This window comes from Cetorhinus maximus, unplaced genomic scaffold (assembly GCF_964194155.1).
Source record: "Cetorhinus maximus unplaced genomic scaffold, sCetMax3.hap1.1 HAP1_SCAFFOLD_1388, whole genome shotgun sequence".
Classification (NCBI taxonomy): domain Eukaryota; kingdom Metazoa; phylum Chordata; class Chondrichthyes; order Lamniformes; family Cetorhinidae; genus Cetorhinus; species Cetorhinus maximus.
Window position 1 is genome coordinate 2974 of NW_027597329.1, and position 69926 is coordinate 72899.

At 51.7% G+C, this 69926-nt stretch overlaps 6 non-coding genes and 5 pseudogenes across 6 annotated transcripts; all 11 read right to left on the bottom strand.

Annotated features, from left to right (window-relative positions):
• Nucleotides 1–4509: 4509 nt before the first annotated feature.
• LOC144676147 (U2 spliceosomal RNA) lies at nucleotides 4510–4687 on the bottom strand (annotated as a pseudogene).
• Nucleotides 4688–8040: 3353 nt separating this feature from the next.
• On the bottom strand, nucleotides 8041–8218 carry LOC144676148 (U2 spliceosomal RNA; annotated as a pseudogene).
• A 3346-nt stretch (nucleotides 8219–11564) lies between these two features.
• Nucleotides 11565–11743, bottom strand: LOC144676149 (U2 spliceosomal RNA; annotated as a pseudogene).
• A 3350-nt stretch (nucleotides 11744–15093) lies between these two features.
• On the bottom strand, nucleotides 15094–15274 carry LOC144676150 (U2 spliceosomal RNA; annotated as a pseudogene).
• A 7526-nt stretch (nucleotides 15275–22800) lies between these two features.
• Nucleotides 22801–22985, bottom strand: LOC144676140 (U2 spliceosomal RNA). Its single transcript, XR_013575254.1, has one exon. It is a non-coding gene; the product is annotated as a U2 spliceosomal RNA (small nuclear RNA).
• A 7518-nt stretch (nucleotides 22986–30503) lies between these two features.
• LOC144676141 (U2 spliceosomal RNA) lies at nucleotides 30504–30688 on the bottom strand. Its single transcript, XR_013575255.1, has one exon. It is a non-coding gene; the product is annotated as a U2 spliceosomal RNA (small nuclear RNA).
• A 7474-nt stretch (nucleotides 30689–38162) lies between these two features.
• On the bottom strand, nucleotides 38163–38349 carry LOC144676144 (U2 spliceosomal RNA). The gene has a single exon (XR_013575258.1). It is a non-coding gene; the product is annotated as a U2 spliceosomal RNA (small nuclear RNA).
• A 7525-nt stretch (nucleotides 38350–45874) lies between these two features.
• On the bottom strand, nucleotides 45875–46059 carry LOC144676142 (U2 spliceosomal RNA). The gene has a single exon (XR_013575256.1). It is a non-coding gene; the product is annotated as a U2 spliceosomal RNA (small nuclear RNA).
• Nucleotides 46060–53584: 7525 nt separating this feature from the next.
• On the bottom strand, nucleotides 53585–53769 carry LOC144676143 (U2 spliceosomal RNA). Its single transcript, XR_013575257.1, has one exon. It is a non-coding gene; the product is annotated as a U2 spliceosomal RNA (small nuclear RNA).
• Nucleotides 53770–61243: 7474 nt separating this feature from the next.
• LOC144676139 (U2 spliceosomal RNA) lies at nucleotides 61244–61425 on the bottom strand. The gene has a single exon (XR_013575253.1). It is a non-coding gene; the product is annotated as a U2 spliceosomal RNA (small nuclear RNA).
• A 7474-nt stretch (nucleotides 61426–68899) lies between these two features.
• LOC144676137 (U2 spliceosomal RNA) lies at nucleotides 68900–69178 on the bottom strand (annotated as a pseudogene).
• Nucleotides 69179–69926: the final 748 nt, after the last annotated feature.

Below are 69926 nucleotides of genomic sequence, written 5' to 3' on the forward strand. Positions count from 1 at the left end.
CACGCCAGGAGCCTCACCCCCTCTGCACGTTGCCCTCGAGGTGGCTGTGGTGGGGAAGAGACCGTTGCCCACCTCCTTGTGGAATCTGCCTTTGCAGAAAAGGTCTGAAGAGAGTGGCCGTGGTTCTTGTCGAGGTTCATCCCGAGCAGTTCCGTGACACAGGTCCGGACACTGTGCTCTACGGGCTGTTCCCAGGGACACACGCCGAGACAAGCATCAACTGCAGCCGGAGGATCAACTCGGTGAAAGACGCTCTTTGGCTGCCTGAAACTTCTTGGTCTTCCATTGCAAAGAGTTGGCACATTCCAAGGTCCAGGACTACGTGCTGAGGGACGCACTAAAGTTTGGGGCAGAGGCGCAATGGGGAAAGGTGGCTGTCTACGACCTTTCAGCCATAGTGCACCAAGGGGCTGGGATTTGCATAGGCTCCTCGGGCTGTAAGACACACGGTGAATGTTTCCAGTGAATACTACATGTATCACTTTTGCCTTGAAGCACCTCAGAGTGAAACATGATCTATGTAGGCAACTTAAATACCATTGCACTGTCTGACTGTCTGTTATGACCATTTTGAAATGTCTGCAATGTTCCTTCCTGCAATGGTTGCGCTAGATGTGTCGTGTAACTGGCAGGTAATGGGAAATTTCGAGAAACGGTCAGTCACAAGGGAGAACACGTGACAGGCATGAGAGACAATCCACGAGTCTTTGTAGCTGAGTTTCCGTGTGAGCAACTAGCTCACAGCGCAGAGGAGTTCTTCGATCGAGGCCTGCTGTATTTTTGTCTTTGCTTTCAGTTTGGGCAGTCAAAGAACAAAGAACAAAAAAAACGTACAGCACAGGAACATGTATTTCGGCCCTCCAAGCCTGCGCCGATCAGTCTGTGGAGCTTGCCGGCTGACCTGGCATGCAGCTAAACTCCTTCCACATCTACAGGGAAGGCAAAGTCAGGAGCGTTTCTCTCAGAGCGTAGTGAGTCTTTGGAACTCTCTTCCTCAAAAGGTGGTGGAAACAGGGTCTTTGAATATTTTCAAGACAGAGCTGGATAGATTAACAAGGCGGGGTGGAAGGTTATCGGTGGTAGGCAGGAATGTGGGGTTGAGGTTGCAATCAGATCAGCCATGATCTTCTGAATAGTGGAGCAGGCTCTTGGGGCCCAGTGGCCTACTCCTGCTCCTAAGTTGTATGTTCGTACATGTAGGGGCATTAGTTTTTACTGATTCCAGTACTTCTCCTGCACTGAACCTGGAGAGTACTACGTCAGCTGCTGTTGAGTTGTTTCCTGATGCCCTGCTTTCTTTTGTACGAGCTGTCTAGCATCCTCGTTATGGGCTTCCTTTGCTTGGCATTGGGCCTTCTTTTGGGCTGACTGTTGGTCTATTTCCTTTACGGGATGTCAGCATGACATCACCAGAAGGGAAATGTGTCATGTTATGAAGTCACAGTAAATAGGTCCAATGCATTATATCATTATAATAACACAAGATGATGATCAGCAGTGAGAAGACAGGTGGCAGCAAGGATAAGTACAGGTACGACACAGTGAACAGCCTTAGATCCTGTTAAAATGTTGAAAATGTTTCTCCCCTTCTCAAAGATTATTTCCTTCAAAATTTTAGAAATCTTTCAGCTTCAACCAGAAGTCACATACAAGCCAAACAACAAAACCACCTGCGTGCACAGCACAGCACAGCACAGTATCTGCCAGCCTGCAATGATGTCGGCTCTCTTTTAATCACCTTTTCACCTCCAATCAGTCCTATTCAGCAGGCAAGCAAAGGAGCGCAGAAAATACATCTGCACGGCTGCTTCTAACTTCTAGAAAGGGAACAGCCTTATCCTAGGAAAGTGAAAAATATCTATACTGTCACAAAGTGATGCACTTGAACTGCAAAACACCACGCTTACCTGAGCTTGTGTCACAGTTTTTGCTGTCTACCTCAGCCAGTATTTTTCTGTATTCTCAGTCGTCCATCCTGGCTTCTTGCTTTCTCTGCAGCTTTCAGATGCCTCCCCTTGGCCGGCCTCAGTGCTCAGTGACAGATCAGCGCTCGCTATTATTTGTCCTCAGTGGTAACTGCTAGGGGAGAAATGCTTGACTTTTTCAATCACCTTTTACCTCAGTAAAATCCAAGTAGAACCTAAAGTGGCAATGCTTCTCCCTCTCAGCACCCAACATGTCTTGCCTTTTCTTCAGGTTGGCTTTGAGTAAGCACAACAGTTGCTGCCTGGCTGCCATTAGAGACAGTTTTCAAGTACAGAGACAAGGGGCAGCCCCATGACCCCTCCCCCGACTCCTGCACAATATGCAAATATAGCACATTGTCTGAGTGCAATTTGGGAGCTGAAGATGGTTTCACAGTGGGATACAAGATATGAGGAGAGGTCACAGTCAACGTTTCCTCACAGACACACCGCCACATAAGCCCCTTTAAATTTGCGCGGCTGTGCAAAAAATTTAATGGGCCCGCACACTTAAACAAATCGGTCACGCACTGTAATGACTCGCCTCATTCAGTTCAACAGAAATTAGGATCATGTTTTTAACCTGTGCCCTCGTTTTAAAATATTTTGTGTTCCATATTTACTTTCTCAATTTGTTATTAACTTACTTTACACTGCTTTATATCCTATCTTGTCGCAGATGTGGATCAGTCTGCGCACCGACAGCGGATCCGACCAGAAGACGGCGACGTCGTCCATGTACAGGGAGGCTTTTACCTGAATGCCTCCACTGCCTGGGATCGTCACTCCTCTTATGCCCGGATCCTTCCTGATGGACTCGGCAAAGGGTTCTATGCAACACACGAAAAGAACAGGCGAGAGAGGACAGCCCTGCCTGACTCCAGATTTAATCGGAAAGCTATCTGTTTCCCACCCGTTGATTGAGACTGCGCTACTGATGTTAGTGTAGAGCAGTTGGATCCAATTTCGAATTCCCTCCCCAAACCCCATTTTGGAGCGCACATCTACCATGTAGGTGTGCGATATTCTGTCAAAGGCCTTCTCCTGATCCAAGCTGATGAGGCAGGTATCCACCCCCCTGTCCTGTACATAGGCAATCGTATCCCTGAGCAGCGCCAGGCTGTCAGAGATCTTCCTGCCTGGCACAGAGCAGGTCTGGTCAGGGTGAATCACCAATTCCAGAGCGGATTTGACCCGGTTGGCGATGACCTTGGACAGAATCTTATAGTCCACATTCAACAGTGAAATGGGTCGCCAATTTCTAATTTCCTCCCTTTCCCCCTTGTGCTTGTAGATGAGGGTGATGATGCCTTTCCTCATGGATTCTGACATACTACCGGCCAGGAGCATACTCTCGTACACTCCTAGCAGGTCTGGGCCGATCAAGTCCCACAGAGCCGAATACAACTCCGTCGGCAAGCCGTCGCTTCCGGGGGTTTTACTCTTCTCCAAGGACTCGAGGGCCTTAGTCAGTTCATCAGGAGTTAGCGGTTTGTCCAGGCTCTCCCGCGTACTGTGGTCTAAGACCTCCGTGATAGAGGACAGGAAGGACTGGGAGGCCGTGCTGTCCGTGGGCTTCACGTCATACAATCCGGCATAAAAGGATTTGCTGATCCTCAGAATGTCGGACCGTGATGACTTTACTGAGCCGTCTTCTTCCTTCAGGCTGCTGATCACAGAGCGCTCTCTGTGTACCTTTTGGAAGAAGAAACGTGAGCACGTCTCATCCTGCTCCATGGAGCGGACTCTGGAACGGAAGATGATCTTGGAGGCCTCCGAGGCAAAGTGCGAGGCTTGCTGGCCCTTCACCTCTTGGAGCTCCTCCTTGACATCGACCCCCATCGACTGCAGCCGGAGCAGATTCTGCATCTTTTTCTGGAGTCGGGACATTTCCCTCGGTTCCTTTCTAGCTTTCTGGGTGCCTTTGAGGATGAAAAACCTCTTGATGTTTCCCTTGATCGCTTCCCACCAGTGTGTCAGGGACTCAAAGAGGGGTTTCACGGTTCTCCAACCTTTGTAATCCCTCTTGAGCTCCTCAATGTTCTCTGGGGTCAGCAGTTGCACATTTAGCTTCCATGCCCCCCTGCCCACCCTCAGGTCCTTCTCCAAGTGGCAGTCCGCCAGTAGGAGGCAGTGGTCAGAGAAGAACACCGGCTTGACCTCGGTGGATCTGACTGTGAATGCACGGGACACAAACAGGAAGTCTATCCTGGAACGAATGGACCCGTCTGGCCGCGACCAGGTGTATCTACGCTGCGCTCGGTCTGCAGGGTTGCTGAAGACGTCGTGCAGCTTGGCATCCTTAACTGTTTCCATCAGGGATCTGGACGTAGCGTCCAATCTGCTGCCGGCCCTGCCGGCGAGTGTTGGGTGAGAGTGCGTGTTTTTTGTGTGTAGCTGCTGCGGGTGAGTGAGTGAGTGAGAGAGAGAGAGAGAGAGAGAGAAAGAAAGAAAGTTGGATTTTGGAACATGTACATGTTGAGAAGTAAAGAAAGCAGATGTTTGTAAGAAAACTATTTTTAGCATTGAAAATCCCCTGGAAAGGGGAGGGTGCACCGTTCCCAGAGATACTGCAATACCGGGTCGATGCGTGGAGTGGACGGAGCAAGCCCCTATTCCATCTCCCTGCTCCAAAAATCAATTTAATATATGGTCCCCAGATAAGGGACGTATCAGATATTAAACTGATAAGAACAGATTTTTTTTTTATTTTGTAAAAATATACTTTATTCATAAAATATCTTCAATCACATTCCACACCATTTCAAAAACAACCTTACAAGGGTACAATCCAGGGTTAAACTTTTACAAAATGTATCACCAGGTGCATTAGTACAAACAATATTACAATCATTTACAGCCTTTCATTTTGATCTGTACAGCCCGAGGGGCTCTAAACAGTTCCCAGTCTCTCGGTGCGCTGTGGTAGAAAGGTCTTAGACAGCGACCCTTCCCCATTGCGCCTTTGCGGCAGCTGCCCCAAGCTTTAGTGCGTCCCTCAGCACGTAGTCCTGGACTTTGGATTGTGCCAGTCCGCAACAATCGGTCGGGGACAACTCTTTGTGCTGGAAGACCAACAAGTTTCGGGCAGACCAAAGCGCCTCTTTCACCGAGTTGATGATCCTCCAGCTGCAGTTGATGTTTGTCTCGGTGTGTGTCCCTGGGAACAGCCCGTAGAGCACAGAGTCCTGTGTCACAGAACTGCTCGGGATGAACCTCGACAGCAACCACTGCATCTCTCTCCAGACTTTCTTTGCAAAGGCACAATCCACAAGGAGGTGGACAACGGTCTCTTCCCCACCACAGCCACCTCGAGGGCAACGTGCAGAGGGGGTGAGCTTCCTGGCGTGTAGGAAGGATCTGACGGGGAGGGCCTTTCTCACCACCAGCCAAGCTACGTCTTGGTGCTTGTTGGAAAGTTCTGGCGATGAGGCATTCTGCCAAATGACTTTGACAGTCTGCTCGGGGAACCATCCCACAGGGTCCACCCTCTCCTTATCCCTCAGGGCCTCTAGGACGTTACGTGCTGACCACTGCCTGATGGACTTGTGGTCAAAGGTGTTTTTCTGCATCAATTTTTCCACCAGGGACAGGTGGTACGGCACGGTCCAACTACTTGGAGCGTTCCGCGGCAGCGTGGCCAGACCCATCCTTCGCAACACCGGGGACAGGTAGAACCTCAGCACGTAGTGACGCTTGGTGTTTGCGTACTGAGGGTCTACGCACCGCTTGATGCAGCCGCACACAAAGGTGGCCATCAGTATGAGGGCGATGTTGGGCACGTTTTTTCCCCCTTTATCTAGAGGCTTGTAGATCGCGTCCCTGCGGACACGATCCATTTTCGACCTCCAGATAAAGCGGAAGATGGCTCGAGTGATCGCCGTCGCGCAGGAGTCTGGAATGGGCCAGACCTGCGCCACGTACAGCAACAGCGAGAGTACCTCACACCTGATGACCAGGTTCTTACCCGCAATGGAGAGGGAGCGTCGCTCCCACATGCCCAGTTTCCTCTTCACCATAGCCACTCGCTCCTTCCAGTTTCTAACGCATGCCCCGGTCCCTCCGAACCATATCCCCAGCACCTTCAGGCCGTCAGCCCTGACAGTGAAGGGGACAAAGGATCGGTCAGCCCAGTTCCCAAAGAACATGGCCTCGCTCTTCCCACGATTTACCTTGGCTCCCGAGGCCAGTTCGAACTGGTCGCAGATGTGCATCAGTCTGCGCACCGACAGCGGATCCGAGCAGAAGACGGCGACGTCGTCCATGTACAGGGAGGCTTTTACCTGAGTGCCTCCACTGCCTGGGATCGTCACTCCTCTTATGCCCGGATCCTTCCTGATGGACTCGGCAAAGGGTTCTATGCAACACACGAAAAGGACAGGCGAGAGAGGACAGCCCTGCCTGACTCCAGATTTAATCGGAAAGCTATCCGTTTCCCACCCATTGATTGAGACTGCGCTACTGATGTTAGTGTAGAGCAGTTGGATCCAATTTCGAATTCCCTCCCCAAACCCCATTTTGGAGCGCACATCCCCCATGTAGGTGTGCGATATTCTGTCAAAGGCCTTCTCCTGATCCAAGCTGATGAGGCAGGTATCCACCCCCCTGTCCTGTACATAGGCAATCATATCCCTGAGCAGCGCCAGGCTGTCAGAGATCTTCCTGCCTGGCACAGAGCAGGTCTGGTCAGGGTGAATCACCAATTCCAGAGCGGATTTGACCCGGTTGGCGATGATCTTGGACAGAATCTTATAGTCCACATTCAACAGTGAAATGGGTCGCCAATTTCTAATTTCCTCCCTTTCCCCCTTGTGCTTGTAGATGAGGGTGATGATGCCTTTCCTCATGGATTCTGACATACTACCGGCCAGGAGCATACTCTCGTACACTCCTAGCAGGTCTGGGCCGATCAAGTCCCACAGAGCCGAATACAACTCCGTCGGCAAGCCATCGCTTCCGGGGGTTTTACTCTTCTCCAAGGACTCGAGGGCCTTAGTCAGTTCTTCAGGAGTTAGCGGTTTGTCCAGGCTCTCCCGCGTACTGTGGTCTAAGACCTCCGTGATAGAGGACAGGAAGGACTGGGAGGCCGTGCTGTCCGTGGGCTTCACGTCATACAATCCGGCATAAAAGGATTTGCTGATCCTCAGAATGTCGGACCGTGATGACTTTACTGAGCCGTCTTCTTCCTTCAGGCTGCTGATCACAGAGCGCTCTCTGTGTACCTTTTGGAAGAAGAAACGTGAGCACGTCTCATCCTGCTCCATGGAGCGGACTCTGGAACGGAAGATGATCTTGGAGGCCTCCGAGGCAAAGTGCGAGGCTTGCTGGCCCTTCACCTCTTGGAGCTCCTCCTTGACATCGACCCCCATCGACTGCAGCCGCAGCAGATTCTGCATCTTTTTCTGGAGTCGGGACATTTCCCTCTGTTCCTTTCTAGCTTTCTGGGTGCCTTTGAGGATGAAAAACCTCTTGATGTTTCCCTTGATCGCTTCCCACCAGTGTGTCAGGGACTCAAAGAGGGGTTTCACGGTTCTCCAACCTTTGTAATCCCTCTTGAGCTCCTCAATGTTCTCTGGGGTCAGCAGTTGCACATTTAGCTTCCATGCCCCCCTGCCCACCCTCAGGTCCTTCTCCAAGTGGCAGTCCGCCAGTAGGAGGCAGTGGTCAGAGAAGAACACCGGCTTGACCTCGGTGGATCTGACTGTGAATGCACGGGACACAAACAGGAAGTCTATCCTGGAACGAATGGACCCGTCTGGCCGCGACCAGGTGTATCTACGCTGCGCTCCGTCTGCAGGGTTGCTGAAGACGTCGTGCAGCTTGGCATCCTTAACTGTTTCCATCAGGGATCTGGACGTAGCGTCCAATCTGCTGCCGGCCCTGCCAGCGAGTGTTGGGTGAGAGTGCGTGTTTTTTGTGTGTAGCTGCTGCGGGTGAGTGAGTGAGTGAGAGAGAGAGAGAGAGAGAGAGAGAGAAAGAAAGAAAGTTGGATTTTGGAACATGTACATGTTGAGAAGTAAAGAAAGCAGATGTTTGTAAGAAAACTATTTTTAGCATTGAAAATCCCCTGGAAAGGGGAGGGTGCACCGTTCCCAGAGATACTGCAATACCGGGTCGATGCGTGGAGTGGACGGAGCAAGCCCCTATTCCATCTCCCTGCTCCAAAAATCAATTTAATATATGGTCCCCAGATAAGGGACGTATCAGATATTAAACTGATAAGAACAGATTTTTTTTTTTTTTTGTAAAAATATACTTTATTCATAAAATATCTTCAATCACATTCAAAACCATTTCAAAAACAACATTACAAGGGTACAATCCAGGTTAAACTTTTACAAAATGTATCACCAGGTGCATCAGTACAAACAATATTACACTCATTTACAGCCTTTCATTTTGATCTGTACAGCCCGAGGGGCTCTAAACAGTTCCCAGTCTCTCGGTGCGCTGTGGTAGAAAGGTCTTAGACAGCGACCCTTCCCCATTGCGCCTTTGCGGCAGCTGCCCCAAGCTTTAGTGCGTCCCTCAGCACGTAGTCCTGGACTTTGGATTGTGCCAGTCCGCAACAATCGGTCGGGGACAACTCTTTGTGCTGGAAGACCAACAAGTTTCGGGCAGACCAAAGCGCCTCTTTCACTGAGTTGATGATCCTCCAGCTGCAGTTGATGTTTGTCTCGGTGTGTGTACCTGGGAACAGCCCGTAGAGCACAGAGTCCTGTCTCACAGAGCTGCTCGGGATGAACCTCGACAGCAACCACTGCATCTCTCTCCAGACTTTCTTTGCAAAGGCACAATCCACAAGGAGGTGAACAACGGTCTCTTCCCCACCACAGCCACCTCGAGGGCAAGGTGCACAGGGGGTGAGCTTCCTGGCGTGTAGGAAGGATCTGACGGGGAGGGCCTTTCTCACCACCAGCCAAGCTACGTCTTGGTGCTTGTTGGAAAGTTCTGGCGATGAGGCATTCTGCCAAATGACTTTGACAGTCTGCTCGGGGAACCATCCCACAGGGTCCACCCTCTCCTTATCCCTCAGGGCCTCTAGGACGTTACGTGCTGACCACTGCCTGATGGACTTGTGGTCAAAGGTGTTTTTCTGCATCAATTTTTCCACCAGGGACAGGTGGTACGGCACGGTCCAACTACTTGGAGCGTTCCGCGGCAGCGTGGCCAGACCCATCCTTCGCAACACCGGGGACAGGTAGAACCTCAGCACGTAGTGACACTTGGTGTTTGCGTACTGAGGGTCTACGCACCGCTTGATGCAGCCGCACACAAAGGTGGCCATCAGGATGAGGGCGATGTTGGGCACGTTTTTTCCCCCTTTATCTAGAGGCTTATACATCGCGTCCCTGCGGACACGATCCATTTTCGACCTCCAGATAAAGCGGAAGATGGCTCGAGTGATCGCCGTCGCGCAGGAGTCTGGAATGGGCCAGACCTGCGCCACGTACAGCAACAGCGAGAGTACCTCACACCTGATGACCAGGTTCTTACCCGCAATGGAGAGGGAGCGTCGCTCCCACATGCCCAGTTTCCTCTTCACCATAGCCACTCGCTCCTTCCAGTTTCTAACGCATGCCCCGGTCCCTCCGAACCATATCCCCAGCACCCGCAGGCCGTCAGCCCTGACAGTGAAGGGGACAAAGGATCGGTCAGCCCAGTTCCCAAAGAACATGGCCTCGCTCTTCCCACGATTTACCTGGGCTCCCGAGGCCAGTTCGAACTGGTCGCAGATGTGCATCAGTCTGCGCACCGACAGCGGATCCGAGCAGAAGACGGCGACGTCGTCCATGTACAGGGAGGCTTTTACCTGAGTGCCTCCACTGCCTGGGATCGTCACTCCTCTTATGCCCGGATCCTTCCTGATGGACTCGGCAAAGGGTTCTATGCAACACACGAAAAGGACAGGCGAGAGAGGACAGCCCTGCCTGACTCCAGATTTAATCGGAAAGCTATCTGTTTCCCACCCAATGATTGACACTGCGCTACTGATGTTAGTGTAGAGCAGTTGGATCCAATTTCGAATTCCCTCCCCAAAGCCCATTTTGGAGAGCACATCCCCCATGTAGGTGTGCGATATTCTGTCAAAGGCCTTCTCCTGATCCAAGCTGATGAGGCAGGTATCCACACCCCTGTCCTGTACATAGGCAATCGTATCCCTGAGCAGCGCCAGGCTGTCAGAGATCTTCCTGCCTGGCACAGAGCAGGTCTGGTCAGGGTGAATCACCAATTCCAGAGCGGATTTGACCCGGTTGGCGATGACCTTGGACAGAATCTTATAGTCCGCATTCAACAGTGAAATGGGTCGCCAATTTCTAATTTCCTCCCTTTCCCCCTTGTGCTTGTAGATGAGGGTGATGATGCCTTTCCTCATGGATTCTGACATACTACCGGCCAGGAGCATACTCTCGTACACTCCTAGCAGGTCTGGCCCGATCAAGTCCCACAGAGCCCAATACAACTCCGCCGGCAAGCCGTCGCTTCCGGAGGTTTTACTCTTCTCGAAGGACTCGAGGGCCTTAGTCAGTTCGTCAGGAGTTAGCGGTTTGTCCAGGCTCTCCCGCGTACTGTGGTCTAAGACCTCCGTGATAGAGGACAGGAAGGACTGGGAGGCCGTGCTGTCCGTGGGCTTCACGTCATACAGTCCGGCATAAAAGGATTTGCTGATCCTCAGAATGTCGGACCGTGATGACTTTACTGAGCCGTCTTCTTCCTTCAGGCTGCTGATCACAGAGCGCTCTCTGTGTACCTTTTGGAAGAAGAAACGTGAGCACGTCTCATCCTGCTCCACGGAGCGGACTCTGGAACGGAAGATGATCTTGGAGGCCTCCGAGGCAAAGTGCGAGGCTTGCTGGCCCTTCACCTCTTGGAGCTCCTCCTTGACATCGACCCCCATCGACTGCAGCCGCAGCAGATTCTGCATCTTTTTCTGGAGTCGGGACATTTCCCTCTGTTCCTTTCTAGCTTTCTGGGTGCCTTTGAGGATGAAAAACCTCTTGATGCTTCCCTTGATCGCTTCCCACCAGTGTGTCAGGGACTCAAAGAGGGGTTTCACGGTTCTCCAACCTTTGTAATCCCTCTTGAGCTCCTCAATGTTCTCTGGGGTCAGCAGTTGCACATTTAGCTTCCATGCCCCCCTGCCCACCCTCAGGTCTTCCTCCAAGTGGCAGTCCGCCAGTAGGAGGCAGTGGTCAGAGAAGAACACCGGCTTGACCTCGGTGGATCTGACTGTGAATGCACGGGACACAAACAGGAAGTCTATCCTGGAACGAATGGACCCGTCTGGCCGCGACCAGGTGTATCTACGCTGCGCTCCGTCTGCAGGGTTGCTGAAGACGTCGTGCAGCTTGGCATCCTTAACTGTTTCCGTCAGGGATCTGGACGTAGCGTCCAATCTGCTGCCGGCCCTGCCGGCGAGTGTTGGGTGAGAGTGCGTGTTTTTTGTGTGTAGCTGCTGCGGGTGAGTGAGTGAGAGAGAGAGAGAGAGAGAGAGAGAAAGAAAGAAAGTTGGATTTTGGAACATGTACATGTTGAGAAGTAAAGAAAGCAGATGTTTGTAAGAAAACTATTTTTAGCATTGAAAATCCCCTGGAAAGGGGAGGGTGCACCGTTCCCAGAGATACTGCAATACCGGGTCGATGCGTGGAGTGGACGGAGCAAGCCCCTATTCCATCTCCCTGCTCCAAAAATCAATTTAATATATGGTCCCCAGATAAGGGACGTATCAGATATTAAACTGATAAGAACAGATTTTTTTTTTTTTTTTGTAAAAATATACTTTATTCATAAAATATCTTCAATCACATTCAAAACCATTTCAAAAACAACATTACAAGGGTACAATCCAGGTTAAACTTTTACAAAATGTATCACCAGGTGCATCAGTACAAACAATATTACAGTCATTTACAGCCTTTCATTTTGATCTGTACAGCCCGAGGGGCTCTAAACAGTTCCCAGTCTCTCGGTGCGCTGTGGTAGAAAGGTCTTAGACAGCGACCCTTCCCCATTGCGCCTTTGCGGCAGCTGCCCCAAGCTTTAGTGCGTCCCTCAGCACGTAGTCCTGGACTTTGGATTGTGCCAGTCCGCAACAATCGGTCGGGGACAACTCTTTGTGCTGGAAGACCAAGAAGTTTCGGGCAGACCAAAGCGCCTCTTTCACCGAGTTGATGATCCTCCAGCTGCAGTCGATGTTTGTCTCGGTGTGTGTCCCTGGGAACAGCCCGTAGAGCACAGAGTCCTGTCTCACAGAACTGCTCGGGATGAACCTCGACAGCAACCACTGCATCTCTCTCCAGACTTTCTTTGCAAAGGCACAATCCACAAGGAGGTGGACAACGGTCTCTTCCCCACCACAGCCACCTCGAGGGCAACGTGCAGAGGGGGTGAGCTTCCTGGCGTGTAGGAAGGATCTGACGGGGAGAGCCTTTCTCACCACCAGCCAAGCTACGTCTTGGTGCTTGTTGGAAAGTTCTGGCGATGAGGCATTCTGCCAAATGACTTTGACAGTCTGCTCGGGGAACCATCCCACAGGGTCCACCCTCTCCTTATCCCTCAGGGCCTCTAGGACGTTACGTGCTGACCACTGCCTGATGGACTTGTGGTCAAAGGTGTTTTTCTGCATCAATTTTTCCACCAGGGACAGGTGGTACGGCGCGGTCCAACTACTTGGAGCGTTCCGCGGCAGCGTGGCCAGACCCATCCTTCGCAACACCGGGGACAGGTAGAACCTCAGCACGTAGTGACACTTGGTGTTTGCGTACTGAGGGTCTACGCACCGCTTGATGCAGCCGCACACAAAGGTGGCCATCAGTATGAGGGCGATGTTGGGCACGTTTTTTCCCCCTTTATCTAGAGGCTTGTACATCGCGTCCCTGCGGACACGATCCATTTTCGACCTCCAGATAAAGCGGAAGATGGCTCGAGTTATCGCCGTCGCGCAGGAGTCTGGAATGGGCCAGACCTGCGCCACGTACAGCAACAGCGAGAGTACCTCACACCTGATGACCAGGTTCTTACCCGCAACGGAGAGGGAGCGTCGATCCCACATGCCCAGTTTCCTCTTCACCATAGCCACTCGCTCCTTCCAGTTTCTAACGCATGCCCCGGTCCCTCCGAACCATATCCCCAGCACCCTCAGGCCGTCAGCCCTGACAGTGAAGGGGACAAAGGATCGGTCAGCCCAGTTCCCAAAGAACATGGCCTCGCTCTTCCCACGATTTACCTTGGCTCCCGAGGCCAGTTCGAACTGGTCGCAGATGTGCATCAGTCTGCGCACCGACAGCGGATCCGAGCAGAAGACGGCGACGTCGTCCATGTACAGGGAGGCTTTTACCTGAGTGCCTCCACTGCCTGGGATCGTCACTCCTCTTATGCCCGGATCCTTCCTGATGGACTCGGCAAAGGGTTCTATGCAACACACGAAAAGGACAGGCGAGAGAGGACAGCCCTGCCTGACTCCAGATTTGATCGGGAAGCTATCTGTTTCCCACCCAATGATTGACACTGCGCTACTGATGTTAGTGTAGAGCAGTTGGATCCAATTTCGAATTCCCTCCCCAAAGCCCATTTTGGAGAGCACATCCCCCATGTAGGTGTGCGATATTCTGTCAAAGGCCTTCTCCTGATCCAAGCTGATGAGGCAGGTATCCACACCCCTGTCCTGTACATAGGCAATCGTATCCCTGAGCAGCGCCAGGCTGTCAGAGATCTTCCTGCCTGGCACAGAGCAGGTCTGGTCAGGGTGAATCACCAATTCCAGAGCGGATTTGACCCGATTGGCGATGACCTTGGACAGAATCTTATAGTCCACATTCAACAGTGAAATGGGTCGCCAATTTCTAATTTCCTCCCTTTCCCCCTTGTGCTTGTAGATGAGGGTGATGATGCCTTTCCTCATGGATTCTGACATACTACCGGCCAGGAGCATACTCTCGTACACTCGTAGCAGGTCTGGGCCGATCAAGTCCCACAGAGCCGAATACAACTCCGCCGGCAAGCCGTCGCTTCCGGGGGTTTTACTCTTCTCGAAGGACTCGAGGGCCTTAGTCAGTTCCTCAGGAGTTAGCGGTTTGTCCAGGCTCTCCCGCGTACTGTGGTCTAAGACCTCCGTGATAGAGGACAGGAAGGACTGGGAGGCCGTGCTGTCCGTGGGCTTCACGTCATACAGTCCGGCATAAAAGGATTTGCTGATCCTCAGAATGTCGGACCGTGATGACTTTACTGAGCCGTCTTCTTCCTTCAGGCTGCTGATCACAGAGCGCTCTCTGTGTACCTTTTGGAAGAAGAAACGTGAGCACGTCTCATCCTGCTCCACGGAGCGGACTCTGGAACGGAAGATGATCTTGGAGGCCTCCGAGGCAAAGTGCGAGGCTTGCTGGCCCTTCACCTCTTGGAGCTCCTCCTTGACATCGACCCCCATCGACTGCAGCCGGAGCAGATTCTGCATCTTTTCCTGGAGTCGGGACATTTCCCTCTGTTCCTTTCTAGCTTTCTGGGTGCCTTTGAGGATGAAGAACCTCTTGATGCTTCCCTTGATCACTTCCCACCAGTGTGTCAGGGACTCAAAGAGGGGTTTCACGGTTCTCCAACCTTTGTAATCCCTCTTGAGCTCCTCAATGTTCTCTGGGGTCAGCAGTTGCACATTTAGCTTCCATGCCCCCCTGCCCACCCTCAGGTCTTCCTCCAAGTGGCAGTCCGCCAGTAGGAGGCAGTGGTCAGAGAAGAACACCGGCTTGACCTCGGTGGATCTGACTGTGAATGCACGGGACACAAACAGGAAGTCTATCCTGGAACGAATGGACCCGTCTGGCCGCGACCAGGTGTATCTACGCTGCGCTCCGTCTGCAGGGTTGCTGAAGACGTCGTGCAGCTTGGCATCCTTAACTGTTTCCATCAGGGATCTGGACGTAGCGTCCAATCTGCTGCCGGCCCTGCCGGCGAGTGTTGGGTGAGAGTGCGTGTTTTTTGTGTGTAGCTGCTGCGGGTGAGTGAGTGAGTGAGAGAGAGAGAGAGAGAGAGAGAGAAAGAAAGAAAGTTGGATTTTGGAACATGTACATGTTGAGAAGTAGAGAAAGCAGATGTTTGTAAGAAAACTATTTTTAGCATTGAAAATCCCCTGGAAAGGGGAGGGTGCACCGTTCCCAGAGATACTGCAATACCGGGTCGATGCGTGGAGTGGACGGAGCAAGCCCCTATTCCATCTCCCTGCTCCAAAAATCAATTTAATATATGGTCCCCAGATAAGGGACGTATCAGATATTAAACTGATAAGAACAGATTTTTTTTTTTTTTTTTTGTAAAAATATACTTTATTCATAAAATATCTTCAATCACATTCAAAACCATTTCAAAAACAACATTACAAGGGTACAATCCAGGTTACACTTTTACAAAATGTATCACCAGGTGCATCAGTACAAACAATATTACAGTCATTTACAGCCTTTCATTTTGATCTGTACAGCCCGAGGGGCTCTAAACAGTTCCCAGTCTCTCGGTGCGCTGTGGTAGAAAGGTCTTAGACAGCGACCCTTCCCCATTGCGCCTTTGCGGCAGCTGCCCCAAGCTTTAGTGCGTCCCTCAGCACGTAGTCCTGGACTTTGGATTGTGCCAGTCCACAACAATCGGTCGGGGACAACTCTTTGTGCTGGAAGACCAACAAGTTTCGGGCAGACCAAAGCGCCTCTTTCACCGAGTTGATGATCCTCCAGCTGCAGTCGATGTTTGTCTCGGTGTGTGTCCCTGGGAACAGCCCGTAGAGCACAGAGTCCTGTGTCACAGAACTGCTCGGGATGAACCTCGACAGCAACCACTGCATCTCTCTCCAGACTTTCTTTGCAAAGGCACAATCCACAAGGAGGTGGACAACGGTCTCTTCCCCACCACAGCCACCTCGAGGGCAACGTGCAGAGGGGGTGAGCTTCCTGGCGTGTAGGAAGGATCTGACGGGGAGGGCCTTTCTCACCACCAGCCAAGCTACGTCTTGGTGCTTGTTGGAAAGTTCTGGCGATGAGGCATTCTGCCAAATGACTTTGACAGTCTGCTCGGGGAACCATCCCACAGGGTCCACCCTCTCCTTTTCCCTCAGGGCCTCTAGGACGTTACGTGCTGACCACTGCCTGATGGACTTGTGGTCAAAGGTGTTTTTCTGCATAAATTTTTCCACCAGGGACAGGTGGTACGGCACGGTCCAACTACTTGGAGCGTTCCGCGGCAGCGTGGCCAGACCCATCCTTCGCAACACCGGGGACAGGTAGAACCTCAGCACGTAGTGACACTTGGTGTTTGCGTACTGAGGGTCTACGCACCGCTTGATGCAGCCGCACACAAAGGTGGCCATCAGTATGAGGGCGATGTTGGGCACGTTTTTTCCCCCTTTATCTAGAGGCTTGTACATCGCGTCCCTGCGGACCCGATCCATTTTCGACCTCCAGATAAAGCGGAAGATGGCTCGAGTGATCGCCGTCGCGCAGGAGTCTGGAATGGGCCAGACCTGCGCCACGTACAGCAACAGCGAGAGTACCTCACACCTGATGACCAGGTTCTTACCCGCAATGGAGAGGGAGCGTCGATCCCACATGCCCAGTTTCCTCTTCACCATAGCCACTCGCTCCTTCCAGTTTCTAACGCATGCCCCGGTCCCTCCGAACCATATCCCCAGCACCTTCAGGCCGTCAGCCCTGACAGTGAAGGGGACAAAGGATCGGTCAGCCCAGTTCCCAAAGAACATGGCCTCGCTCTTCCCACGATTTACCTTGGCTCCCGAGGCCAGTTCGAACTGGTCGCAGACGTGCATCAGTCTGCGCACCGACAGCGGATCCGAGCAGAAGACGGCGACGTCGTCCATGTACAGGGAGGCTTTTACCTGAGTGCCTCCACTGCCTGGGATCGTCACTCCTCTTATGCCCGGATCCTTCCTGATGGACTCGGCAAAGGGTTCTATGCAACACACGAAAAGGACAGGCGAGAGAGGACAGCCCTGCCTGACTCCAGATTTAATCGGAAAGCTATCCGTTTCCCATCCATTGATTGAGACTGCGCTACTGATGTTAGTGTAGAGCAGTTGGATCCAATTTCGAATTCCCTCCCCAAAGCCCATTTTGGAGAGCACATCCCCCATGTAGGTGTGCGATATTCTGTCAAAGGCCTTCTCCTGATCCAAGCTGATGAGGCAGGTATCCACACCCCTGTCCTGTACATAGGCAATCGTATCCCTGAGCAGCGCCAGGCTGTCAGAGATCTTCCTGCCTGGCACAGAGCAGGTCTGGTCAGGGTGAATCACCAATTCCAGAGCGGATTTGACCCGGTTGGCGATGACCTTGGACAGAATCTTATAGTCCATATTCAACAGTGAAATGGGTCGCCAATTTCTAATTTCCTCCCTTTCCCCCTTCTGCTTGTAGATGAGGGTGATGATGCCTTTCCTCATGGATTCTGACATGCTGCCGGCCAGGAGCATACTCTCGTACACTTCTAGCAGGTCTGGGCCGATCAAGTCCCACAGAGCCGAATACAACTCCGCCGGCAGGCCGTCGCTTCCGGGGGTTTTACTCTTCTCGAAGGACTCGAGGGCCTTAGTCAGTTCGTCAGGAGTTAGCGGTTTGTCTAGGCTCTCCCGCGTACTGTGGTCTAGGACCTCCGTGATAGAGGACAGGAAGGACTGGGAGGCCGTGCTGTCCGTGGGCTTCACGTCATACAGTCCGGCATAAAAGGATTTGCTGATCCTCAGAATGTCGGACCGTGATGACTTTACTGAGCCGTCTTCTTCCTTCAGGCTGCTGATCACAGAGCGCTCTCTGTGTACCTTTTGGAAGAAGAAACGTGAGCACGTCTCATCCTGCTCCACGGAGCGGACTCTGGAACGGAAGATGATCTTGGAGGCCTCCGAGGCAAAGTGCGAGGCTTGCTGGCCCTTCACCTCTTGGAGCTCCTCCTTGACATCGACCCCCATCGACTGCAGCCGGAGCAGATTCTGCATCTTTTCCTGGAGTCGGGACATTTCCCTCTGTTCCTTTCTAGCTTTCTGGGTGCCTTTGAGGATGAAAAACCTCTTGATGCTTCCCTTGATCACTTCCCACCAGTGTGTCAGGGACTCAAAGAGGGGTTTCACGGTTCTCCAACCTTTGTAATCCCTCTTGAGCTCCTCAATGTTCTCTGGGGTCAGCAGTTGCACATTTAGCTTCCATGCCCCCCTGCCCACCCTCAGGTCTTCCTCCAAGTGGCAGTCCGCCAGTAGGAGGCAGTGGTCAGAGAAGAACACCGGCTTGACCTCGGTGGATCTGACTGTGAATGCACGGGACACAAACAGGAAGTCTATCCTGGAACGAATGGACCCGTCTGGCCGCGACCAGGTGTATCTACGCTGCGCTCCGTCTGCAGGGTTGCTGAAGACGTCGTGCAGCTTGGCATCCTTAACTGTTTCCATCAGGGATCTGGACGTAGCGTCCAATCTGCTTCCGGCCCTGCCGGATCGTCCAGCCGCATCGATGATGCAGTTGAAGTCCCCGCCCAGAATGACCGGCCTGGAGGTCGCCAGCAGCAGTGGGAGCTGCTGAAAAACCTCCAGCCGCTCAGCCCCTTGTGCCGGGCCGTACACGTTAATTAACCGGAGTGGAGCGTTCTTGTACATTACGTCTGCTACCAGGAGTCGCCCGCCCACCACCTCCTTGACCTCGGAGACGGTGAAGTTGCCTCCCCGCAGCAGAATACCCAGGCCGGAGGAACGAGAGTCGTTTCCGCCCGACCAGATCGATGGCCCGTGGGACCACCATCGTGACCATTGCCTGTAGGAGCTGAGGTGCGGTATCGCACACTCCTGCAGAAACAACAGGTCAGCTTTGACCTTGGCTAGGTAGTCCAAGGTCGCAACACATCGCGTAGTAGATTTAATGCTACGCACATTTATGGATACAATCTTTAAACCCATATTAAAGCATTTATTCTCCTACCAAACCCACTGTCTCTGAGAGTCCCAGACCTTTAGTCTGCTCCTTCATACCCGTAGTGAGCTCAAATTCCTTCACTTTGGATGGGCTGAGGTAGATCTCCTTGGCCGTGTTCTGCTCCAGTGGCATCTGGAGGTTCACGTAGCGAGCGGATTTTGAGATGACCTTTGCTGGAGAAGCTTCTCCAAAACTCACCCCCTCTGGGGTGTTGCTGTTCCCGGCTTCCTGGAGCTGGGGTGCGATGATTGCCTCACTGCTCCCAGATTCCAGGGGCTGTGGTGCACTGGCCTCCTCAGGTTGCAGGCAAAGTTGGGGTGCGCTGGTCTCCTTGTTGTCTCCAATTTTCTGGAGCTCGGGTGTCTCGTCCTCCAACGCCCTGGAGCTTTGCCGCCTCTTCTGTCGGTGCCGCTCTGGCACTTCATCATCCGAAGAGCTGCTGCCCTTGTCATCCGTGTCGGATGGGAGACGCCTCTTGCCGCTTCTCTGGGAAACGCCTTTGCTTCTTCTTCGCTCCCTCTTACTTTTCTTGTTCTTCACCGTCCGCCACTCCCCCTGCTGCTTTTCCACTGCTGCCTCCTCCTCCATTGATTCGCTGTCCTGAGGACTGGAAGGTTCAGGGGGTAGTGCTGTTGATTGGCTCTCTGTTGCCTCAATCTCTTTCTCCACCTTGTCTCTCTCTGTGTCCTCCTTTGTCCCGTTGAGCTCCCTGGGGGCCTTGGTGGTTGGAGTGACACGAAACATTTCTTCTGCTTCCCCGTGGTCGGCTTTGGCTGCCTGTGCGTAAGTACGGCAGCGTTTGGGGCAGGTCCTGTAGAGGTGACTTGCCTCGCCACACAGGTTGCAGCACTTGGCCTGTTTGCAGTCTTTTGTCTGGTGCCCTTCCTGTTTGCAGATCTTGCAGAGGGAGGCGCTGCAGTTGGCCGCCACATGACCAGCCTTGCCGCATGAGCGACAATGCTTGGGTTGCCCAGCGTAGACCAGGTAGCCACGGTTTCCCCCGATAGCGAAACTGGAAGGAGGGTGGAAAATGGCTCCCTTACCATCGGTCTTTAGCGTGACCTTAAACAGGCGTTTGCCTGTCCAGATCCCCAAGTCGTCTCGAATCTCGGTGCCGCTCCCCACCTTATCGAAGTACCTGGTGAGGAAGGTGACCACGTCGGCGACAGGGACGAAGGGGTTGTACACATGCACCATCACCTCACGTTCCCGTTGCAACGGCAGAGAAAAGTGCGGCTCCGCCGTCAGGATCTTCATCTCCGGCAGGTCTCTCTTCTCCTCGAACACCCTCAGGAGCCGGACGCAGTCTGCCACTTGCTTGAACGTCACGTCGAAATAACCACCTTTGCGGGAGTCGTGCAGGGTGAAGATCTCCGTAGCTTGGAAGCCGCACGCCTTCAACAGGATCCTCCTGGTGAAGAAGCCCCGATCCATAGGTGATCCTCCTTCGTCGCTGTGGTTCACCGTGACTCGGACGGTGATAGGTAACCCACGGTATGGATTTCGATTGCGATTGGTTATAGCCCTTCCATCCCGACCTTGCCTTGGTAGGACCATGGTGTCGCCCCTGCAACACTTGATCTTAGCCAAAAGGCCGAGAAGCGATTCCATTTGCCTTCCTTGTTACCTGCTGTACCTGCATACTAGCTTTCAGCGATTCGTGCGCGAGGACACCCAGATCCCTCTGTGCTGAAGCATTTCTGAAGTTTCTCTCCATTTGAATAATAAGTCGCCTTTTTATTCTTCTGACCAAAATGGATAACCGCACACTTATTAAACTTATTTAACTTAGTTAAACTCCATCTGCCAAATTTTGGCCCGTTCACCTAACCTGTCCATATCCATTTGTAAATTTCTTATTTCTTCATTGCAACTTACTTTCCCACCTATTTTGGTGTCATCTGCAAATTTAGCTATAGTACCTTCTACTCCTGAATCCAAGTAAATAGTTGGGGCCCGAGGACCGAACCCTGTGGCACCCCACTAGTTACAGCTTGGCATCCACACAAGACCCATTTATCTTGACTCTCTGCTTTCTGTTGGTTAGCCAATCCTCTATCCAAGCTAATATATTACCCTTAGCTGCGTGTGATCTTATCTTGTGTATTAATCTTTTGTGCGGCACCTTATCAAATGCCTTCTGGAAGTCCAGACATACTACATCTACAGGATCCCCGTTATCCACTTTGCTTGTCACATCTTCAAAGAACTCTAGCAAATTAGTCAAACACGATTTACTCTTCGTAAAGCCATGCCGACTCTGAGGGATTGCATTTTGACTTGCATTTTAGGAAGGTAGTGGAGGCATTGGAGAGAGTGCAGAAGAGGTTTACGAGTTTGGTTCCAGGGGCGAGGAAGTTGAGTTATGAAGTAAGATTGGAGAAGTTGGGACTGTATTCCTTGGGGAAAAGAAGTCTGAGAGGAGACTTGATAGAGGTATTGAAAATCATGAGGGGTCTGGAGAGAGTAGATAGGGAGAAACTGTTTGCACCGGGGCAAGGATCGAGAAGGAGAGGGCACAGGTTTAAAGTAACTGGCAAAAGAAGCAAAAGCGATAGGAGCAGCGAGCGGTCAGGGTCTGGAATGCACCACCTGATAGCGCGGCGGAGGCAGGTTCAATTGAAGAGGGAATGAGATGATTATTTGAAAAGAAAGCATGTGCCGGGTTACGTGGAGAAGGCAGGAGAAAGGCACGAGGTGAAATGTTCACCGGGAGAGCTGGTGCAGGCACGACGGGCGGAATGGGCTCCTTGTGCAATGTAAGGATTGTGTGAATGTGGATGTAGAGGTTTCGGAGTAGCTGTGTAAAGTGTGTGAGCTTTGAGGTGTGAGTTTTGATTGTTGCTGTGTCAGCAGCAGCAGCGGCAGCGGCAGCAGAGAGCTGGTTTAAAATGTTGTGAGGCGAAAGGTGCAGCTGAGAGAGTGTTTGAGAGGTGTATTTGCAAGTGAAAGCTGTTTTTGTATAAGTGAGGTAGAGTGTTTGTGAGATGAGAGTGCTGTCTGTGAGTGTTGGGTGAGCGTGCGTGTTTTTTGTGTGTAGCTGCTGCGGGTGAGTGAGTGAGAGAGAGAGAGAGAGAGAGAGAGAGAGAAAGAAAGAAAGTTGGATAAAAACAAAAAGCTAAAAGCTACTGCGGATGCTGGAAATCCAAAACAAAATAAAAACAGAATTACCTGGAAAAACTCAGCAAGTCTGGCAGCATCGGCGGAGAAGAAACCAGTCAACGTTTCGAGCCCTCATGGCCCTTCAGCAGAACTGAAGCATAGTTTCAACAAGGGAGAAATATAAATTGGTTTAAGGTGGGTGGGGGGGGAAGAGACACATTGAGGGTGTAGTGTGAGCAGATAATCAAAAGATGTCAGAGACAAAAGGGTCAAAGAGGTGTTGAAGGTGGTGGTCTTTGTCTGAGAAAAGTGCTAATTAAGAATGCAAGACAGGATATTCAAAGTACAGCTCTAGTGGGGGTGGGGTGGAAAGACTAAAGACCTTTAGTCTTTCCACCCCACCCCCACTAGAGCTGTACTTTGAATATCCTGTCTTGCATTCTTAATTAGCACTTTTCTCAGACAAAGACCACCACCTTCAACACCTCTTTGACCCTTTTGTCTCTGACATCTTTTGATTATCTGCTCACACCACACCCTCAATGTGTCTCTTCCCCCCCACCCACCTTAAACCAATTTATATTTCTCCCTTGTTGAAACTATGCTTCAGTTCTGCTGAAGGGCCATGAGGGCTCGAAACGTTGACTGATTTCTTCTCCGCCGATGCTGCCAGACTTGCTGAGTTTTTCCAAAGAAAGTTGGATTTTGGAACATGTACATGTTGAGAAGTAAAGAAAGCAGATGTTTGTAAGAAAACTATTTTTAGCATTGAAAATCCCCTGGAAAGGGGAGGGTGCACCGTTCCCAGAGATACTGCAATACCGGGTCGATGCGTGGAGTGGACGGAGCAAGCCCCTATTCCATCTCCCTGCTCCAAAAATCAATTTAATATATGGTCCCCAGATAAGGGACGTATCAGATATTAAACTGATAAGAACAGATTTTTTTTTTTTTTTTTTTTTTGTAAAAATATACTTTATTCATAAAAATCTTCAATCACATTCAAAACCATTTCAAAAACAACATTACAAGGGTACAATCCAGGTTAAACTTTTACAAAATGTATCACCAGGTGCATCAGTACAAACAATATTACAGTCATTTACAGCCTTTCATTTTGATCTGTACAGCCCGAGGGGCTCTAAACAGTTCCCAGTCTCTCGGTGCGCTGTGGTAGAAAGGTCTTAGACAGCGACCCTTCCCCATTGCGCCTTTGCGGCAGCTGCCCCAAGCTTTAGTGCGTCCCTCAGCACGTAGTCCTGGACTTTGGATTGTGCCAGTCCGCAACAATCGGTCGGGGACAACTCTTTGTGCTGGAAGACCAACAAGTTTCGGGCAGACCAAAGCGCCTCTTTCACCGAGTTGATGATCCTCCAGCTGCAGTTGATGTTTGTCTCGGTGTGTGTCCCTGGGAACAGCCCGTAGAGCACAGAGTCCTGTGTCACAGAACTGCTCGGGATGAACCTCGACAGCAACCACTGCATCTCTCTCCAGACTTTCTTTGCAAAGGCACAATCCACAAGGAGGTGAACAACGGTCTCTTCCCCACCACAGCCACCTCGAGGGCATCGTGCAGAGGGGGTGAGACTCCTGGCGTGTAGGAAGGATCTGACGGGGAGGGCCTTTCTCACCACCAGCCAAGCTACGTCTTGGTGCTTGTTGGAAAGTTCTGGCGATGAGGCATTCTGCCAAATGACTTTGACAGTCTGCTCGGGGAACCATCCCACAGGGTCCACCCTCTCCTTATCCCTCAGGGCCTCTAGGACGTTACGTGCTGACCACTGCCTGATGGACTTGTGGTCAAAGGTGTTTTTCTGCATAAATTTTTCCACCAGGGACAGGTGGTACGGCACGGTCCAACTACTTGGAGCGTTCCGCGGCAGCGTGGCCAGACCCATCCTTCGCAACACCGGGGACAGGTAGAACCTCAGCACGTAGTGACACTTGGTGTTTGCGTACTGAGGGTCTACGCACCGCTTGATGCAGCCACACACAAAGGTGGCCATCAGTATGAGGGCGATGTTGGGCACGTTTTTTCCCCCTTTATCTAGAGGCTTGTACATCGCGTCCCTGCAGACACGATCCATTTTCGACCTCCAGATAAAGCGGAAGATGGCTCGAGTGATCGCCATCGCGCAGGAGTGTGGAATGGGCCAGACCTGCGCCACGTACAGCAACAGCGAGAGTACCTCACACCTGATGACCAGGTTCTTACCCGCAATGGAGAGGGAGCGTCGCTCCCACATGCCCAGTTTCCTTTTCACCATAGCCACTCGCTCCTTCCAGTTTCTAACGCATGCCCCGGTCCCTCCGAACCATATCCCCAGCACCTTCAGGCCGTCAGCCCTGACAGTGAAGGGGACAAAGGATCGGTCAGCCCAGTTCCCAAAGAACGTGGCCTCGCTCTTCCCACGATTTACCTTGGCTCCCGAGGCCAGTTCGAACTGGTCGCAGACGTGCATCAGTCTGCGCACCGACAGCGGATCCGAGCAGAAGACGGCGACGTCGTCCATGTACAGGGAGGCTTTTACCTGAGTGCCTCCACTGCCTGGGATCGTCACTCCTCTTATGCCCGGATCCTTCCTGATGGACTCGGCAAAGGGTTCTATGCAGCACACAAAAAGGACAGGCGAGAGAGGGCAGCCCTGCCTGACTCCAGATTTAATCGGAAAGCTATCTGTTTCCCACCCATTGATTGAGACTGCGCTACTGATGTTAGTGTAGAGCAGTTGGATCCAATTTCGAATTCCCTCCCCAAAGCCCATTTTGGAGAGCACATCCCCCATGTAGGTGTGCGATATTCTGTCAAAGGCCTTCTCCTGATCCAAGCTGATGAGGCAGGTATCCACACCCCTGTCCTGTACATAGGCAATCGTATCCCTGAGCAGCGCCAGGCTGTCAGAGATCTTCCTGCCTGGCACAGAGCAGGTCTGGTCAGGGTGAATCACCAATTCCAGAGCGGATTTGACCCGGTTGGCGATGACCTTGGACAGAATCTTATAGTCCATATTCAACAGTGAAATGGGTCGCCAATTTCTAATTTCCTCCCTTTCCCCCTTGTGCTTGTAGATGAGGGTGATGATGCCTTTCCTCATGGATTCTGACATGCTGCCGGCCAGGAGCATACTCTCGTACACTTCTAGCAGGTCTGGGCCGATCAAGTCCCACAGAGCCGAATACAACTCCGCCGGCAGGCCGTCGCTTCCGGGGGTTTTACTCTTCTCGAAGGACTCGAGGGCCTTAGTCAGTTCGTCAGGAGTTAGCGGTTTGTCTAGGCTCTCCCGCGTACTGTGGTCTAGGACCTCCGTGATAGAGGACAGGAAGGACTGGGAGGCCGTGCTGTCCGTGGGCTTCACGTCATACAGTCCGGCATAAAAGGATTTGCTGATCCTCAGAATGTCGGACCGTGATGACTTTACTGAGCCGTCTTCTTCCTTCAGGCTGCTGATCACAGAGCGCTCTCTGTGTACCTTTTGGAAGAAGAAACGTGAGCACGTCTCATCCTGCTCCACGGAGCGGACTCTGGAACGGAAGATGATCTTGGAGGCCTCCGAGGCAAAGTGCGAGGCTTGCTGGCCCTTCACCTCTTGGAGCTCCTCCTTGACATCGACCCCCATCGACTGCAGCCGGAGCAGATTCTGCATCTTTTCCTGGAGTCGGGACATTTCCCTCTGTTCCTTTCTAGCTTTCTGGGTGCCTTTGAGGATGAAAAACCTCTTGATGCTTCCCTTGATCACTTCCCACCAGTGTGTCAGGGACTCAAAGAGGGGTTTCACGGTTCTCCAACCTTTGTAATCCCTCTTGAGCTCCTCAATGTTCTCTGGGGTCAGCAGTTGCACATTTAGCTTCCATGCCCCCCTGCCCACCCTCAGGTCTTCCTCCAAGTGGCAGTCCGCCAGTAGGAGGCAGTGGTCAGAGAAGAACACCGGCTTGACCTCGGTGGATCTGACTGTGAATGCACGGGACACAAACAGGAAGTCTATCCTGGAACGAATGGACCCGTCTGGCCGCGACCAGGTGTATCTACGCTGCGCTCCGTCTGCAGGGTTGCTGAAGACGTCGTGCAGCTTGGCATCCTTAACTGTTTCCATCAGGGATCTGGACGTAGCGTCCAATCTGCTTCCGGCCCTGCTGGATCGTCCAGCCGCATCGATGATGCAGTTGAAGTCCCCGCCCAGAATGACCGGCCTGGAGGTCGCCAGCAGCAGTGGGAGCTGCTGAAAAACCTCCAGCCGCTCAGCCCCTTGTGCCGGGCCGTACACGTTTATTAACCGGAGTGGAGCGTTCTTGTACATTACGTCTGCTACCAGGAGTCGCCCGCCCACCACCTCCTTGACCTCGGAGACGGTGAAGTTGCCTCCCCGCAGCAGAATACCCAGGCCGGAGGAACGAGAGTCGTTTCCGCCCGACCAGATCGATGGCCCGTGGGACCACCATCGTGACCATTGCCTGTAGGAGCTGAGGTGCGGTATCGCACACTCCTGCAGAAACAACAGGTCAGCTTTGACCTTGGCTAGGTAGTCCAAGGTCGCAACACATCGCGTAGTAGATTTAATGCTACGCACATTTATGGATACAATCTTTAAACCCATATTAAAGCATTTATTCTCCTACCAATCCCACTGTCTCTGAGAGTCCCAGACCTTTAGTCTGCTCCTTCATACCCGTAGTGAGCTCAAATTCCTTCACTTTGGATGGGCTGAGGTAGATCTCCTTGGCCGTGTTCTGCTCCAGTGGCATCTGGAGGTTCACGTAGTGAGCGGATTTTGAGATGACCTTTGCTGGAGAAGCTTCTCCAAAACTCACCCCCTCTGGGGGGTTGCTGTTCCCGGCTTCCTGGAGCTGGGGTGCGATGATTGCCTCACTGCTCCCAGATTCCAGGGGCTGTGGTGCACTGGCCTCCTCAGGTTGCAGGCCAAGTTGGGGTGCGCTGGTCTCCTTGTTGTCTCCAATTTTCTGGAGCTCGGGTGTCTCGTCCTCCAACGCCCTGGAGCTTTGCCGCCTCTTCTGTCGGTGCCGCTCTGGCACTTCCTCATCCGAAGAGCTGCTGCCCTTGTCATCCGTGTCAGATGGGAGACGCCTCTTGCCGCTTCTCTGGGAAACGCCTTTGCTTCTTCTTCGCTCCCTCTTACTTTTCTTGTTCTTCACCGTCCGCCACTCCCCCTGCTGCTTTTCCACTGCTGCCTCCTCCTCCATTGATTCGCTGTCCTGAGGGCTGGAAGGTTCAGGGGGTAGTGCTGTTGATTGGCTCTCTGTTGCCTCAATCTCTTTCTCCACCTTGTCTCTCTCTGTGTCCTCCTTTGTCCCGTTGAGCTCCCTGGGGGCCTTGGTGGTTGGAGTGACACGGAACCTTTCTTCTGCTTCCCCCTGGTCGGCTTTGGCTGCCTGTGCGTAAGTACGGCAGCGTTTGGGGCAGGTCCTGTAGAGGTGACTTGCCTCGCCACACAGGTTGCAGCACTTGGCCTGTTTGCAGTCTTTTGTCTGGTGCCCTTCCTGTTTGCAGATCTTGCAGAGGGAGGCGCTGCAGTTGGCCGCCACATGGCCAGCCTTGCCGCATGAGCGACAATGCTTGGGTTGCCCAGCGTAGACCAGGTAGCCACGGTTTCCCCCGATTGCGAAACTGGAAGGAGGGTGGAAAATGACTCCCTTACCATCGGTCTTTAGCGTGACCTTAAACAGGCGTTTGCCTGTCCAGATCCCCAAGTCGTCTCGAATCTCGGTGCCGCTCCCCACCTTATCGAAGTACCTGGTGAGGAAGGTGACCACGTCGGCGACAGGGACGAAGGGGTTGTACACATGCACCATCACCTCACGTTCCCGTTGCAACGGCAGAGAAAAGTGCGGCTCCGCCGTCAGGATCTTCATCTCCGGCAGGTCTCTCTTCTCCTCGAACACCCTCAGGAGTCGGACGCAGTCTGCCACTTGCTTGAACGTGACGTCGAAATAACCACCTTTGCGGGAGTCGTGCAGGGTGAAGATCTCCGTAGCTTGGAAGCCGCACGCCTTCAACAGGATCCTCCTGGTGAAGAAGCCCCGATCCATAGGTGATCCTCCTTCGCTGTGGTTCACCGTGACTCGGACGGTGATAGGTAACCCACGGTATGGATTTCGATTGCGATTGGTTATAGCCCTTCCATCCCGACCTTGCCTTGGTAGGACCATGGTGTCGCCCCTGCAACACTTGATCTTAGCCAAAAGGCCGAGAAGCGATTCCATTTGCCTTCCTTGTTACCTGCTGTACCTGCATACTAGCTTTCAGCGATTCGTGCGCGAGGACACCCAGATCCCTCTGTGCTGAAGCATTTCTGAAGTTTCTCTCCATTTGAATAATAAGTCGCCTTTTTATTCTTCTGACCAAAATGGATAACCGCACACTTATTAAACTTATTTAACTTAGTTAAACTCCATCTGCCAAATTTTGGCCCGTTCACCTAACCTGTCCATATCCATTTGTAAATTTCTTATTTCTTCATTGCAACTTACTTTCCCACCTATTTTGGTGTCATCTGCAAATTTAGCTATAGTACCTTCTACTCCTGAATCCAAGTAAATAGTTGGGGCCCGAGGACCGAACCCTGTGGCACCCCACTAGTTACAGCTTGGCATCCACAAAAGACCCATTTATCTTGACTCTCTGCTTTCTGTTGGTTAGCCAATCCTCTATCCAAGCTAATATATTACCCTTAGCTGCGTGTGATCTTATCTTGTGTATTAATCTTTTGTGCGGCACCTTATCAAATGCCTTCTGGAAGTCCAGACATACTACATCTACAGGATCCCCGTTATCCACTTTGCTTGTCACATCTTCAAAGAACTCTAGCAAATTAGTCAAACACGATTTACTCTTCGTAAAGCCATGCCGACTCTGAGGGATTGCATTTTGACTTGCATTTTAGGAAGGTAGTGGAGGCATTGGAGAGAGTGCAGAAGAGGTTTACGAGTTTGGTTCCAGGGGCGAGGAAGTTGAGTTATGAAGTAAGATTGGAGAAGTTGGGACTGTATTCCTTGGGGAAAAGAAGTCTGAGAGGAGACTTGATAGAGGTATTGAAAATCATGAGGGGTCTGGAGAGAGTAGATAGGGAGAAACTGTTTGCACCGGGGCAAGGATCGAGAAGGAGAGGGCACAGGTTTAAAGTAACTGGCAAAAGAAGCAAAAGCGATAGGAGCAGCGAGCGGTCAGGGTCTGGAATGCACCACCTGATAGCGCGGCGGAGGCAGGTTCAATTGAAGAGGGAATGAGATGATTATTTGAAAAGAAAGCATGTGCCGGGTTACGTGGAGAAGGCAGGAGAAAGGCACGAGGTGAAATGTTCACCGGGAGAGCTGGTGCAGGCACGACGGGCGGAATGGGCTCCTTGTGCAATGTAAGGATTGTGTGAATGTGGATGTAGAGGTTTCGGAGTAGCTGTGTAAAGTGTGTGAGCTTTGAGGTGTGAGTTTTGATTGTTGCTGTGTCAGCAGCAGCAGCGGCAGCGGCAGCAGAGAGCTGGTTTAAAATGTTGTGAGGCGAAAGGTGCAGCTGAGAGAGTGTTTGAGAGGTGTATTTGCAAGTGAAAGCTGTTTTTGTATAAGTGAGGTAGAGTGTTTGTGAGATGAGAGTGCTGTCTGTGAGTGTTGGGTGAGCGTGCGTGTTTTTTGTGTGTAGCTGCTGCGGGTGAGTGAGTGAGAGAGAGAGAGAGAGAGAGAGAGAAAGAAAGAAAGTTGGATAAAAACAAAAAGCTAAAAGCTACTGCGGATGCTGGAAATCCAAAACAAAATAAAAACAGAATTACCTGGAAAAACTCAGCAAGTCTGGCAGCATCGGCGGAGAAGAAACCAGTCAACGTTTCGAGCCCTCATGGCCCTTCAGCAGAACTGAAGCATAGTTTCAACAAGGGAGAAATATAAATTGGTTTAAGGTGGGTGGGGGGGGAAGAGACACATTGAGGGTGTGGTGTGAGCAGATAATCAAAAGATGTCAGAGACAAAAGGGTCAAAGAGGTGTTGAAGGTGGTGGTCTTTGTCTGAGAAAAGTGCTAATTAAGAATGCAAGACAGGATATTCAAAGTACAGCTCTAGTGGGGGTGGGGTGGAAAGACTAAAGACCTTTAGTCTTTCCACCCCACCCCCACTAGAGCTGTACTTTGAATATCCTGTCTTGCATTCTTAATTAGCACTTTTCTCAGACAAAGACCACCACCTTCAACACCTCTTTGACCCTTTTGTCTCTGACATCTTTTGATTATCTGCTCACACCACACCCTCAATGTGTCTCTTCCCCCCCACCCACCTTAAACCAATTTATATTTCTCCCTTGTTGAAACTATGCTTCAGTTCTGCTGAAGGGCCATGAGGGCTCGAAACGTTGACTGATTTCTTCTCCGCCGATGCTGCCAGACTTGCTGAGTTTTTCCAAAGAAAGTTGGATTTTGGAACATGTACATGTTGAGAAGTAAAGAAAGCAGATGTTTGTAAGAAAACTATTTTTAGCATTGAAAATCCCCTGGAAAGGGGAGGGTGCACCGTTCCCAGAGATACTGCAATACCGGGTCGATGCGTGGAGTGGACGGAGCAAGCCCCTATTCCATCTCCCTGCTCCAAAAATCAATTTAATATATGGTCCCCAGATAAGGGACGTATCAGATATTAAACTGATAAGAACAGATTTTTTTTTTTTTTTTTTTTTTGTAAAAATATACTTTATTCATAAAAATCTTCAATCACATTCAAAACCATTTCAAAAACAACATTACAAGGGTACAATCCAGGTTAAACTTTTACAAAATGTATCACCAGGTGCATCAGTACAAACAATATTACAGTCATTTACAGCCTTTCATTTTGATCTGTACAGCCCGAGGGGCTCTAAACAGTTCCCAGTCTCTCGGTGCGCTGTGGTAGAAAGGTCTTAGACAGCGACCCTTCCCCATTGCGCCTTTGCGGCAGCTGCCCCAAGCTTTAGTGCGTCCCTCAGCACGTAGTCCTGGACTTTGGATTGTGCCAGTCCGCAACAATCGGTCGGGGACAACTCTTTGTGCTGGAAGACCAACAAGTTTCGGGCAGACCAAAGCGCCTCTTTCACCGAGTTGATGATCCTCCAGCTGCAGTTGATGTTTGTCTCGGTGTGTGTCCCTGGGAACAGCCCGTAGAGCACAGAGTCCTGTGTCACAGAACTGCTCGGGATGAACCTCGACAGCAACCACTGCATCTCTCTCCAGACTTTCTTTGCAAAGGCACAATCCACAAGGAGGTGAACAACGGTCTCTTCCCCACCACAGCCACCTCGAGGGCATCGTGCAGAGGGGGTGAGACTCCTGGCGTGTAGGAAGGATCTGACGGGGAGGGCCTTTCTCACCACCAGCCAAGCTACGTCTTGGTGCTTGTTGGAAAGTTCTGGCGATGAGGCATTCTGCCAAATGACTTTGACAGTCTGCTCGGGGAACCATCCCACAGGGTCCACCCTCTCCTTATCCCTCAGGGCCTCTAGGACGTTACGTGCTGACCACTGCCTGATGGACTTGTGGTCAAAGGTGTTTTTCTGCATAAATTTTTCCACCAGGGACAGGTGGTACGGCACGGTCCAACTACTTGGAGCGTTCCGCGGCAGCGTGGCCAGACCCATCCTTCGCAACACCGGGGACAGGTAGAACCTCAGCACGTAGTGACACTTGGTGTTTGCGTACTGAGGGTCTACGCACCGCTTGATGCAGCCACACACAAAGGTGGCCATCAGTATGAGGGCGATGTTGGGCACGTTTTTTCCCCCTTTATCTAGAGGCTTGTACATCGCGTCCCTGCAGACACGATCCATTTTCGACCTCCAGATAAAGCGGAAGATGGCTCGAGTGATCGCCATCGCGCAGGAGTGTGGAATGGGCCAGACCTGCGCCACGTACAGCAACAGCGAGAGTACCTCACACCTGATGACCAGGTTCTTACCCGCAATGGAGAGGGAGCGTCGCTCCCACATGCCCAGTTTCCTTTTCACCATAGCCACTCGCTCCTTCCAGTTTCTAACGCATGCCCCGGTCCCTCCGAACCATATCCCCAGCACCTTCAGGCCGTCAGCCCTGACAGTGAAGGGGACAAAGGATCGGTCAGCCCAGTTCCCAAAGAACGTGGCCTCGCTCTTCCCACGATTTACCTTGGCTCCCGAGGCCAGTTCGAACTGGTCGCAGACGTGCATCAGTCTGCGCACCGACAGCGGATCCGAGCAGAAGACGGCGACGTCGTCCATGTACAGGGAGGCTTTTACCTGAGTGCCTCCACTGCCTGGGATCGTCACTCCTCTTATGCCCGGATCCTTCCTGATGGACTCGGCAAAGGGTTCTATGCAGCACACAAAAAGGACAGGCGAGAGAGGGCAGCCCTGCCTGACTCCAGATTTAATCGGAAAGCTATCTGTTTCCCACCCATTGATTGAGACTGCGCTACTGATGTTAGTGTAGAGCAGTTGGATCCAATTTCGAATTCCCTCCCCAAAGCCCATTTTGGAGAGCACATCCCCCATGTAGGTGTGCGATATTCTGTCAAAGGCCTTCTCCTGATCCAAGCTGATGAGGCAGGTATCCACACCCCTGTCCTGTACATAGGCAATCGTATCCCTGAGCAGCGCCAGGCTGTCAGAGATCTTCCTGCCTGGCACAGAGCAGGTCTGGTCAGGGTGAATCACCAATTCCAGAGCGGATTTGACCCGGTTGGCGATGACCTTGGACAGAATCTTATAGTCCATATTCAACAGTGAAATGGGTCGCCAATTTCTAATTTCCTCCCTTTCCCCCTTGTGCTTGTAGATGAGGGTGATGATGCCTTTCCTCATGGATTCTGACATGCTGCCGGCCAGGAGCATACTCTCGTACACTTCTAGCAGGTCTGGGCCGATCAAGTCCCACAGAGCCGAATACAACTCCGCCGGCAGGCCGTCGCTTCCGGGGGTTTTACTCTTCTCGAAGGACTCGAGGGCCTTAGTCAGTTCGTCAGGAGTTAGCGGTTTGTCTAGGCTCTCCCGCGTACTGTGGTCTAGGACCTCCGTGATAGAGGACAGGAAGGACTGGGAGGCCGTGCTGTCCGTGGGCTTCACGTCATACAGTCCGGCATAAAAGGATTTGCTGATCCTCAGAATGTCGGACCGTGATGACTTTACTGAGCCGTCTTCTTCCTTCAGGCTGCTGATCACAGAGCGCTCTCTGTGTACCTTTTGGAAGAAGAAACGTGAGCACGTCTCATCCTGCTCCACGGAGCGGACTCTGGAACGGAAGATGATCTTGGAGGCCTCCGAGGCAAAGTGCGAGGCTTGCTGGCCCTTCACCTCTTGGAGCTCCTCCTTGACATCGACCCCCATCGACTGCAGCCGGAGCAGATTCTGCATCTTTTCCTGGAGTCGGGACATTTCCCTCTGTTCCTTTCTAGCTTTCTGGGTGCCTTTGAGGATGAAAAACCTCTTGATGCTTCCCTTGATCACTTCCCACCAGTGTGTCAGGGACTCAAAGAGGGGTTTCACGGTTCTCCAACCTTTGTAATCCCTCTTGAGCTCCTCAATGTTCTCTGGGGTCAGCAGTTGCACATTTAGCTTCCATGCCCCCCTGCCCACCCTCAGGTCTTCCTCCAAGTGGCAGTCCGCCAGTAGGAGGCAGTGGTCAGAGAAGAACACCGGCTTGACCTCGGTGGATCTGACTGTGAATGCACGGGACACAAACAGGAAGTCTATCCTGGAACGAATGGACCCGTCTGGCCGCGACCAGGTGTATCTACGCTGCGCTCCGTCTGCAGGGTTGCTGAAGACGTCGTGCAGCTTGGCATCCTTAACTGTTTCCATCAGGGATCTGGACGTAGCGTCCAATCTGCTTCCGGCCCTGCTGGATCGTCCAGCCGCATCGATGATGCAGTTGAAGTCCCCGCCCAGAATGACCGGCCTGGAGGTCGCCAGCAGCAGTGGGAGCTGCTGAAAAACCTCCAGCCGCTCAGCCCCTTGTGCCGGGCCGTACACGTTTATTAACCGGAGTGGAGCGTTCTTGTACATTACGTCTGCTACCAGGAGTCGCCCGCCCACCACCTCCTTGACCTCGGAGACGGTGAAGTTGCCTCCCCGCAGCAGAATACCCAGGCCGGAGGAACGAGAGTCGTTTCCGCCCGACCAGATCGATGGCCCGTGGGACCACCATCGTGACCATTGCCTGTAGGAGCTGAGGTGCGGTATCGCACACTCCTGCAGAAACAACAGGTCAGCTTTGACCTTGGCTAGGTAGTCCAAGGTCGCAACACATCGCGTAGTAGATTTAATGCTACGCACATTTATGGATACAATCTTTAAACCCATATTAAAGCATTTATTCTCCTACCAATCCCACTGTCTCTGAGAGTCCCAGACCTTTAGTCTGCTCCTTCATACCCGTAGTGAGCTCAAATTCCTTCACTTTGGATGGGCTGAGGTAGATCTCCTTGGCCGTGTTCTGCTCCAGTGGCATCTGGAGGTTCACGTAGTGAGCGGATTTTGAGATGACCTTTGCTGGAGAAGCTTCTCCAAAACTCACCCCCTCTGGGGGGTTGCTGTTCCCGGCTTCCTGGAGCTGGGGTGCGATGATTGCCTCACTGCTCCCAGATTCCAGGGGCTGTGGTGCACTGGCCTCCTCAGGTTGCAGGCCAAGTTGGGGTGCGCTGGTCTCCTTGTTGTCTCCAATTTTCTGGAGCTCGGGTGTCTCGTCCTCCAACGCCCTGGAGCTTTGCCGCCTCTTCTGTCGGTGCCGCTCTGGCACTTCCTCATCCGAAGAGCTGCTGCCCTTGTCATCCGTGTCAGATGGGAGACGCCTCTTGCCGCTTCTCTGGGAAACGCCTTTGCTTCTTCTTCGCTCCCTCTTACTTTTCTTGTTCTTCACCGTCCGCCACTCCCCCTGCTGCTTTTCCACTGCTGCCTCCTCCTCCATTGATTCGCTGTCCTGAGGGCTGGAAGGTTCAGGGGGTAGTGCTGTTGATTGGCTCTCTGTTGCCTCAATCTCTTTCTCCACCTTGTCTCTCTCTGTGTCCTCCTTTGTCCCGTTGAGCTCCCTGGGGGCCTTGGTGGTTGGAGTGACACGGAACCTTTCTTCTGCTTCCCCCTGGTCGGCTTTGGCTGCCTGTGCGTAAGTACGGCAGCGTTTGGGGCAGGTCCTGTAGAGGTGACTTGCCTCGCCACACAGGTTGCAGCACTTGGCCTGTTTGCAGTCTTTTGTCTGGTGCCCTTCCTGTTTGCAGATCTTGCAGAGGGAGGCGCTGCAGTTGGCCGCCACATGGCCAGCCTTGCCGCATGAGCGACAATGCTTGGGTTGCCCAGCGTAGACCAGGTAGCCACGGTTTCCCCCGATTGCGAAACTGGAAGGAGGGTGGAAAATGACTCCCTTACCATCGGTCTTTAGCGTGACCTTAAACAGGCGTTTGCCTGTCCAGATCCCCAAGTCGTCTCGAATCTCGGTGCCGCTCCCCACCTTATCGAAGTACCTGGTGAGGAAGGTGACCACGTCGGCGACAGGGACGAAGGGGTTGTACACATGCACCATCACCTCACGTTCCCGTTGCAACGGCAGAGAAAAGTGCGGCTCCGCCGTCAGGATCTTCATCTCCGGCAGGTCTCTCTTCTCCTCGAACACCCTCAGGAGTCGGACGCAGTCTGCCACTTGCTTGAACGTGACGTCGAAATAACCACCTTTGCGGGAGTCGTGCAGGGTGAAGATCTCCGTAGCTTGGAAGCCGCACGCCTTCAACAGGATCCTCCTGGTGAAGAAGCCCCGATCCATAGGTGATCCTCCTTCGCTGTGGTTCACCGTGACTCGGACGGTGATAGGTAACCCACGGTATGGATTTCGATTGCGATTGGTTATAGCCCTTCCATCCCGACCTTGCCTTGGTAGGACCATGGTGTCGCCCCTGCAACACTTGATCTTAGCCAAAAGGCCGAGAAGCGATTCCATTTGCCTTCCTTGTTACCTGCTGTACCTGCATACTAGCTTTCAGCGATTCGTGCGCGAGGACACCCAGATCCCTCTGTGCTGAAGCATTTCTGAAGTTTCTCTCCATTTGAATAATAAGTCGCCTTTTTATTCTTCTGACCAAAATGGATAACCGCACACTTATTAAACTTATTTAACTTAGTTAAACTCCATCTGCCAAATTTTGGCCCGTTCACCTAACCTGTCCATATCCATTTGTAAATTTCTTATTTCTTCATTGCAACTTACTTTCCCACCTATTTTGGTGTCATCTGCAAATTTAGCTATAGTACCTTCTACTCCTGAATCCAAGTAAATAGTTGGGGCCCGAGGACCGAACCCTGTGGCACCCCACTAGTTACAGCTTGGCATCCACAAAAGACCCATTTATCTTGACTCTCTGCTTTCTGTTGGTTAGCCAATCCTCTATCCAAGCTAATATATTACCCTTAGCTGCGTGTGATCTTATCTTGTGTATTAATCTTTTGTGCGGCACCTTATCAAATGCCTTCTGGAAGTCCAGACATACTACATGTACAGGATCCCCGTTATCCACTTTGCTTGTCACATCTTCAAAGAACTCTAGCAAATTAGTCAAACACGATTTACTCTTCGTAAAGCCATGCCGACTCTGAGGGATTGCATTTTGACTTGCATTTTAGGAAGGTAGTGGAGGCATTGGAGAGAGTGCAGAAGAGGTTTACGAGTTTGGTTCCAGGGGCGAGGAAGTTGAGTTATGAAGTAAGATTGGAGAAGTTGGGACTGTATTCCTTGGGGAAAAGAAGTCTGAGAGGAGACTTGATAGAGGTATTGAAAATCATGAGGGGTCTGGAGAGAGTAGATAGGGAGAAACTGTTTGCACCGGGGCAAGGATCGAGAAGGAGAGGGCACAGGTTTAAAGTAACTGGCAAAAGAAGCAAAAGCGATAGGAGCAGCGAGCGGTCAGGGTCTGGAATGCACCACCTGATAGCGCGGCGGAGGCAGGTTCAATTGAAGAGGGAATGAGATGATTATTTGAAAAGAAAGCATGTGCCGGGTTACGTGGAGAAGGCAGGAGAAAGGCACGAGGTGAAATGTTCACCGGGAGAGCTGGTGCAGGCACGACGGGCGGAATGGGCTCCTTGTGCAATGTAAGGATTGTGTGAATGTGGATGTAGAGGTTTCGGAGTAGCTGTGTAAAGTGTGTGAGCTTTGAGGTGTGAGTTTTGATTGTTGCTGTGTCAGCAGCAGCAGCGGCAGCGGCAGCAGAGAGCTGGTTTAAAATGTTGTGAGGCGAAAGGTGCAGCTGAGAGAGTGTTTGAGAGGTGTATTTGCAAGTGAAAGCTGTTTTTGTATAAGTGAGGTAGAGTGTTTGTGAGATGAGAGTGCTGTCTGTGAGTGTTGGGTGAGCGTGCGTGTTTTTTGTGTGTAGCTGCTGCGGGTGAGTGAGTGAGAGAGAGAGAGAGAGAGAGAGAGAGAGAAAGAAAGAAAGTTGGATAAAAACAAAAAGCTAAAAGCTACTGCGGATGCTGGAAATCCAAAACAAAATAAAAACAGAATTACCTGGAAAAACTCAGCAAGTCTGGCAGCATCGGCGGAGAAGAAACCAGTCAACGTTTCGAGCCCTCATGGCCCTTCAGCAGAACTGAAGCATAGTTTCAACAAGGGAGAAATATAAATTGGTTTAAGGTGGGTGGGGGGGGAAGAGACACATTGAGGGTGTAGTGTGAGCAGATAATCAAAAGATGTCAGAGACAAAAGGGTCAAAGAGGTGTTGAAGGTGGTGGTCTTTGTCTGAGAAAAGTGCTAATTAAGAATGACTAAAGACCTTTAGTCTTTCCACCCCACCCCCACTAGAGCTGTACTTTGAATATCCTGTCTTGCATTCTTAATTAGCACTTTTCTCAGACAAAGACCACCACCTTCAACACCTCTTTGACCCTTTTGTCTCTGACATCTTTTGATTATCTGCTCACACCACACCCTCAATGTGTCTCTTCCCCCCCACCCACCTTAAACCAATTTATATTTCTCCCTTGTTGAAACTATGCTTCAGTTCTGCTGAAGGGCCATGAGGGCTCGAAACGTTGACTGATTTCTTCTCCGCCGATGCTGCCAGACTTGCTGAGTTTTTCCAAAGAAAGTTGGATTTTGGAACATGTACATGTTGAGAAGTAAAGAAAGCAGATGTTTGTAAGAAAACTATTTTTAGCATTGAAAATCCCCTGGAAAGGGGAGGGTGCACCGTTCCCAGAGATACTGCAATACCGGGTCGATGCGTGGAGTGGACGGAGCAAGCCCCTATTCCATCTCCCTGCTCCAAAAATCAATTTAATATATGGTCCCCAGATAAGGGACGTATCAGATATTAAACTGATAAGAACAGATTTTTTTTTTTTTTTTTTTTTTTTGTAAAAATATACTTTATTCATAAAAATCTTCAATCACATTCAAAACCATTTCAAAAACAACATTACAAGGGTACAATCCAGGTTAAACTTTTACAAAATGTATCACCAGGTGCATCAGTACAAACAATATTACAGTCATTTACAGCCTTTCATTTTGATCTGTACAGCCCGAGGGGCTCTAAACAGTTCCCAGTCTCTCGGTGCGCTGTGGTAGAAAGGTCTTAGACAGCGACCCTTCCCCATTGCGCCTTTGCGGCAGCTGCCCCAAGCTTTAGTGCGTCCCTCAGCACGTAGTCCTGGACTTTGGATTGTGCCAGTCCGCAACAATCGGTCGGGGACAAATCTTTGTGCTGGAAGACCAACAAGTTTCGGGCAGACCAAAGCGCGTCTTTCACCGAGTTGATGATCCTCCAGCTGCAGTTGATGTTTGTCTCGGTGTGTGTCCCTGGGAACAGCCCGTAGAGCACAGAGTCCTGTGTCACAGAACTGCTCGGGATGAACCTCGACAGCAACCACTGCATCTCTCTCCAGACTTTCTTTGCAAAGGCACAATCCACAAGGAGGTGAACAACGGTCTCTTCCCCACCACAGCCACCTCGAGGGCATCGTGCAGAGGGGGTGAGACTCCTGGCGTGTAGGAAGGATCTGACGGGGAGGGCCTTTCTCACCACCAGCCAAGCTACGTCTTGGTGCTTGTTGGAAAGTTCTGGCGATGAGGCATTCTGCCAAATGACTTTGACAGTCTGCTCGGGGAACCATCCCACAGGGTCCACCCTCTCCTTATCCCTCAGGGCCTCTAGGACGTTACGTGCTGACCACTGCCTGATGGACTTGTGGTCAAAGGTGTTTTTCTGCATAAATTTTTCCACCAGGGACAGGTGGTACGGCGCGGTCCAACTACTTGGAGCGTTCCGCGGCAGCGTGGCCAGACCCATCCTTCGCAACACCGGGGACAGGTAGAACCTCAGCACGTAGTGACACTTGGTGTTTGCGTACTGAGGGTCTACGCACCGCTTGATGCAGCCGCACACAAAGGTGGCCATCAGTATGAGGGCGATGTTGGGCACGTTTTTTCCCCCTTTATCTAGAGGCTTGTACATCGCGTCCCTGCAGACACGATCCATTTTCGACCTCCAGATAAAGCGGAAGATGGCTCGAGTGATCGCCATCGCGCAGGAGTGTGGAATGGGCCAGACCTGCGCCACGTACAGCAACAGCGAGAGTACCTCACACCTGATGACCAGGTTCTTACCCGCAATGGAGAGGGAGCGTCGCTCCCACATGCCCAGTTTCCTTTTCACCATAGCCACTCGCTCCTTCCAGTTTCCAACGCATGCCCCGGTCCCTCCGAACCATATCCCCAGCACCTTCAGGCCGTCAGCCCTGACAGTGAAGGGGACAAAGGATCGGTCAGCCCAGTTCCCAAAGAACATGGCCTCGCTCTTCCCACGATTTACCTTGGCTCCCGAGGCCAGTTCGAACTGGTCGCAGACGTGCATCAGTCTGCGCACCGACAGCGGGTCCGAGCAGAAGACGGCGACGTCGTCCATGTACAGGGAGGCTTTTACCTGAGTGCCTCCACTGCCTGGGATCGTCACTCCTCTTATGCCCGGATCCTTCCTGATGGACTCGGCAAAGGGTTCTATGCAGCACACAAAAAGGACAGGCGAGAGAGGGCAGCCCTGCCTGACTCCAGATTTAATCGGAAAGCTATCTGTTTCCCACCCATTGATTGAGACTGCGCTACTGATGTTAGTGTAGAGCAGTTGGATCCAATTTCGAATTCCCTCCCCAAAGCCCATTTTGGAGAGCACATCCCCCATGTAGGTGTGCGATATTCTGTCAAAGGCCTTCTCCTGATCCAAGCTGATGAGGCAGGTATCCACACCCCTGTCCTGTACATAGGCAATCGTATCCCTGAGCAGCGCCAGGCTGTCAGAGATCTTCCTGCCTGGCACAGAGCAGGTCTGGTCAGGGTGAATCACCAATTCCAGAGCGGATTTGACCCGGTTGGCGATGACCTTGGACAGAATCTTATAGTCCATATTCAACAGTGAAATGGGTCGCCAATTTCTAATTTCCTCCCTTTCCCCCTTGTGCTTGTAGATGAGGGTGATGATGCCTTTCCTCATGGATTCTGACATGCTGCCGGCCAGGAGCATACTCTCGTACACTTCTAGCAGGTCTGGGCCGATCAAGTCCCACAGAGCCGAATACAACTCCGCCGGCAGGCCGTCGCTTCCGGGGGTTTTACTCTTCTCGAAGGACTCGAGGGCCTTAGTCAGTTCGTCAGGAGTTAGCGGTTTGTCTAGGCTCTCCCGCGTACTGTGGTCTAGGACCTCCGTGATAGAGGACAGGAAGGACTGGGAGGCCGTGCTGTCCGTGGGCTTCACGTCATACAGTCCGGCATAAAAGGATTTGCTGATCCTCAGAATGTCGGACCGTGATGACTTTACTGAGCCGTCTTCTTCCTTCAGGCTGCTGATCACAGAGCGCTCTCTGTGTACCTTTTGGAAGAAGAAACGTGAGCACGTCTCATCCTGCTCCACGGAGCGGACTCTGGAACGGAAGATGATCTTGGAGGCCTCCGAGGCAAAGTGCGAGGCTTGCTGGCCCTTCACCTCTTGGAGCTCCTCCTTGACATCGACCCCCATCGACCGCAGCCGGAGCAGATTCTGCATCTTTTCCTGGAGTCGGGACATTTCCCTCTGTTCCTTTCTAGCTTTCTGGGTGCCTTTGAGGATGAAAAACCTCTTGATGCTTCCCTTGATCACTTCCCACCAGTGTGTCAGGGACTCAAAGAGGGGTTTCACGGTTCTCCAACCTTTGTAATCCCTCTTGAGCTCCTCAATGTTCTCTGGGGTCAGCAGTTGCACATTTAGCTTCCATGCCCCCCTGCCCACCCTCAGGTCTTCCTCCAAGTGGCAGTCCGCCAGTAGGAGGCAGTGGTCAGAGAAGAACACCGGCTTGACCTCGGTGGATCTGACTGTGAATGCACGGGACACAAACAGGAAGTCTATCCTGGAACGAATGGACCCGTCTGGCCGCGACCAGGTGTATCTACGCTGCGCTCCGTCTGCAGGGTTGCTGAAGACGTCGTGCAGCTTGGCATCCTTAACTGTTTCCATCAGGGATCTGGACGTAGCGTCCAATCTGCTTCCGGCCCTGCCGGATCGTCCAGCCGCATCGATGATGCAGTTGAAGTCCCCGCCCAGAATGACCGGCCTGGAGGTCGCCAGCAGCAGTGGGAGCTGCTGAAAAACCTCCAGCCGCTCAGCCCCTTGTGCCGGGCCGTACACGTTAATTAACCGGAGTGGAGCGTTCTTGTACATTACGTCTGCTACCAGGAGTCGCCCGCCCACCACCTCCTTGACCTCGGAGACGGTGAAGTTGCCTCCCCGCAGCAGAATACCCAGGCCGGAGGAACGAGAGTCGTTTCCGCCCGACCAGATCGATGGCCCGTGGGACCACCATCGTGACCATTGCCTGTAGGAGCTGAGGTGCGGTATCGCACACTCCTGCAGAAACAACAGGTCAGCTTTGACCTTGGCTAGGTAGTCCAAGGTCGCAACACATCGCGTAGTAGATTTAATGCTACGCACATTTATGGATACAATCTTTAAACCCATATTAAAGCATTTATTCTCCTACCAAACCCACTGTCTCTGAGAGTCCCAGACCTTTAGTCTGCTCCTTCATACCCGTAGTGAGCTCAAATTCCTTCACTTTGGATGGGCTGAGGTAGATCTCCTTGGCCGTGTTCTGCTCCAGTGGCATCTGGAGGTTCACGTAGCGAGCGGATTTTGAGATGACCTTTGCTGGAGAAGCTTCTCCAAAACTCACCCCCTCTGGGGTGTTGCTGTTCCCGGCTTCCTGGAGCTGGGGTGCGATGATTGCCTCACTGCTCCCAGATTCCAGGGGCTGTGGTGCACTGGCCTCCTCAGGTTGCAGGCAAAGTTGGGGTGCGCTGGTCTCCTTGTTGTCTCCAATTTTCTGGAGCTCGGGTGTCTCGTCCTCCAACGCCCTGGAGCTTTGCCGCCTCTTCTGTCGGTGCCGCTCTGGCACTTCATCATCCGAAGAGCTGCTGCCCTTGTCATCCGTGTCGGATGGGAGACGCCTCTTGCCGCTTCTCTGGGAAACGCCTTTGCTTCTTCTTCGCTCCCTCTTACTTTTCTTGTTCTTCACCGTCCGCCACTCCCCCTGCTGCTTTTCCACTGCTGCCTCCTCCTCCATTGATTCGCTGTCCTGAGGACTGGAAGGTTCAGGGGGTAGTGCTGTTGATTGGCTCTCTGTTGCCTCAATCTCTTTCTCCACCTTGTCTCTCTCTGTGTCCTCCTTTGTCCCGTTGAGCTCCCTGGGGGCCTTGGTGGTTGGAGTGACACGAAACATTTCTTCTGCTTCCCCGTGGTCGGCTTTGGCTGCCTGTGCGTAAGTACGGCAGCGTTTGGGGCAGGTCCTGTAGAGGTGACTTGCCTCGCCACACAGGTTGCAGCACTTGGCCTGTTTGCAGTCTTTTGTCTGGTGCCCTTCCTGTTTGCAGATCTTGCAGAGGGAGGCGCTGCAGTTGGCCGCCACATGACCAGCCTTGCCGCATGAGCGACAATGCTTGGGTTGCCCAGCGTAGACCAGGTAGCCACGGTTTCCCCCGATAGCGAAACTGGAAGGAGGGTGGAAAATGGCTCCCTTACCATCGGTCTTTAGCGTGACCTTAAACAGGCGTTTGCCTGTCCAGATCCCCAAGTCGTCTCGAATCTCGGTGCCGCTCCCCACCTTATCGAAGTACCTGGTGAGGAAGGTGACCACGTCGGCGACAGGGACGAAGGGGTTGTACACATGCACCATCACCTCACGTTCCCGTTGCAACGGCAGAGAAAAGTGCGGCTCCGCCGTCAGGATCTTCATCTCCGGCAGGTCTCTCTTCTCCTCGAACACCCTCAGGAGCCGGACGCAGTCTGCCACTTGCTTGAACGTCACGTCGAAATAACCACCTTTGCGGGAGTCGTGCAGGGTGAAGATCTCCGTAGCTTGGAAGCCGCACGCCTTCAACAGGATCCTCCTGGTGAAGAAGCCCCGATCCATAGGTGATCCTCCTTCGTCGCTGTGGTTCACCGTGACTCGGACGGTGATAGGTAACCCACGGTATGGATTTCGATTGCGATTGGTTATAGCCCTTCCATCCCGACCTTGCCTTGGTAGGACCATGGTGTCGCCCCTGCAACACTTGATCTTAGCCAAAAGGCCGAGAAGCGATTCCATTTGCCTTCCTTGTTACCTGCTGTACCTGCATACTAGCTTTCAGCGATTCGTGCGCGAGGACACCCAGATCCCTCTGTGCTGAAGCATTTCTGAAGTTTCTCTCCATTTGAATAATAAGTCGCCTTTTTATTCTTCTGACCAAAATGGATAACCGCACACTTATTAAACTTATTTAACTTAGTTAAACTCCATCTGCCAAATTTTGGCCCGTTCACCTAACCTGTCCATATCCATTTGTAAATTTCTTATTTCTTCATTGCAACTTACTTTCCCACCTATTTTGGTGTCATCTGCAAATTTAGCTATAGTACCTTCTACTCCTGAATCCAAGTAAATAGTTGGGGCCCGAGGACCGAACCCTGTGGCACCCCACTAGTTACAGCTTGGCATCCACACAAGACCCATTTATCTTGACTCTCTGCTTTCTGTTGGTTAGCCAATCCTCTATCCAAGCTAATATATTACCCTTAGCTGCGTGTGATCTTATCTTGTGTATTAATCTTTTGTGCGGCACCTTATCAAATGCCTTCTGGAAGTCCAGACATACTACATCTACAGGATCCCCGTTATCCACTTTGCTTGTCACATCTTCAAAGAACTCTAGCAAATTAGTCAAACACGATTTACTCTTCGTAAAGCCATGCCGACTCTGAGGGATTGCATTTTGACTTGCATTTTAGGAAGGTAGTGGAGGCATTGGAGAGAGTGCAGAAGAGGTTTACGAGTTTGGTTCCAGGGGCGAGGAAGTTGAGTTATGAAGTAAGATTGGAGAAGTTGGGACTGTATTCCTTGGGGAAAAGAAGTCTGAGAGGAGACTTGATAGAGGTATTGAAAATCATGAGGGGTCTGGAGAGAGTAGATAGGGAGAAACTGTTTGCACCGGGGCAAGGATCGAGAAGGAGAGGGCACAGGTTTAAAGTAACTGGCAAAAGAAGCAAAAGCGATAGGAGCAGCGAGCGGTCAGGGTCTGGAATGCACCACCTGATAGCGCGGCGGAGGCAGGTTCAATTGAAGAGGGAATGAGATGATTATTTGAAAAGAAAGCATGTGCCGGGTTACGTGGAGAAGGCAGGAGAAAGGCACGAGGTGAAATGTTCACCGGGAGAGCTGGTGCAGGCACGACGGGCGGAATGGGCTCCTTGTGCAATGTAAGGATTGTGTGAATGTGGATGTAGAGGTTTCGGAGTAGCTGTGTAAAGTGTGTGAGCTTTGAGGTGTGAGTTTTGATTGTTGCTGTGTCAGCAGCAGCAGCGGCAGCGGCAGCAGAGAGCTGGTTTAAAATGTTGTGAGGCGAAAGGTGCAGCTGAGAGAGTGTTTGAGAGGTGTATTTGCAAGTGAAAGCTGTTTTTGTATAAGTGAGGTAGAGTGTTTGTGAGATGAGAGTGCTGTCTGTGAGTGTTGGGTGAGCGTGCGTGTTTTTTGTGTGTAGCTGCTGCGGGTGAGTGAGTGAGAGAGAGAGAGAGAGAGAGAGAGAGAGAAAGAAAGAAAGTTGGATAAAAACAAAAAGCTAAAAGCTACTGCGGATGCTGGAAATCCAAAACAAAATAAAAACAGAATTACCTGGAAAAACTCAGCAAGTCTGGCAGCATCGGCGGAGAAGAAACCAGTCAACGTTTCGAGCCCTCATGGCCCTTCAGCAGAACTGAAGCATAGTTTCAACAAGGGAGAAATATAAATTGGTTTAAGGTGGGTGGGGGGGGAAGAGACACATTGAGGGTGTAGTGTGAGCAGATAATCAAAAGATGTCAGAGACAAAAGGGTCAAAGAGGTGTTGAAGGTGGTGGTCTTTGTCTGAGAAAAGTGCTAATTAAGAATGCAAGACAGGATATTCAAAGTACAGCTCTAGTGGGGGTGGGGTGGAAAGACTAAAGACCTTTAGTCTTTCCACCCCACCCCCACTAGAGCTGTACTTTGAATATCCTGTCTTGCATTCTTAATTAGCACTTTTCTCAGACAAAGACCACCACCTTCAACACCTCTTTGACCCTTTTGTCTCTGACATCTTTTGATTATCTGCTCACACCACACCCTCAATGTGTCTCTTCCCCCCCACCCACCTTAAACCAATTTATATTTCTCCCTTGTTGAAACTATGCTTCAGTTCTGCTGAAGGGCCATGAGGGCTCGAAACGTTGACTGATTTCTTCTCCGCCGATGCTGCCAGACTTGCTGAGTTTTTCCAAAGAAAGTTGGATTTTGGAACATGTACATGTTGAGAAGTAAAGAAAGCAGATGTTTGTAAGAAAACTATTTTTAGCATTGAAAATCCCCTGGAAAGGGGAGGGTGCACCGTTCCCAGAGATACTGCAATACCGGGTCGATGCGTGGAGTGGACGGAGCAAGCCCCTATTCCATCTCCCTGCTCCAAAAATCAATTTAATATATGGTCCCCAGATAAGGGACGTATCAGATATTAAACTGATAAGAACAGATTTTTTTTTTTTTTTTTTTTTTGTAAAAATATACTTTATTCATAAAAATCTTCAATCACATTCAAAACCATTTCAAAAACAACATTACAAGGGTACAATCCAGGTTAAACTTTTACAAAATGTATCACCAGGTGCATCAGTACAAACAATATTACAGTCATTTACAGCCTTTCATTTTGATCTGTACAGCCCGAGGGGCTCTAAACAGTTCCCAGTCTCTCGGTGCGCTGTGGTAGAAAGGTCTTAGACAGCGACCCTTCCCCATTGCGCCTTTGCGGCAGCTGCCCCAAGCTTTAGTGCGTCCCTCAGCACGTAGTCCTGGACTTTGGATTGTGCCAGTCCGCAACAATCGGTCGGGGACAACTCTTTGTGCTGGAAGACCAACAAGTTTCGGGCAGACCAAAGCGCCTCTTTCACCGAGTTGATGATCCTCCAGCTGCAGTTGATGTTTGTCTCGGTGTGTGTCCCTGGGAACAGCCCGTAGAGCACAGAGTCCTGTGTCACAGAACTGCTCGGGATGAACCTCGACAGCAACCACTGCATCTCTCTCCAGACTTTCTTTGCAAAGGCACAATCCACAAGGAGGTGAACAACGGTCTCTTCCCCACCACAGCCACCTCGAGGGCATCGTGCAGAGGGGGTGAGACTCCTGGCGTGTAGGAAGGATCTGACGGGGAGGGCCTTTCTCACCACCAGCCAAGCTACGTCTTGGTGCTTGTTGGAAAGTTCTGGCGATGAGGCATTCTGCCAAATGACTTTGACAGTCTGCTCGGGGAACCATCCCACAGGGTCCACCCTCTCCTTATCCCTCAGGGCCTCTAGGACGTTACGTGCTGACCACTGCCTGATGGACTTGTGGTCAAAGGTGTTTTTCTGCATAAATTTTTCCACCAGGGACAGGTGGTACGGCACGGTCCAACTACTTGGAGCGTTCCGCGGCAGCGTGGCCAGACCCATCCTTCGCAACACCGGGGACAGGTAGAACCTCAGCACGTAGTGACACTTGGTGTTTGCGTACTGAGGGTCTACGCACCGCTTGATGCAGCCACACACAAAGGTGGCCATCAGTATGAGGGCGATGTTGGGCACGTTTTTTCCCCCTTTATCTAGAGGCTTGTACATCGCGTCCCTGCAGACACGATCCATTTTCGACCTCCAGATAAAGCGGAAGATGGCTCGAGTGATCGCCATCGCGCAGGAGTGTGGAATGGGCCAGACCTGCGCCACGTACAGCAACAGCGAGAGTACCTCACACCTGATGACCAGGTTCTTACCCGCAATGGAGAGGGAGCGTCGCTCCCACATGCCCAGTTTCCTTTTCACCATAGCCACTCGCTCCTTCCAGTTTCTAACGCATGCCCCGGTCCCTCCGAACCATATCCCCAGCACCTTCAGGCCGTCAGCCCTGACAGTGAAGGGGACAAAGGATCGGTCAGCCCAGTTCCCAAAGAACGTGGCCTCGCTCTTCCCACGATTTACCTTGGCTCCCGAGGCCAGTTCGAACTGGTCGCAGACGTGCATCAGTCTGCGCACCGACAGCGGATCCGAGCAGAAGACGGCGACGTCGTCCATGTACAGGGAGGCTTTTACCTGAGTGCCTCCACTGCCTGGGATCGTCACTCCTCTTATGCCCGGATCCTTCCTGATGGACTCGGCAAAGGGTTCTATGCAGCACACAAAAAGGACAGGCGAGAGAGGGCAGCCCTGCCTGACTCCAGATTTAATCGGAAAGCTATCTGTTTCCCACCCATTGATTGAGACTGCGCTACTGATGTTAGTGTAGAGCAGTTGGATCCAATTTCGAATTCCCTCCCCAAAGCCCATTTTGGAGAGCACATCCCCCATGTAGGTGTGCGATATTCTGTCAAAGGCCTTCTCCTGATCCAAGCTGATGAGGCAGGTATCCACACCCCTGTCCTGTACATAGGCAATCGTATCCCTGAGCAGCGCCAGGCTGTCAGAGATCTTCCTGCCTGGCACAGAGCAGGTCTGGTCAGGGTGAATCACCAATTCCAGAGCGGATTTGACCCGGTTGGCGATGACCTTGGACAGAATCTTATAGTCCATATTCAACAGTGAAATGGGTCGCCAATTTCTAATTTCCTCCCTTTCCCCCTTGTGCTTGTAGATGAGGGTGATGATGCCTTTCCTCATGGATTCTGACATGCTGCCGGCCAGGAGCATACTCTCGTACACTTCTAGCAGGTCTGGGCCGATCAAGTCCCACAGAGCCGAATACAACTCCGCCGGCAGGCCGTCGCTTCCGGGGGTTTTACTCTTCTCGAAGGACTCGAGGGCCTTAGTCAGTTCGTCAGGAGTTAGCGGTTTGTCTAGGCTCTCCCGCGTACTGTGGTCTAGGACCTCCGTGATAGAGGACAGGAAGGACTGGGAGGCCGTGCTGTCCGTGGGCTTCACGTCATACAGTCCGGCATAAAAGGATTTGCTGATCCTCAGAATGTCGGACCGTGATGACTTTACTGAGCCGTCTTCTTCCTTCAGGCTGCTGATCACAGAGCGCTCTCTGTGTACCTTTTGGAAGAAGAAACGTGAGCACGTCTCATCCTGCTCCACGGAGCGGACTCTGGAACGGAAGATGATCTTGGAGGCCTCCGAGGCAAAGTGCGAGGCTTGCTGGCCCTTCACCTCTTGGAGCTCCTCCTTGACATCGACCCCCATCGACTGCAGCCGGAGCAGATTCTGCATCTTTTCCTGGAGTCGGGACATTTCCCTCTGTTCCTTTCTAGCTTTCTGGGTGCCTTTGAGGATGAAAAACCTCTTGATGCTTCCCTTGATCACTTCCCACCAGTGTGTCAGGGACTCAAAGAGGGGTTTCACGGTTCTCCAACCTTTGTAATCCCTCTTGAGCTCCTCAATGTTCTCTGGGGTCAGCAGTTGCACATTTAGCTTCCATGCCCCCCTGCCCACCCTCAGGTCTTCCTCCAAGTGGCAGTCCGCCAGTAGGAGGCAGTGGTCAGAGAAGAACACCGGCTTGACCTCGGTGGATCTGACTGTGAATGCACGGGACACAAACAGGAAGTCTATCCTGGAACGAATGGACCCGTCTGGCCGCGACCAGGTGTATCTACGCTGCGCTCCGTCTGCAGGGTTGCTGAAGACGTCGTGCAGCTTGGCATCCTTAACTGTTTCCATCAGGGATCTGGACGTAGCGTCCAATCTGCTTCCGGCCCTGCTGGATCGTCCAGCCGCATCGATGATGCAGTTGAAGTCCCCGCCCAGAATGACCGGCCTGGAGGTCGCCAGCAGCAGTGGGAGCTGCTGAAAAACCTCCAGCCGCTCAGCCCCTTGTGCCGGGCCGTACACGTTTATTAACCGGAGTGGAGCGTTCTTGTACATTACGTCTGCTACCAGGAGTCGCCCGCCCACCACCTCCTTGACCTCGGAGACGGTGAAGTTGCCTCCCCGCAGCAGAATACCCAGGCCGGAGGAACGAGAGTCGTTTCCGCCCGACCAGATCGATGGCCCGTGGGACCACCATCGTGACCATTGCCTGTAGGAGCTGAGGTGCGGTATCGCACACTCCTGCAGAAACAACAGGTCAGCTTTGACCTTGGCTAGGTAGTCCAAGGTCGCAACACATCGCGTAGTAGATTTAATGCTACGCACATTTATGGATACAATCTTTAAACCCATATTAAAGCATTTATTCTCCTACCAATCCCACTGTCTCTGAGAGTCCCAGACCTTTAGTCTGCTCCTTCATACCCGTAGTGAGCTCAAATTCCTTCACTTTGGATGGGCTGAGGTAGATCTCCTTGGCCGTGTTCTGCTCCAGTGGCATCTGGAGGTTCACGTAGCGAGCGGATTTTGAGATGACCTTTGCTGGAGAAGCTTCTCCAAAACTCACCCCCTCTGGGGGGTTGCTGTTCCCGGCTTCCTGGAGCTGGGGTGCGATGATTGCCTCACTGCTCCCAGATTCCAGGGGCTGTGGTGCACTGGCCTCCTCAGGTTGCAGGCCAAGTTGGGGTGCGCTGGTCTCCTTGTTGTCTCCAATTTTCTGGAGCTCGGGTGTCTCGTCCTCCAACGCCCTGGAGCTTTGCCGCCTCTTCTGTCGGTGCCGCTCTGGCACTTCCTCATCCGAAGAGCTGCTGCCCTTGTCATCCGTGTCGGATGGGAGACGCCTCTTGCCGCTTCTCTGGGAAACGCCTTTGCTTCTTCTTCGCTCCCTCTTACTTTTCTTGTTCTTCACCGTCCGCCACTCCCCCTGCTGCTTTTCCACTGCTGCCTCCTCCTCCATTGATTCGCTGTCCTGAGGACTGGAAGGTTCAGGGGGTAGTGCTGTTGATTGGCTCTCTGTTGCCTCAATCTCTTTCTCCACCTTGTCTCTCTCTGTGTCCTCCTTTGTCCCGTTGAGCTCCCTGGGGGCCTTGGTGGTTGGAGTGACACGAAACATTTCTTCTGCTTCCCCGTGGTCGGCTTTGGCTGCCTGTGCGTAAGTACGGCAGCGTTTGGGGCAGGTCCTGTAGAGGTGACTTGCCTCGCCACACAGGTTGCAGCACTTGGCCTGTTTGCAGTCTTTTGTCTGGTGCCCTTCCTGTTTGCAGATCTTGCAGAGGGAGGCGCTGCAGTTGGCCGCCACATGACCAGCCTTGCCGCATGAGCGACAATGCTTGGGTTGCCCAGCGTAGACCAGGTAGCCACGGTTTCCCCCGATAGCGAAACTGGAAGGAGGGTGGAAAATGGCTCCCTTACCATCGGTCTTTAGCGTGACCTTAAACAGGCGTTTGCCTGTCCAGATCCCCAAGTCGTCTCGAATCTCGGTGCCGCTCCCCACCTTATCGAAGTACCTGGTGAGGAAGGTGACCACGTCGGCGACAGGGACGAAGGGGTTGTACACATGCACCATCACCTCACGTTCCCGTTGCAACGGCAGAGAAAAGTGCGGCTCCGCCGTCAGGATCTTCATCTCCGGCAGGTCTCTCTTCTCCTCGAACACCCTCAGGAGCCGGACGCAGTCTGCCACTTGCTTGAACGTCACGTCGAAATAACCACCTTTGCGGGAGTCGTGCAGGGTGAAGATCTCCGTAGCTTGGAAGCCGCACGCCTTCAACAGGATCCTCCTGGTGAAGAAGCCCCGATCCATAGGTGATCCTCCTTCGTCGCTGTGGTTCACCGTGACTCGGACGGTGATAGGTAACCCACGGTATGGATTTCGATTGCGATTGGTTATAGCCCTTCCATCCCGACCTTGCCTTGGTAGGACCATGGTGTCGCCCCTGCAACACTTGATCTTAGCCAAAAGGCCGAGAAGCGATTCCATTTGCCTTCCTTGTTACCTGCTGTACCTGCATACTAGCTTTCAGCGATTCGTGCGCGAGGACACCCAGATCCCTCTGTGCTGAAGCATTTCTGAAGTTTCTCTCCATTTGAATAATAAGTCGCCTTTTTATTCTTCTGACCAAAATGGATAACCGCACACTTATTAAACTTATTTAACTTAGTTAAACTCCATCTGCCAAATTTTGGCCCGTTCACCTAACCTGTCCATATCCATTTGTAAATTTCTTATTTCTTCATTGCAACTTACTTTCCCACCTATTTTGGTGTCATCTGCAAATTTAGCTATAGTACCTTCTACTCCTGAATCCAAGTAAATAGTTGGGGCCCGAGGACCGAACCCTGTGGCACCCCACTAGTTACAGCTTGGCATCCACACAAGACCCATTTATCTTGACTCTCTGCTTTCTGTTGGTTAGCCAATCCTCTATCCAAGCTAATATATTACCCTTAGCTGCGTGTGATCTTATCTTGTGTATTAATCTTTTGTGCGGCACCTTATCAAATGCCTTCTGGAAGTCCAGACATACTACATCTACAGGATCCCCGTTATCCACTTTGCTTGTCACATCTTCAAAGAACTCTAGCAAATTAGTCAAACACGATTTACTCTTCGTAAAGCCATGCCGACTCTGAGGGATTGCATTTTGACTTGCATTTTAGGAAGGTAGTGGAGGCATTGGAGAGAGTGCAGAAGAGGTTTACGAGTTTGGTTCCAGGGGCGAGGAAGTTGAGTTATGAAGTAAGATTGGAGAAGTTGGGACTGTATTCCTTGGGGAAAAGAAGTCTGAGAGGAGACTTGATAGAGGTATTGAAAATCATGAGGGGTCTGGAGAGAGTAGATAGGGAGAAACTGTTTGCACCGGGGCAAGGATCGAGAAGGAGAGGGCACAGGTTTAAAGTAACTGGCAAAAGAAGCAAAAGCGATAGGAGCAGCGAGCGGTCAGGGTCTGGAATGCACCACCTGATAGCGCGGCGGAGGCAGGTTCAATTGAAGAGGGAATGAGATGATTATTTGAAAAGAAAGCATGTGCCGGGTTACGTGGAGAAGGCAGGAGAAAGGCACGAGGTGAAATGTTCACCGGGAGAGCTGGTGCAGGCACGACGGGCGGAATGGGCTCCTTGTGCAATGTAAGGATTGTGTGAATGTGGATGTAGAGGTTTCGGAGTAGCTGTGTAAAGTGTGTGAGCTTTGAGGTGTGAGTTTTGATTGTTGCTGTGTCAGCAGCAGCAGCGGCAGCGGCAGCAGAGAGCTGGTTTAAAATGTTGTGAGGCGAAAGGTGCAGCTGAGAGAGTGTTTGAGAGGTGTATTTGCAAGTGAAAGCTGTTTTTGTATAAGTGAGGTAGAGTGTTTGTGAGATGAGAGTGCTGTCTGTGAGTGTTGGGTGAGCGTGCGTGTTTTTTGTGTGTAGCTGCTGCGGGTGAGTGAGTGAGAGAGAGAGAGAGAGAGAGAGAGAGAGAAAGAAAGAAAGTTGGATAAAAACAAAAAGCTAAAAGCTACTGCGGATGCTGGAAATCCAAAACAAAATAAAAACAGAATTACCTGGAAAAACTCAGCAAGTCTGGCAGCATCGGCGGAGAAGAAACCAGTCAACGTTTCGAGCCCTCATGGCCCTTCAGCAGAACTGAAGCATAGTTTCAACAAGGGAGAAATATAAATTGGTTTAAGGTGGGTGGGGGGGGAAGAGACACATTGAGGGTGTAGTGTGAGCAGATAATCAAAAGATGTCAGAGACAAAAGGGTCAAAGAGGTGTTGAAGGTGGTGGTCTTTGTCTGAGAAAAGTGCTAATTAAGAATGCAAGACAGGATATTCAAAGTACAGCTCTAGTGGGGGTGGGGTGGAAAGACTAAAGACCTTTAGTCTTTCCACCCCACCCCCACTAGAGCTGTACTTTGAATATCCTGTCTTGCATTCTTAATTAGCACTTTTCTCAGACAAAGACCACCACCTTCAACACCTCTTTGACCCTTTTGTCTCTGACATCTTTTGATTATCTGCTCACACCACACCCTCAATGTGTCTCTTCCCCCCCACCCACCTTAAACCAATTTATATTTCTCCCTTGTTGAAACTATGCTTCAGTTCTGCTGAAGGGCCATGAGGGCTCGAAACGTTGACTGATTTCTTCTCCGCCGATGCTGCCAGACTTGCTGAGTTTTTCCAAAGAAAGTTGGATTTTGGAACATGTACATGTTGAGAAGTAAAGAAAGCAGATGTTTGTAAGAAAACTATTTTTAGCATTGAAAATCCCCTGGAAAGGGGAGGGTGCACCGTTCCCAGAGATACTGCAATACCGGGTCGATGCGTGGAGTGGACGGAGCAAGCCCCTATTCCATCTCCCTGCTCCAAAAATCAATTTAATATATGGTCCCCAGATAAGGGACGTATCAGATATTAAACTGATAAGAACAGATTTTTTTTTTTTTTTTTTTTTTGTAAAAATATACTTTATTCATAAAAATCTTCAATCACATTCAAAACCATTTCAAAAACAACATTACAAGGGTACAATCCAGGTTAAACTTTTACAAAATGTATCACCAGGTGCATCAGTACAAACAATATTACAGTCATTTACAGCCTTTCATTTTGATCTGTACAGCCCGAGGGGCTCTAAACAGTTCCCAGTCTCTCGGTGCGCTGTGGTAGAAAGGTCTTAGACAGCGACCCTTCCCCATTGCGCCTTTGCGGCAGCTGCCCCAAGCTTTAGTGCGTCCCTCAGCACGTAGTCCTGGACTTTGGATTGTGCCAGTCCGCAACAATCGGTCGGGGACAACTCTTTGTGCTGGAAGACCAACAAGTTTCGGGCAGACCAAAGCGCCTCTTTCACCGAGTTGATGATCCTCCAGCTGCAGTTGATGTTTGTCTCGGTGTGTGTCCCTGGGAACAGCCCGTAGAGCACAGAGTCCTGTGTCACAGAACTGCTCGGGATGAACCTCGACAGCAACCACTGCATCTCTCTCCAGACTTTCTTTGCAAAGGCACAATCCACAAGGAGGTGAACAACGGTCTCTTCCCCACCACAGCCACCTCGAGGGCATCGTGCAGAGGGGGTGAGACTCCTGGCGTGTAGGAAGGATCTGACGGGGAGGGCCTTTCTCACCACCAGCCAAGCTACGTCTTGGTGCTTGTTGGAAAGTTCTGGCGATGAGGCATTCTGCCAAATGACTTTGACAGTCTGCTCGGGGAACCATCCCACAGGGTCCACCCTCTCCTTATCCCTCAGGGCCTCTAGGACGTTACGTGCTGACCACTGCCTGATGGACTTGTGGTCAAAGGTGTTTTTCTGCATAAATTTTTCCACCAGGGACAGGTGGTACGGCACGGTCCAACTACTTGGAGCGTTCCGCGGCAGCGTGGCCAGACCCATCCTTCGCAACACCGGGGACAGGTAGAACCTCAGCACGTAGTGACACTTGGTGTTTGCGTACTGAGGGTCTACGCACCGCTTGATGCAGCCACACACAAAGGTGGCCATCAGTATGAGGGCGATGTTGGGCACGTTTTTTCCCCCTTTATCTAGAGGCTTGTACATCGCGTCCCTGCAGACACGATCCATTTTCGACCTCCAGATAAAGCGGAAGATGGCTCGAGTGATCGCCATCGCGCAGGAGTGTGGAATGGGCCAGACCTGCGCCACGTACAGCAACAGCGAGAGTACCTCACACCTGATGACCAGGTTCTTACCCGCAATGGAGAGGGAGCGTCGCTCCCACATGCCCAGTTTCCTTTTCACCATAGCCACTCGCTCCTTCCAGTTTCTAACGCATGCCCCGGTCCCTCCGAACCATATCCCCAGCACCTTCAGGCCGTCAGCCCTGACAGTGAAGGGGACAAAGGATCGGTCAGCCCAGTTCCCAAAGAACGTGGCCTCGCTCTTCCCACGATTTACCTTGGCTCCCGAGGCCAGTTCGAACTGGTCGCAGACGTGCATCAGTCTGCGCACCGACAGCGGATCCGAGCAGAAGACGGCGACGTCGTCCATGTACAGGGAGGCTTTTACCTGAGTGCCTCCACTGCCTGGGATCGTCACTCCTCTTATGCCCGGATCCTTCCTGATGGACTCGGCAAAGGGTTCTATGCAGCACACAAAAAGGACAGGCGAGAGAGGGCAGCCCTGCCTGACTCCAGATTTAATCGGAAAGCTATCTGTTTCCCACCCATTGATTGAGACTGCGCTACTGATGTTAGTGTAGAGCAGTTGGATCCAATTTCGAATTCCCTCCCCAAAGCCCATTTTGGAGAGCACATCCCCCATGTAGGTGTGCGATATTCTGTCAAAGGCCTTCTCCTGATCCAAGCTGATGAGGCAGGTATCCACACCCCTGTCCTGTACATAGGCAATCGTATCCCTGAGCAGCGCCAGGCTGTCAGAGATCTTCCTGCCTGGCACAGAGCAGGTCTGGTCAGGGTGAATCACCAATTCCAGAGCGGATTTGACCCGGTTGGCGATGACCTTGGACAGAATCTTATAGTCCATATTCAACAGTGAAATGGGTCGCCAATTTCTAATTTCCTCCCTTTCCCCCTTGTGCTTGTAGATGAGGGTGATGATGCCTTTCCTCATGGATTCTGACATGCTGCCGGCCAGGAGCATACTCTCGTACACTTCTAGCAGGTCTGGGCCGATCAAGTCCCACAGAGCCGAATACAACTCCGCCGGCAGGCCGTCGCTTCCGGGGGTTTTACTCTTCTCGAAGGACTCGAGGGCCTTAGTCAGTTCGTCAGGAGTTAGCGGTTTGTCTAGGCTCTCCCGCGTACTGTGGTCTAGGACCTCCGTGATAGAGGACAGGAAGGACTGGGAGGCCGTGCTGTCCGTGGGCTTCACGTCATACAGTCCGGCATAAAAGGATTTGCTGATCCTCAGAATGTCGGACCGTGATGACTTTACTGAGCCGTCTTCTTCCTTCAGGCTGCTGATCACAGAGCGCTCTCTGTGTACCTTTTGGAAGAAGAAACGTGAGCACGTCTCATCCTGCTCCACGGAGCGGACTCTGGAACGGAAGATGATCTTGGAGGCCTCCGAGGCAAAGTGCGAGGCTTGCTGGCCCTTCACCTCTTGGAGCTCCTCCTTGACATCGACCCCCATCGACTGCAGCCGGAGCAGATTCTGCATCTTTTCCTGGAGTCGGGACATTTCCCTCTGTTCCTTTCTAGCTTTCTGGGTGCCTTTGAGGATGAAAAACCTCTTGATGCTTCCCTTGATCACTTCCCACCAGTGTGTCAGGGACTCAAAGAGGGGTTTCACGGTTCTCCAACCTTTGTAATCCCTCTTGAGCTCCTCAATGTTCTCTGGGGTCAGCAGTTGCACATTTAGCTTCCATGCCCCCCTGCCCACCCTCAGGTCTTCCTCCAAGTGGCAGTCCGCCAGTAGGAGGCAGTGGTCAGAGAAGAACACCGGCTTGACCTCGGTGGATCTGACTGTGAATGCACGGGACACAAACAGGAAGTCTATCCTGGAACGAATGGACCCGTCTGGCCGCGACCAGGTGTATCTACGCTGCGCTCCGTCTGCAGGGTTGCTGAAGACGTCGTGCAGCTTGGCATCCTTAACTGTTTCCATCAGGGATCTGGACGTAGCGTCCAATCTGCTTCCGGCCCTGCTGGATCGTCCAGCCGCATCGATGATGCAGTTGAAGTCCCCGCCCAGAATGACCGGCCTGGAGGTCGCCAGCAGCAGTGGGAGCTGCTGAAAAACCTCCAGCCGCTCAGCCCCTTGTGCCGGGCCGTACACGTTTATTAACCGGAGTGGAGCGTTCTTGTACATTACGTCTGCTACCAGGAGTCGCCCGCCCACCACCTCCTTGACCTCGGAGACGGTGAAGTTGCCTCCCCGCAGCAGAATACCCAGGCCGGAGGAACGAGAGTCGTTTCCGCCCGACCAGATCGATGGCCCGTGGGACCACCATCGTGACCATTGCCTGTAGGAGCTGAGGTGCGGTATCGCACACTCCTGCAGAAACAACAGGTCAGCTTTGACCTTGGCTAGGTAGTCCAAGGTCGCAACACATCGCGTAGTAGATTTAATGCTACGCACATTTATGGATACAATCTTTAAACCCATATTAAAGCATTTATTCTCCTACCAATCCCACTGTCTCTGAGAGTCCCAGACCTTTAGTCTGCTCCTTCATACCCGTAGTGAGCTCAAATTCCTTCACTTTGGATGGGCTGAGGTAGATCTCCTTGGCCGTGTTCTGCTCCAGTGGCATCTGGAGGTTCACGTAGTGAGCGGATTTTGAGATGACCTTTGCTGGAGAAGCTTCTCCAAAACTCACCCCCTCTGGGGGGTTGCTGTTCCCGGCTTCCTGGAGCTGGGGTGCGATGATTGCCTCACTGCTCCCAGATTCCAGGGGCTGTGGTGCACTGGCCTCCTCAGGTTGCAGGCCAAGTTGGGGTGCGCTGGTCTCCTTGTTGTCTCCAATTTTCTGGAGCTCGGGTGTCTCGTCCTCCAACGCCCTGGAGCTTTGCCGCCTCTTCTGTCGGTGCCGCTCTGGCACTTCCTCATCCGAAGAGCTGCTGCCCTTGTCATCCGTGTCAGATGGGAGACGCCTCTTGCCGCTTCTCTGGGAAACGCCTTTGCTTCTTCTTCGCTCCCTCTTACTTTTCTTGTTCTTCACCGTCCGCCACTCCCCCTGCTGCTTTTCCACTGCTGCCTCCTCCTCCATTGATTCGCTGTCCTGAGGGCTGGAAGGTTCAGGGGGTAGTGCTGTTGATTGGCTCTCTGTTGCCTCAATCTCTTTCTCCACCTTGTCTCTCTCTGTGTCCTCCTTTGTCCCGTTGAGCTCCCTGGGGGCCTTGGTGGTTGGAGTGACACGGAACCTTTCTTCTGCTTCCCCCTGGTCGGCTTTGGCTGCCTGTGCGTAAGTACGGCAGCGTTTGGGGCAGGTCCTGTAGAGGTGACTTGCCTCGCCACACAGGTTGCAGCACTTGGCCTGTTTGCAGTCTTTTGTCTGGTGCCCTTCCTGTTTGCAGATCTTGCAGAGGGAGGCGCTGCAGTTGGCCGCCACATGGCCAGCCTTGCCGCATGAGCGACAATGCTTGGGTTGCCCAGCGTAGACCAGGTAGCCACGGTTTCCCCCGATTGCGAAACTGGAAGGAGGGTGGAAAATGACTCCCTTACCATCGGTCTTTAGCGTGACCTTAAACAGGCGTTTGCCTGTCCAGATCCCCAAGTCGTCTCGAATCTCGGTGCCGCTCCCCACCTTATCGAAGTACCTGGTGAGGAAGGTGACCACGTCGGCGACAGGGACGAAGGGGTTGTACACATGCACCATCACCTCACGTTCCCGTTGCAACGGCAGAGAAAAGTGCGGCTCCGCCGTCAGGATCTTCATCTCCGGCAGGTCTCTCTTCTCCTCGAACACCCTCAGGAGTCGGACGCAGTCTGCCACTTGCTTGAACGTGACGTCGAAATAACCACCTTTGCGGGAGTCGTGCAGGGTGAAGATCTCCGTAGCTTGGAAGCCGCACGCCTTCAACAGGATCCTCCTGGTGAAGAAGCCCCGATCCATAGGTGATCCTCCTTCGCTGTGGTTCACCGTGACTCGGACGGTGATAGGTAACCCACGGTATGGATTTCGATTGCGATTGGTTATAGCCCTTCCATCCCGACCTTGCCTTGGTAGGACCATGGTGTCGCCCCTGCAACACTTGATCTTAGCCAAAAGGCCGAGAAGCGATTCCATTTGCCTTCCTTGTTACCTGCTGTACCTGCATACTAGCTTTCAGCGATTCGTGCGCGAGGACACCCAGATCCCTCTGTGCTGAAGCATTTCTGAAGTTTCTCTCCATTTGAATAATAAGTCGCCTTTTTATTCTTCTGACCAAAATGGATAACCGCACACTTATTAAACTTATTTAACTTAGTTAAACTCCATCTGCCAAATTTTGGCCCGTTCACCTAACCTGTCCATATCCATTTGTAAATTTCTTATTTCTTCATTGCAACTTACTTTCCCACCTATTTTGGTGTCATCTGCAAATTTAGCTATAGTACCTTCTACTCCTGAATCCAAGTAAATAGTTGGGGCCCGAGGACCGAACCCTGTGGCACCCCACTAGTTACAGCTTGGCATCCACAAAAGACCCATTTATCTTGACTCTCTGCTTTCTGTTGGTTAGCCAATCCTCTATCCAAGCTAATATATTACCCTTAGCTGCGTGTGATCTTATCTTGTGTATTAATCTTTTGTGCGGCACCTTATCAAATGCCTTCTGGAAGTCCAGACATACTACATGTACAGGATCCCCGTTATCCACTTTGCTTGTCACATCTTCAAAGAACTCTAGCAAATTAGTCAAACACGATTTACTCTTCGTAAAGCCATGCCGACTCTGAGGGATTGCATTTTGACTTGCATTTTAGGAAGGTAGTGGAGGCATTGGAGAGAGTGCAGAAGAGGTTTACGAGTTTGGTTCCAGGGGCGAGGAAGTTGAGTTATGAAGTAAGATTGGAGAAGTTGGGACTGTATTCCTTGGGGAAAAGAAGTCTGAGAGGAGACTTGATAGAGGTATTGAAAATCATGAGGGGTCTGGAGAGAGTAGATAGGGAGAAACTGTTTGCACCGGGGCAAGGATCGAGAAGGAGAGGGCACAGGTTTAAAGTAACTGGCAAAAGAAGCAAAAGCGATAGGAGCAGCGAGCGGTCAGGGTCTGGAATGCACCACCTGATAGCGCGGCGGAGGCAGGTTCAATTGAAGAGGGAATGAGATGATTATTTGAAAAGAAAGCATGTGCCGGGTTACGTGGAGAAGGCAGGAGAAAGGCACGAGGTGAAATGTTCACCGGGAGAGCTGGTGCAGGCACGACGGGCGGAATGGGCTCCTTGTGCAATGTAAGGATTGTGTGAATGTGGATGTAGAGGTTTCGGAGTAGCTGTGTAAAGTGTGTGAGCTTTGAGGTGTGAGTTTTGATTGTTGCTGTGTCAGCAGCAGCAGCGGCAGCGGCAGCAGAGAGCTGGTTTAAAATGTTGTGAGGCGAAAGGTGCAGCTGAGAGAGTGTTTGAGAGGTGTATTTGCAAGTGAAAGCTGTTTTTGTATAAGTGAGGTAGAGTGTTTGTGAGATGAGAGTGCTGTCTGTGAGTGTTGGGTGAGCGTGCGTGTTTTTTGTGTGTAGCTGCTGCGGGTGAGTGAGTGAGAGAGAGAGAGAGAGAGAGAGAGAGAGAAAGAAAGAAAGTTGGATAAAAACAAAAAGCTAAAAGCTACTGCGGATGCTGGAAATCCAAAACAAAATAAAAACAGAATTACCTGGAAAAACTCAGCAAGTCTGGCAGCATCGGCGGAGAAGAAACCAGTCAACGTTTCGAGCCCTCATGGCCCTTCAGCAGAACTGAAGCATAGTTTCAACAAGGGAGAAATATAAATTGGTTTAAGGTGGGTGGGGGGGGAAGAGACACATTGAGGGTGTAGTGTGAGCAGATAATCAAAAGATGTCAGAGACAAAAGGGTCAAAGAGGTGTTGAAGGTGGTGGTCTTTGTCTGAGAAAAGTGCTAATTAAGAATGACTAAAGACCTTTAGTCTTTCCACCCCACCCCCACTAGAGCTGTACTTTGAATATCCTGTCTTGCATTCTTAATTAGCACTTTTCTCAGACAAAGACCACCACCTTCAACACCTCTTTGACCCTTTTGTCTCTGACATCTTTTGATTATCTGCTCACACCACACCCTCAATGTGTCTCTTCCCCCCCACCCACCTTAAACCAATTTATATTTCTCCCTTGTTGAAACTATGCTTCAGTTCTGCTGAAGGGCCATGAGGGCTCGAAACGTTGACTGATTTCTTCTCCGCCGATGCTGCCAGACTTGCTGAGTTTTTCCAAAGAAAGTTGGATTTTGGAACATGTACATGTTGAGAAGTAAAGAAAGCAGATGTTTGTAAGAAAACTATTTTTAGCATTGAAAATCCCCTGGAAAGGGGAGGGTGCACCGTTCCCAGAGATACTGCAATACCGGGTCGATGCGTGGAGTGGACGGAGCAAGCCCCTATTCCATCTCCCTGCTCCAAAAATCAATTTAATATATGGTCCCCAGATAAGGGACGTATCAGATATTAAACTGATAAGAACAGATTTTTTTTTTTTTTTTTTTGTAAAAATATACTTTATTCATAAAAATCTTCAATCACATTCAAAACCATTTCAAAAACAACATTACAAGGGTACAATCCAGGTTAAACTTTTACAAAATGTATCACCAGGTGCATCAGTACAAACAATATTACAGTCATTTACAGCCTTTCATTTTGATCTGTACAGCCCGAGGGGCTCTAAACAGTTCCCAGTCTCTCGGTGCGCTGTGGTAGAAAGGTCTTAGACAGCGACCCTTCCCCATTGCGCCTTTGCGGCAGCTGCCCCAAGCTTTAGTGCGTCCCTCAGCACGTAGTCCTGGACTTTGGATTGTGCCAGTCCGCAACAATCGGTCGGGGACAACTCTTTGTGCTGGAAGACCAACAAGTTTCGGGCAGACCAAAGCGCGTCTTTCACCGAGTTGATGATCCTCCAGCTGCAGTTGATGTTTGTCTCGGTGTGTGTCCCTGGGAACAGCCCGTAGAGCACAGAGTCCTGTGTCACAGAACTGCTCGGGATGAACCTCGACAGCAACCACTGCATCTCTCTCCAGACTTTCTTTGCAAAGGCACAATCCACAAGGAGGTGGACAACGGTCTCTTCCCCACCACAGCCACCTCGAGGGCATCGTGCAGAGGGGGTGAGACTCCTGGCGTGTAGGAAGGATCTGACGGGGAGGGCCTTTCTCACCACCAGCCAAGCTACGTCTTGGTGCTTGTTGGAAAGTTCTGGCGATGAGGCATTCTGCCAAATGACTTTGACAGTCTGCTCGGGGAACCATCCCACAGGGTCCACCCTCTCCTTATCCCTCAGGGCCTCTAGGACGTTACGTGCTGACCACTGCCTGATGGACTTGTGGTCAAAGGTGTTTTTCTGCATAAATTTTTCCACCAGGGACAGGTGGTACGGCACGGTCCAACTACTTGGAGCGTTCCGCGGCAGCGTGGCCAGACCCATCCTTCGCAACACCGGGGACAGGTAGAACCTCAGCACGTAGTGACACTTGGTGTTTGCGTACTGAGGGTCTACGCACCGCTTGATGCAGCCGCACACAAAGGTGGCCATCAGTATGAGGGCGGTGTTGGGCACGTTTTTTCCCCCTTTATCTAGAGGCTTGTACATCGCGTCCCTGCAGACACGATCCATTTTCGACCTCCAGATAAAGCGGAAGATGGCTCGAGTGATCGCCATCGCGCAGGAGTGTGGAATGGGCCAGACCTGCGCCACGTACAGCAACAGCGAGAGTACCTCACACCTGATGACCAGGTTCTTACCCACAATGGAGAGGGAGCGTCGCTCCCACATGCCCAGTTTCCTTTTCACCATAGCCACTCGCTCCTTCCAGTTTCTAACGCATGCCCCGGTCCCTCCGAACCATATCCCCAGCACCTTCAGGCCGTCAGCCCTGACAGTGAAGGGGACATAGGATCGGTCAGCCCACTTCCCAAAGAACATGGCCTCGCTCTTCCCACGATTTACCTTGGCTCCCGAGGCCAGTTCGAACTGGTCGCAGACGTGCATCAGTCTGCGCACCGACAGCGGATCCGAGCAGAAGACGGCGACGTCGTCCATGTACAGGGAGGCTTTTACCTGAGTGCCTCCACTGCCTGGGATCGTCACTCCTCTTATGCCCGGATCCTTCCTGATGGACTCGGCAAAGGGTTCTATGCAGCACACAAAAAGGACAGGCGAGAGAGGGCAGCCCTGCCTGACTCCAGATTTAATCGGAAAGCTATCTGTTTCCCACCCATTGATTGAGACTGCGCTACTGATGTTAGTGTAGAGCAGTTGGATCCAATTTCGAATTCCCTCCCCAAACCCCATTTTGGAGAGCACATCCCCCATGTAGGTGTGCGATATTCTGTCAAAGGCCTTCTCCTGATCCAAGCTGATGAGGCAGGTATCCACACCCCTGTCCTGTACATAGGCAATCGTATCCCTGAGCAGCGCCAGGCTGTCAGAGATCTTCCTGCCTGGCACAGAGCAGGTCTGGTCAGGGTGAATCACCAATTCCAGAGCGGATTTGACCCGGTTGGCGATGACCTTGGACAGAATCTTATAGTCCATATTCAACAGTGAAATGGGTCGCCAATTTCTAATTTCCTCCCTTTCCCCCTTGTGCTTGTAGATGAGGGTGATGATGCCTTTCCTCATGGATTCTGACATGCTGCCGGCCAGGAGCATACTCTCGTACACTTCTAGCAGGTCTGGGCCGATCAAGTCCCACAGGGCCGAATACAACTCCGCCGGCAGGCCGTCGCTTCCGGGGGTTTTACTCTTCTCGAAGGACTCGAGGGCCTTAGTCAGTTCGTCAGGAGTTAGCGGTTTGTCTAGGCTCTCCCGCGTACTGTGGTCTAGGACCTCCGTGATAGAGGACAGGAAGGACTGGGAGGCCGTGCTGTCCGTGGGCTTCACGTCATACAGTCCGGCATAAAAGGATTTGCTGATCCTCAGAATGTCGGACCGTGATGACTTTACTGAGCCGTCTTCTTCCTTCAGGCTGCTGATCACAGAGCGCTCTCTGTGTACCTTTTGGAAGAAGAAACGTGAGCACGTCTCATCCTGCTCCACGGAGCGGACTCTGGAACGGAAGATGATCTTGGAGGCCTCCGAGGCAAAGTGCGAGGCTTGCTGGCCCTTCACCTCTTGGAGCTCCTCCTTGACATCGACCCCCATCGACTGCAGCCGGAGCAGATTCTGCATCTTTTCCTGGAGTCGGGACATTTCCCTCTGTTCCTTTCTAGCTTTCTGGGTGCCTTTGAGGATGAAAAACCTCTTGATGCTTCCCTTGATCACTTCCCACCAGTGTGTCAGGGACTCAAAGAGGGGTTTCACGGTTCTCCAACCTTTGTAATCCCTCTTGAGCTCCTCAATGTTCTCTGGGGTCAGCAGTTGCACATTTAGCTTCCATGCCCCCCTGCCCACCCTCAGGTCTTCCTCCAAGTGGCAGTCCGCCAGTAGGAGGCAGTGGTCAGAGAAGAACACCGGCTTGACCTCGGTGGATCTGACTGTGAATGCACGGGACACAAACAGGAAGTCTATCCTGGAACGAATGGACCCGTCTGGCCGCGACCAGGTGTATCTACGCTGCGCTCCGTCTGCAGGGTTGCTGAAGACGTCGTGCAGCTTGGCATCCTTAACTGTTTCCATCAGGGATCTGGACGTAGCGTCCAATCTGCTTCCGGCCCTGCCGGATCGTCCAGCCGCATCGATGATGCAGTTGAAGTCCCCGCCCAGAATGACCGGCCTGGAGGTCGCCAGCAGCAGTGGGAGCTGCTGAAAAACCTCCAGCCGCTCAGCCCTTTGTGCCGGGCCGTACACGTTAATTAACCGGAGTGGAGCGTTCTTGTACATTACGTCTGCTACCAGGAGTCGCCCGCCCACCACCTCCTTGACCTCGGAGACGGTGAAGTTGCCTCCCCGCAGCAGAATACCCAGGCCGGAGGAACGAGAGTCGTTTCCGCCCGACCAGATCGATGGCCCGTGGGACCACCATCGTGACCATTGCCTGTAGGAGCTGAGGTGCGGTATCGCACACTCCTGCAGAAACAACAGGTCAGCTTTGACCTTGGCTAGGTAGTCCAAGGTCGCAACACATCGCGTAGTAGATTTAATGCTACGCACATTTATGGATACAATCTTTAAACCCATATTAAAGCATTTATTCTCCTACCAAACCCACTGTCTCTGAGAGTCCCAGACCTTTAGTCTGCTCCTTCATACCCGTAGTGAGCTCAAATTCCTTCACTTTGGATGGGCTGAGGTAGATCTCCTTGGCCGTGTTCTGCTCCAGTGGCATCTGGAGGTTCACGTAGTGAGCGGATTTTGAGATGACCTTTGCTGGAGAAGCTTCTCCAAAACTCACCCCCTCTGGGGGGTTGCTGTTCCCGGCTTCCTGGAGCTGGGGTGCGATGATTGCCTCCCTGCTCCCAGATTCCAGGGGCTGTGGTGCACTGGCCTCCTCAGGTTGCAGGCAAAGTTGGGGTGCGTTGGTCTCCTTGTTGTCTCCAATTTTCTGGAGCTCGGGTGTCTCGTCCTCCAACGCCCTGGAGCTTTGCCGCCTCTTCTGTCGGTGCCGCTCTGGCACTTCCTCATCCGAAGAGCTGCTGCCCTTGTCATCCGTGTCGGATGGGAGACGCCTCTTGCCCCTTCTCTGGGAAACGCCTTTGCTTCTTCTTCGCTCCCTCTTACTTTTCTTGTTCTTCACCGTCCGCCACTCCCCCTGCTGCTTTCCCACTGCTGCCTCCTCCTCCATTGATTCGCTGTCCTGAGGACTGGAAGGTTCAGGGGGTGGTGCTGTTGATTGGCTCTCTGTTGCCTCAATCTCTTTCTCCACCTTGTCTCTCTCTGTGTCCTCCTTTGTCCCGTTGAGCTCCCTGGGGGCCTTGGTGGTTGGAGTGACACGGAGCATTTCTTCTGCTTCCCCGTGGTCGGCTTTGGCTGCCTGTGCGTAAGTACGGCAGCGTTTGGGGCAGGTCCTGTAGAGGTGACTTGCCTCGCCACACAGGTTGCAGCACTTGGCCTGTTTGCAGTCTTTTGTCTGGTGCCCTTCCTGTTTGCAGATCTTGCAGAGGGAGGCGCTGCAGTTGGCCGCCACATGACCAGCCTTGCCGCATGAGCGGCAATGCTTGGGTTGCCCAGCGTAGACCAGGTAGCCACGGTTTCCCCCGATTGCGAAGCTGGAGGGAGGGTGGAAAATGGCTCCCTTACCGTCGGTCTTTAGCGTGACCTTAAACAGGCGTTTGCCTGTCCAGATCCCCAAGTCGTCTCGAATCTCGGTGCCGCTCCCCACCTTATCGAAGTACCTGGTGAGGAAGGTGACCACGTCGGCGACAGGGACGAAGGGGTTGTACACATGCACCATCACCTCACGTTCCCGTTGCAACGGCAGAGAAAAGTGCGGCTCCGCCGTCAGGATCTTCATCTCCGGCAGGTCTCTCTTCTCCTCGAACACCCTCAGGAGTCGGACGCAGTCTGCCACTTGCTTGAACGTGACGTCGAAATAACCACCTTTGCGGGAGTCGTGCAGGGTGAAGATCTCCGTAGCTTGGAAGCCGCACGCCTTCAACAGGATCCTCCTGGTGAAGAAGCCCCGATCCATAGGTGATCCTCCTTCGCTGTGGTTCACCGTGACTCGGACGGTGATAGGTAACCCACGGTATGGATTTCGATTGCGATTGGTTATAGCCCTTCCATCCCGACCTTGCCTTGGTAGGACCATGGTGTCGCCCCTGCAACACTTGATCTTAGCCAAAAGGCCGAGAAGCGATTCCATTTGCCTTCCTTGTTACCTGCTGTACCTGCATACTAGCTTTCAGCGATTCGTGCGCGAGGACACCCAGATCCCTCTGTGCTGAAGCATTTCTGAAGTTTCTCTCCATTTGAATAATAAGTCGCCTTTTTATTCTTCTGACCAAAATGGATAACCGCACACTTATTAAACTTATTTAACTTAGTTAAACTCCATCTGCCAAATTTTGGCCCGTTCACCTAACCTGTCCATATCCATTTGTAAATTTCTTATTTCTTCATTGCAACTTACTTTCCCACCTATTTTGGTGTCATCTGCAAATTTAGCTATAGTACCTTCTACTCCTGAATCCAAGTAAATAGTTGGGGCCCGAGGACCGAACCCTGTGGCACCCCACTAGTTACAGCTTGGCATCCACAAAAGACCCATTTATCTTGACTCTCTGCTTTCTGTTGGTTAGCCAATCCTCTATCCAAGCTAATATATTACCCTTAGCTGCGTGTGATCTTATCTTGTGTATTAATCTTTTGTGCGGCACCTTATCAAATGCCTTCTGGAAGTCCAGACATACTACATGTACAGGATCCCCGTTATCCACTTTGCTTGTCACATCTTCAAAGAACTCTAGCAAATTAGTCAAACACGATTTACTCTTCGTAAAGCCATGCCGACTCTGAGGGATTGCATTTTGACTTGCATTTTAGGAAGGTAGTGGAGGCATTGGAGAGAGTGCAGAAGAGGTTTACGAGTTTGGTTCCAGGGGCGAGGAAGTTGAGTTATGAAGTAAGATTGGAGAAGTTGGGACTGTATTCCTTGGGGAAAAGAAGTCTGAGAGGAGACTTGATAGAGGTATTGAAAATCATGAGGGGTCTGGAGAGAGTAGATAGGGAGAAACTGTTTGCACCGGGGCAAGGATCGAGAAGGAGAGGGCACAGGTTTAAAGTAACTGGCAAAAGAAGCAAAAGCGATAGGAGCAGCGAGCGGTCAGGGTCTGGAATGCACCACCTGATAGCGCGGCGGAGGCAGGTTCAATTGAAGAGGGAATGAGATGATTATTTGAAAAGAAAGCATGTGCCGGGTTACGTGGAGAAGGCAGGAGAAAGGCACGAGGTGAAATGTTCACCGGGAGAGCTGGTGCAGGCACGACGGGCGGAATGGGCTCCTTGTGCAATGTAAGGATTGTGTGAATGTGGATGTAGAGGTTTCGGAGTAGCTGTGTAAAGTGTGTGAGCTTTGAGGTGTGAGTTTTGATTGTTGCTGTGTCAGCAGCAGCAGCGGCAGCGGCAGCAGAGAGCTGGTTTAAAATGTTGTGAGGCGAAAGGTGCAGCTGAGAGAGTGTTTGAGAGGTGTATTTGCAAGTGAAAGCTGTTTTTGTATAAGTGAGGTAGAGTGTTTGTGAGATGAGAGTGCTGTCTGTGAGTGTTGGGTGAGCGTGCGTGTTTTTTGTGTGTAGCTGCTGCGGGTGAGTGAGTGAGAGAGAGAGAGAGAGAGAGAGAGAGAGAAAGAAAGAAAGTTGGATAAAAACAAAAAGCTAAAAGCTACTGCGGATGCTGGAAATCCAAAACAAAATAAAAACAGAATTACCTGGAAAAACTCAGCAAGTCTGGCAGCATCGGCGGAGAAGAAACCAGTCAACGTTTCGAGCCCTCATGGCCCTTCAGCAGAACTGAAGCATAGTTTCAACAAGGGAGAAATATAAATTGGTTTAAGGTGGGTGGGGGGGGAAGAGACACATTGAGGGTGTAGTGTGAGCAGATAATCAAAAGATGTCAGAGACAAAAGGGTCAAAGAGGTGTTGAAGGTGGTGGTCTTTGTCTGAGAAAAGTGCTAATTAAGAATGACTAAAGACCTTTAGTCTTTCCACCCCACCCCCACTAGAGCTGTACTTTGAATATCCTGTCTTGCATTCTTAATTAGCACTTTTCTCAGACAAAGACCACCACCTTCAACACCTCTTTGACCCTTTTGTCTCTGACATCTTTTGATTATCTGCTCACACCACACCCTCAATGTGTCTCTTCCCCCCCACCCACCTTAAACCAATTTATATTTCTCCCTTGTTGAAACTATGCTTCAGTTCTGCTGAAGGGCCATGAGGGCTCGAAACGTTGACTGATTTCTTCTCCGCCGATGCTGCCAGACTTGCTGAGTTTTTCCAAAGAAAGTTGGATTTTGGAACATGTACATGTTGAGAAGTAAAGAAAGCAGATGTTTGTAAGAAAACTATTTTTAGCATTGAAAATCCCCTGGAAAGGGGAGGGTGCACCGTTCCCAGAGATACTGCAATACCGGGTCGATGCGTGGAGTGGACGGAGCAAGCCCCTATTCCATCTCCCTGCTCCAAAAATCAATTTAATATATGGTCCCCAGATAAGGGACGTATCAGATATTAAACTGATAAGAACAGATGGTTTTTCCGGGAGTGGGACATGAACCCACAACCCTCTGATTCAAAGGCGAGGGTGCTATGAACTGAGCCACAGCTGACACCTCAGATACTACACTTGATCTTAGCCAAAAGGCCGAGAAGCGATGCCGGCGCCGCCCTTGACTTCCCCGAGTGCCATCTGCCTTCCCTCCTTTAAAGCAGACTGACAGCGTTCAAAGACTTATGTATATATATATCTAAGCACTGACGGTTTCACTGTTGGCATATTTGTCCCGGGATTTCTAATTGGAAAAGTTGCCTTTGTTCTCTCTCTTTCAGTGAGACTGCATCAGAGTTATGTAGATCGGCAGTATTCCACCAATCAGATGGGAGAGGGTTGTGCCTATCCACATGGACGTCAGTGTCAGAGGCTGCTGTGGAAGAAGCTTTTGAAAGCAGTTGCGTGTCTTGCAGGGCGTGAGTGACAATGCAGCAAGCAAGTGTGCAGAGCTGCACACATAGAGTCCTAGATTGGTTAGAGCAGAAAAGGAGGCCATTCGGCCTGTCGTGTCTGTGCTAGCTCTTTGCAAGAGCAACTCCCCTAGTGCCACTCACCTGCCTTTTCCCCATAGCCCTGCAAATATTTTCTCTTCAGATAATTATCCGATTCTCTTTTGAAAGCCACTCTTGAAAGTGCCCCCAGCACACTCTCAGGCAGTGCATTGCAGATTCTAACCACTCGCTGCGCAAGAAGGTTTCTCCTCATGTCGCCTTAGTTCTTTTGCCATTCACTTTAAATGGGGGTCCTCCATGTTGTGTTTTCCACCTTACGCAAACACACCGACGACACAAAGAGGATCGCTAACTCAATTCTTTGATTTGAAGAGATGAAATATATACAACAATATCTAGGT